Source organism: Mobula birostris, chromosome 13, assembly GCF_030028105.1.
Source record: "Mobula birostris isolate sMobBir1 chromosome 13, sMobBir1.hap1, whole genome shotgun sequence".
NCBI classification, from domain to species: domain Eukaryota; kingdom Metazoa; phylum Chordata; class Chondrichthyes; order Myliobatiformes; family Myliobatidae; genus Mobula; species Mobula birostris.
Window position 1 is genome coordinate 111,469,345 of NC_092382.1, and position 72,089 is coordinate 111,541,433.

Consider the following 72,089-nt stretch of genomic DNA (forward strand, 5'->3'; position numbering starts at 1 on the left):
AAACTCACCCCACACCACCAGTTATACCTCCCGCTGCCCAGCAGGCCCCCCTCAACCCTACCCCCCCAACCTAATCCTATATTCCAGAGGACCACACACCCCAACTAAACCCTAACCCTAACCCTAATTTCCAATGGACCACGCACCCCAACTAAACCGGACAGCACCCCAAATAACCCAAACCACACCACACTAAGGGGCTTATATAATAGTCCTTTGCCCTACCACTAAACCTAACACCTCCAACCCTGCTACACACATACTCGCCTTCTAACCCCAGCCCTGGCCCTAACCCTAACCCTAATTTCCAAGGGATCGGTCACCCCAACTAAACCAGACAGCACCCCAAATAACCCAAACCACACCACACTAAGGGGCTTATATAATAGTCCTTTGCCCTACCACTAAACCTAACACCTCCAACCCTGCTACACACCCCCATAAACCCAAACCCTCACCCCATCAAGGGGCCAAATTTACCCAGTATCACCAGCAGTTAGGCTCCGATTTCAGCCCTCCCCCCTACGGCAAGGGCAACCAAACACCCCCTCCCCCGCAATACCATTTGCCATCCCACCCCACCGCCGTGAACACTCAACCCCCATTACCTAACTGTACCCCGGGGCATGTCCCTCCCCACACACCCCTCAATTAGCTACTGCACAGCCCCCAGATCACAGCACCCAGTCCCTATAAGAAAGTCCCCAAACCCAAAACACTATCCATAGGCAAGAACTCCACCATTTCAACTTAAACTCCAGAATGGAGGTTAAAGAGAAGGAAGATCCCAATAAAGGTAAGTCGGGGACCGAGATGATGACAACGTGGGCCAAAAACAAAGTGGCAGGGTGAAGTGATACTGCATCTCCAGTAAGAGATCCACAAACACTAGAGGGATATTTTGCCCACTGCCCGCATACTCGCATCCTAACCCTAATGTGAGGGCCAGATTCACCTGGCTTCACCACACGAGCCTATGCGCCACAACACCTCATACCTCACCACTCTAAACTCTGCAGCCTTACCTATCCCAGTCACATATACATCCACCAGCCCAACACTCAAACCTAATCCTAAAGTCCAAGGGGGCACACACCCCAAGAAACCCTCGGCACATCTCAGAGATCATGCCACACCACCACAAACCCTAGGCACACCCCGACTAACCCTGGCCACACCCCCACAAACCCGATTACCTTTGTCAGGAGGGGCAAGATCCAAGAAAGGCAAGAGTTAGACCTGGTTAATGAAGGCGTGGGCCAGATCAAAGTGGCAGGGTCGCGTGAAATTGAATCTCAAGTGAGGAGATCAAAAAGCACAAGAGGGCTGATTTGCCCACTGCCCGCATACTCTCAACCTAACCCTTAGTGCTCCCTCCTCACCCCCTCCCACACCGTTCCCTCCTCATCCCCTCCCACAGCGTTCCCTCCTCACCCCTTCCCACAGTGTTCCCTCCTCACTCCCTCCCACAACGTTCCCTCCTCGCCCCCTCCCTTAGTTCCCTCCTCACCCCCAATACTGTTTCCTCCTCACCCCCTCCAACACCGTTCCCTCCTTTACCCCTCCTACACCGTTCCCTCCTCACTCCCTCCCACACCGTTCCCTCATCACCCCCCCATAGTGTTCCCTCCTCACCCCCTCCTACACCGTTCCCTCCTCACCCCCTCCCACACCGTTCCCTCATTTACCCCTCACACACCGTTCCCTCCTCACCCCCTCCCACAGTGTTCCCTCGTCACCCCCTCCCACACCGTTCCCTCCTCACCCCCTCCCACACCACTCCCTCCTCACCCCCTCCGACACCGTTCCCTCGTCTCCCCGTTGGTCCGCCATCTCTCCTTCACATTTTACCCCCCCAGACTGCTCGTTGGCTCGGCTCACCGTCATGACCACTTATCCCCACCCTGAGGACCCCGCTGACGCCTTCTCCCCTTCTCCCTCCCACCGCCACAAGGTCAAGATCACCCTGGAGGAAGCCGAGGGTTTCGATTTGGCATCCAACCGCGAGCACGAATTGTGCGTCCTGTCCAAGGACAGTGTTACCCTCAGCTGGAACCTGACCGCCTCGGGGCTGGGTGAGTACGACATCCACCTCTGAACATCGGGGGGGGAGGGATCGGCCCTGGGTTCCCCCATCACCTCCCCCCCCCATTGTTCCACAGTCCCCTGGGTCAGGGAGGGAGGGAGAGAATCGGCCCTGGGTTCCCCTTCGCCATCCCTGTCCCACCGACCCCTGGGTCAGGGAGGAGCGGTCCTTCTCTCTCTCTCTGGCTCTCTCTGTCTCTCCGTCTCTGTCTCTCTGTCCCACTGGTGTTGTAATGAGAGACACAGAGATGGCAGAGGAACTGAATGCATATTTTTCATCAGTCTTCAATGTAGAAGATGTCTGCAGTATACCAGACTTTCAAGAGCGTCAGGGAAGTGAGGTTTGTGCAGTGAAAATTACGACTGAGAAGGTGCTCAGGAAGTTTAATGGTCTGAGGGTGGATAAATCTCCTGGACCTGATGGAATGCACCCTCGGGTTCTGAAAGAAGTAGCTGGAGAGATTGCAGAGGCATTAACAACGATATTTCTAGAATCAATAGATTCTGGCATTTGGAGAATTGCAAATGTTACTCTGCTATTTAAGAAGGGTGGGAGGCAGCAGAAAGGAACCTCTAGACCTGTTAGCCTGATATCAGTGGTTGGGAAGTTGTTGGAATTGATTGTTAAGGATAAGATTACGGAGTACCTGGAGGCACATGACAAGATTTACCCAAGCCAGCATGGTTTCCTGAAAAGGAAATCCTGCCTGACTAACCTACTGTAGTTTTTCGAGGAGATGCAGTAGATGTGGTGTACTTGGATTTTCAGAGGGCTTTTGGCAAGGTGCCCCACACGAGGCTGCTTAGCAAGATAAGAGCCCATGGAATTACAGGGAAGTTACTAGCGTGGGTGGAACATTGGCTGGTCGGCAGAAAACAGAGAGTGGGAATAAAGGGATCCTATTCTGGCTGGCTGCTGGTTACCAGTGGAGTTCCACAGGGGTCAGTGTTGGGACTGCTGGTTTTTACAATGTATGTCAATGATTTGGACTATGGGATTCATGGATTTGTGGCTAAATCTGCTGATGTTACTAAGATAGGTGGAGGAGCGGGTAGTGTTGAGGAAGCAGAGAGCCTGCAGAGAGACTTAGATAGTTTAGGGGAATGGGCAAAGAAGTGGCAAATGAAATACAATGTTGGAAAGTGTATGGTCGTGCACTTCGGGGGAAGAAATAAACGGGCAGACTATTATTTAGATGGGGAGAGAATTCAAAATGCAGAGATGCAAAGGGACTTGCGAGTCCTTGTGCAGGATACACGAAAGGTTGACCTCCAGGTTGAGTCAGTGGTGAAGAAGGTGAATGCAATGTTGTTGTTCATTTCCAGAGGTATAGAATATAAGAGCAGGGATGTGATGTTGAGGCTCTATAAGACACTCGTGAGACCACACTTGGAGTATTGTGTGCAGTTTTGGGCTCCTTATTTCCCTGGAGTTCAGGAGAATGAGGGGGGATTTCATAGAAACGTTCTGAATGTTGAAAGTCCTGAACAGATTAGATATGGCACAGTTATTTCCCATGGTAGGGGAGTCTAGGACAAGAGGGCAGGACTTCAGGATTGAAGGACGTCCTTTTTGAACAGAGATGCAGAGAAATTACTTTAGTCAGATGGTGGTAAATCTGTGGAATTTGTTGCCACGAGTGGCTGTGGAGGCCAAGTCATTGGGTGTATTTAAGTCAGAGATCGATAGGTTCTTGATTAGCCAGGGCATCAAAGGGTATGGGGTGAAAACAGGGGAGTGGGGATGACTGAACGAATTGGATCAGCCCGTGATTGAATGGTGGAGCAGACTCGATGGGCTGAATGACCTACTTCAGCTCCTATATCTTATGGTCTCTCTCTCTCTCTCTCTCTCTCTGTCTGTCTCATCCTCTTCATTCCTCTTGACCCTCCCCTCCCCAACTCTATCCCGCTCACCCTCTCTGTTTTCCAGGCGAGGTGAACATCACGGTACGGGCAGAGTCCGTCAGCTCACCCATCCTGTGTGGGAATGAAGTCGTCGTCATCCCACCCCGGGGAGCCATCGACATCATCCGGAAGCCGCTGATTATTGAGGTCAGCGCGGTTCTCCGTGGCTGCTCGGAGCCGGAGTCCGTCCCCTCCTGGAGACGCCGCCTCCACGCACCGTGTCCCTGACTCGCCTTCTCCTCCGTCCCTCACTCCCGTAGCTCCTGACGTCCATTGCTCCTCACTTCCCTCCTCACTCCTCTCAATACCCTCCCTTTCCTCCTCACTCACAGCCCTCATTTCTCCCTCCCCCTTCCTCACTCCTCCCTCACTCTAAGCCCTCAATACCCTCACTCCTGTCTCCCAGTCCCCCCCCTTCACTCCCTCCCTCAACTTCTCTCACTCCGGACCACTTCCCTCCGTCCCTCTTTGCCCGTCGCTCTAACTCACCCCGTGTCTCCCTCTCTCCGCAGCCCGAAGGCTCAGAGGTTGAGTTGTCGCGCAGCTCCCTGCTCTGTCCCGCTGGTAGGTGGATTTCCACATGGTCTGAGGGGTTTTTTAAAAATGGATCCTGAGGTTCCAGTACGTGCCCGGGTGAGTCGCCAGGGCCTGCCTGAATTGTGGCCCTCTCCCTGTCAGCTTGAACCAGTCTGGCCATTCTCCTCCGACCTCTCTCATTAACAAGGCGTTGGGAAAAGGCAGGCAGAGCAGGGTTCCCCTGTGGCCATTCCCCTCAACAACAAGTCTACCGGTTTGGATACTGTTGGGTGGGGGATGACTTACCTGGGACTAGCTGCGGCAGCCAGATCTCTGGCACTGAGTCTGGTTCTGCAGTGCAGGAGGGAGGGTGGAAGAAGAGGAGAGCGGTAGTGATAGGGGACTCGATAATTAGTGGCACAGACAGGAGGTTCTGTGGTCGTGACAGAGACTCCCGGATGGTTTGTTGCCTCCCCAGTCCCAGGGTCAGGGACGTCTCTGATCGCGTGCCCAGCATTCTGAAGTGGGATGGTGATCAGCCAGATGTAGTGGTGCACATCGGTACCAATGACATAGCAAGGAAGAGTGAGGAGGTCCTGGACAGTGAGTATAGAGAGCTTGGTAGGAAGTTGAAAAGCAGGACCTCAAGGGTGGTAATCTCAGGATTGCTACCTGTGCCACGTGCCAGTGAGGGTAAGAATAGGATGCTCTGGTGGATGAACACGTGGCTGGGGAACTGGTGTAGGGGGCAGGATTTCAGATTTCAGGATCATTGGGACCTCTTCTGGGGCAGGCGGGACCCGTACAAGAGAGACAGGTTACATTTGAACTACAGGGGGACCAATATCCTTGCAGGGAGGTTTGTTAGCGCTATTGGGGAGGGTTTAAACTAGATTTGCAGGGGGATGGGAACCAGAGTGCCAGAGCAGGTAGTGGAGCGGGGGTGAAAATAAATGATATTAAAAGTTCATGCAAAGTCACAAATAGGAGGATTGTGAGTGGTGGTAATAATCTTCTGAGGTGTGTCTATTTCAATGAAAGGAGTATTGTGGGGAAGGCTGACGAGCTGAGGGTGTGGATTGACACATAGAATTACAACATTATAGCCGTTAGTGAAATTTGGCCGCAGGAGGGGCAGGACTGGCAGCTTAATGTTCCAGGGCTCCGATGTTTCAGACGTGATAGAGGCAACGGAACGAAGGGTGGGGTGGGGGTTGGCATTGCTTGTTAGGGAAAATATTACAGCAGTGCTCAGGCAGGACAGATTAGAGGGCTTGTCCACTGAGTCCTTATGGGTGGAGCTGAGAAACAGGAAAGGTATGGCCACATTAATGGGGTTGTATTGTAACCACCCAATAATCAGCGAGAATTGGAGGAGAAAATCTGCAGAGAGATTGCAGGCAACTGCAGGAAACATAAAGTTGTGATAGTAGGGGATTTTAATTTTCCACATATTGATTGGGACTCCCATACTGTTAAAGGTCTAGATGGGTTAGAGTTTGTAAAATGTGTTCAAGAAAGTTTTCAAAATCAATATATAGAGGTACCAACTAGAGAGGATGCAATATTAGATCTCCTATTAGAAAACGAGTTAGGGCAGGTGACAAAGTGTGTTTAGGGGAACACTTTGGTTCCAGTGATCAAAGCACCATTAGTTTCAATTTGATCACGGATAAAGATAGATCTGGTCCTTGGGTTGAGGTTCTAAACTGGAAAAAGGCCAAATTTGAAGAAATGAGAAAGGATCTAAAAAGCGTGGATTGGGACAGGTTGTTCTCTGGCAAGGATGTGATCGGTAAGTGGAAAGCCTTCAAAGGAGAAATTTTCAGAGTGCAGAGTTTGTATGTTCCTGTCAGGATTAAAGGCAAAGTGAATAGGAATAAGGAACCTTGGTTCTCAAGGGATATTGGAACTCTGATAAAGAAGAAGAGAGAGTTGTATGACATGTATAGGAAACAGGGAGCAAATAAGATGCTTGAGGAGTTAAAAAAAGTGAAAAAAAAAACATAAGAAAGAAATTAGGAGGGCTACAAGAAGACATGAGGTTGTTTTGGCAGTCAAGGTGAAGGTTAGTCCAAAGACCTTCTACAGGTATATTAAGAGCAAGAGGACTGTAAGGGATAGAATTTGTTCTCTTGAAGATCAGAGTGGTCGGCTATGTATGAAACCAAAAGAAATGGGGGAGACCTTAAATGGGTTTTTTTTGCATCTGTATTTACTAAGGAAACTGGCATGGAGTCAATGGAAATAAGGGAAACGAGTAGTGAGGTCATGGAACCTATACAGATTGAGGAGGAGGAGGTGCTTGCTATCTTGAGGTAAATCAGAGTAGATAAATCCCCAGGACCTGACAGGGTGTTCCCCCAGACCTTGAAGGAGATTAGTGTTGAAATTGCAGCGGCCCTGGCAGAAATATTTAAAATGTCGGTGTCTACGGGTGAGGTGCCGGAGGATTGGAGAGTGGCTCATGTTGTTCCGTTGTTTAAAAAAGGATCGAAAAGTAATCCGGGAAATTATAGGCCGGTAAGTTTGACGTCAGTAGCAGGGAAATTATTGGAAGGAGTACTAAGAGATAGGATCTACAAGTATTTGGATAGACAGGGACTTATTAGGGAGAGTCAACATGGCTTTGTGCATGGTAGGTCATGTTTAACAAATCTATTAAAGTTTTTCGAGGAGGTTACCAGGAAAGCGGATGAAGGGAAGGCAGTGGATATTGTGTACATGGACTTCAGTAAGGCCTTGACAAGGTCCCGCATGGGAGGTTAGTTTGGAAGATTCAGTCGTGAGGTATACATGGAGAGGTAGTAAATTGGATTAGACATTGGCTCAATGGAAGAAGCCAGAGAGTGGTAGTGGAGGATTGCTTCTTGGAGTGGAGGCCTGTGACTAGTAGTGTGCCACAGGGATCAGTGCTGGGTCCATTGTTATTTGTCATCTATATCAATGATCTGGATGATAAATTGGATCAGCAAATTTGCTGATGATACAAAGATTGAAGGTGTAGTAGACAGTGAGGAAGGTTTTCAGAGCCTGCAGATGGATTTGGACCAGCTCGAAAAATGGGCTGAAAAATGGCAGATGGAGTTTAATACTGACAAGTGTGAGGTATTGCACTTTGGAAGGACAAACCAAGGTAGAACATACAGGGTAAATGGTAAGGCACTGAGGAGTGCAGTAGAACAGAAGGATCTGGGAATACAGACACAAAATTCCCTGAAAGTGGCGTCATAGGTGGATAGGGTCATAAAAAGAGCTTTTGGTACATTGGACTTTATAAATCAAAGTATTGAGTATAAGAGTTGGAATGTTATGGTGAGGTTGTATAAGGCATTGGTGAGGCCGAATTAGGAGTATCCTCCAAATTACAGGAAGGATATTAACAAGGTTGGAAGAGTGCAGAGAAGGTTTACAAGGATGTTGCTGGGGATTGAGAAACTCAGTTACAGAGAAAGGTTGAATAGGTTAGGACTTTATTCCCTGGAGCATAGAAGAATGAGGGGAGATTTGATAGAGGTATATAAAATTATGACGGGTGTAGATAGAGTAAATGCAAGCAGGCTTTTTCCACTGAGGCTAGGGGAGAAAAAAAACAGAGGACATGGGTTAAGGGTGAGGGGGGAAAAGTTTAAAGGGAACATTAGAGGGGGTTTCTTCACACAGAGTGGTGGGAGTATGGAATGAGCTGCCAGACGAGGTGGTAAATGCGGACTCACTTTTAACATTTAAGAAAAACTTGGACAGGTACATGGATGAGAGGTGTATGGAGGGATATGGTCCGTGTGCAGGTCAGTGGGACTAGGCAGAGAAATGGTTCGGCACAGCCAAGAAGGGCCAAAAGGCCTGTTTCTGTGCTGTAATGTTCTATGGCACCTACTTCCAAGCACCTTAAAACTGTGCCCCCTCGTGCTAGCCATTTCAGCTCTGGGAAAAAGCCTCTGGCTATCCACACGATCAATGCCTCTCATCATCGTATACACCTCTATCAGGTCACCTCTCATCTTCCGTCGCTCCAAGGAGAAAAGGCCGAGTTCACTCAACCTACTCTCATAAGGCATGCTCCCCAATCCAGGCAACATCCTTGTAAATCTCCTCTGCACCCTTTCTGTGGTTTCCACATCCTTCCTGTAGTGAGGCGACCTGAACTGGGCACAGTACTCCAGGTGGGGTCTGACCAGGATCATATATAGCTGCAACATTACCTCTCGGCTCTTAAACTCAATCCCACGGTTGATGAAACCAACACAACACACGCCTTCTTATATAGGCATCCGTTAGTCTCATGAGACCATGGATTTGTGCCTTGGAAAGTTTCCAGGGCGCAGGCCTGGGCAGGGTTGTATGGAAGACCAGCAGCTGCCCATGCTGCAAGTCTCCCCTCTCTCCACGCCACCGATGTTGTCCAAGGGAAGGGCATTAGCACCCATACAGCTTGGCACCGGTGTCATCGCAGGGCAATGTGTGGTTAACTGCCTTGATCGAGGACACATCATGCTGCCTCAGCCGAGGCTCGAACTAGCGACCTTCAGATCACTAGACGAACGCCTTAACCACTTGGCCACGCGCCAACACACCATACGCCTTCTTAACAACACTGCCAACCTGATACTCCTTCTTAACAGCACTGTCAAAGCCACTTAGAGCACATTTCTTCCCCCATTCTGATGTTTGATCTGAGCAACAACCGAACCTCTTGACCATGTCTGTGTGCTTTCGTTCATTGAGTTGGTGCCCGTGATTGGCTGATCAGATATTTGCATTAATGAGCAGCTGCACAGGGGTACCTAATGAAGAGGCCACTGGGCGTGAATCTGGGTCTGAACCCAATTCTGTAGTCACAGCAGGGCTGGAGACAGGAGAAGACACCCTCCTCTTGCCAAAGGCCTTTGAGTATGACCTGTTCCTCTGTCCCACCCCCAGGGAAGGAGATCACGGAGAAGATCCACCTGCAGGTCCCGGAAGACGTGGTGGAAGGGTCGGCCAGAGCCTACGTCACCGTGCTGGGTAAGGAGGTGCTGCATCGGGCAGTGCCATATGGCAGACACCCGGTCCACCTGCCCATTCTGCGGGCGGGAGGAGTCAATGTACCACGCGTTAACGGCACGTGAGAGGGTGCAGCCACTCTTTCAGTTTCTCATAGAGCTGCCGCTGAGGTTCTGGCTGCACCTTAGACCCGCACCTACGGGCCCCCAGTTCAGAGGGAGCGGGTCGTGACGAGGATTCTTCTTGGCTTGCTCCTGGGCCTGGCCAAGATGGCCATTCACAGGTCTAGGCGGCAGAAGGTGGAGGCCACTGCCAGGACTGACGGCCTGCCCCTTTTCTGAGGATACGTCCGTGCCCGGCTGTCCTTGGTGAGGGAGCATGCGGTCCCTTGGGCACACTGGGGGGCTTCCTGGAGCAGAGGGCCCTCGTGGTATTGACTGTTTAATAGACGGTAGTAACCATATTTTAATTTGAACATACTGTATTGTAAATATTGATTATTTGTAAATGAACTTTGACAGTTTTGTAAAAGAAAAGGGGAGTGTAGCAACCTCACTCTTGCTATGGGGTCGGAGCGTCTGGGAACTCGAAAGCCTCGTTTATAGTGAGACGCGATCTGTGACCCCGTGACCCCCCTCTCTCACCTGCAGGTGATCTCATGGGGAGTGCAATGGAAAATCTGGACCACTTGCTCAAACTGCCCACGGGCTGCGGAGAGCAGAACATGGTTAAGTTCGCCCCCAACATCTACGTGCTCAGTTACCTGCAGAAGACGCACCAGCTCACACCCCAAATCAAGGATAAAGCTCTCGGCTTCCTGCGGATAGGTAATACACTGGCACGGCCCATTTCCCCCTCACACCAGCTGTGAGGCATGAGAGAGGGACTGTGTGTGTGAGAGAGAGAGAGAGAGGGAGAGACTGGTGTGTGCAAGGGAGACAGAGAGAGAAAGAGAAATAAAATCTTGCCCGCTATCACAATTAATTAGCACTTCAAAGATCAAATCTCCATTTTTCTGTAAAAATCTGGTGAATTTTTTCTTTCTTTTCAAATCTTTTTATTGTTATACAGGAAAAATAACATGAGTACATAGAAGTAACAACATTTACAATGCCTCAAAAAAAATTATCTTAAAGATTGAAAAAAAATTTTGTGATAACAAAAAAAACCTACTAAGCAGAAAAGTGAGAGAAAAAGAAAGAACCCATCAGGTGTGCAACCCCGGAGGCATGCGTCATACAAAAAGCTTCTAAAAATAAACATCAAACCGCCAGCAAGAAAAGAAAATATACTAAAAAATTTACAATTAGATCGTGGAAAAATTATATCAATTAACTGAAATGATAATAACGAGCAAATGAGCCCCATCTTTTCTCAAAATCAAATAAAGGTTCAAAGGTTTGACTTCTAATTTTCTCCGAACTAAGATATAGCATCACTTGAGAGAACCATTGTGACAAAGTGGGAGCTGATGTATCCTTCCACTTCAACAAAATGCCCCTCCTAGTTATCAATGTAACAAATTCAATAACATGTTGGTCAGACACAGAAATATCATGAATATTTCGAGGAATTATTCCAAAAAGCACAGTTAATTTATTAGGCTGTAAATTAATTTTAAGTGCTTTAGAAATTTTTGAAAAAAACCGACTTCCAGAACTGTTTCATTATAGAACAAGACCAAAACATATGTGTCAGTTTAGCTATCTCAGTTTTATGTCTATCACAATGACTATCAACATTAGAAAAGATTTTAGAAAGTCTCTCCTTTGTCAAATGATAACGATGTACAATTTTAAATTGAATCAATGAATGGCTAGCACAAATTGAAGAAGAGTTAACCAACTTCAATATCCGCATCCAATCCTCCATCATAAAAGTGAAATTAAGTTCCTTTTCCCAATCCTGTTTAACCTTAGATAAAGGATGCTTAGCCCATTGTAATAATAAATTATAAATTCTTCCAATAGAACCCTTAATCAAAGGATTCATACTCATAATAGTATCTAACAGGTCAGCCTCCAATATGTAAGGAAAATTACTTAAATATTTTTGTAAAAAATGTCTAACTTGAAGGTATTGCAGAAAGTGTGAGTATGAAGGAGAATATTTATCAATTAATTGTTCGAAAGACATCAATCTATCTTCTTTAAATAAATCCAAAAAAGAATTAATACCTTTGTTTTTCCAAAGTAAAAAAATTGGATTACTCAAAGAAGGCTTAAAAAAATAATTTTAGTAAATTAAACAACAAAGTTTAAATTTTTTAAGATGAAAGAAATTGCAGAATTGGAGACAAATTTGTGAAGGATACTTAATCACAGGATATAGGTTTAAATTAACAACTTTAACTAATTGCATAGGTAAAGGAGCTCCCAATAACAAGGTTAAATAAAACTGTTTTACAACTTTCAGTTCCAGGTCTACCCAAATTGGCCGATCGCTCTTATCAACCCAGTATAACCAAAAAAGACATGTATCGCACATTAACAGCCCAATAATACATTCTTAGATTAGGCAAAGCGAGACCTCCATCCTTTTTCAATTTTTGTAAGTGACATTTACTAATTCTTGGTCTTTTATTATTCCAAATAAATGATAAAATAATAGAATCAATCTGATCAATAAACTTCCTAGTCAAAAAGATAGGAATATTCTGAAATAAATATAAAAATTTCGGTAAAATCATCATTTTAACTGTATGAATACGACCAACAAATGAAAATGCAAGTGGACTCCATCTACTAAATAAATACTTTATAGAGTCTACTAAGGGAACAAAATTGGCTTTATAAAGATCCTTATATTTTTTAGTAATTATAATACCTAAATATCTAAAAGAGTCTGTAATTTTAAAAGGAGTATTATCATATATAGAGACAGAATAATTTAAAGGAAACAATTCACTTTTATTAAAATTTATTTTATATCCTGAAAAACCTCCAAATTCATTAAATAATTTTAGCAAGTCAGGAATGGATTTGTCAGGGTTAGATATATAAACTAATAAATCATCAGAGACCTTATGCATGGTCTCATTCACAAGAGATCCCATGGATATTTTTAGCCTCACGAAGAGCAATAGCAAGGGGTTCTAATATTAAATTAAACAACAAAAGACTTAATGGACAGCCTTGCCTTGTCCCCCATGAAAGCTGAGAAAAGGAGACCTACAATTGTTAGTAACAACAGTAGCAATAGGGGTTTATATATCATTTTAATCCAATTATTAAAATTACCACCAAAGCCAAATTTCTCTAAAACATTGAATAAATATTTCAATTCGACTCGGTGGAACGCTTTTTCAGCATCCAAAGATACAACACATTTTGGAGTTTTAAAAGAGGACAAATATATATATATAATTCATAAAGCTATTTTTTTCAATGCAATCTGGTAAGTCCCCAGGACTTGATGGCTATCCTGTAGAATTTTATAAAAAATTTGGAAAGTTGCTTTCTCTGTATATGTTGGAAATGTTTAAGGATTCTTTTGTGAAAGGCAACTTACCCTCTACTTTTTATGAGGCTTCTGTTTCTTTAATTCTTAACAAAGATAAAGATCCTACTGAAATATACACCTATTTCATTACGGAATATCAACGCTAAGATTTTGTCAAAGATAATGGCCAATCGATTGGAGAATATTTTGGGTAAAATTATTTTTAGAGATCAAACAGGCTTTATAAAGGGTCGCTATTCTTTTTCAAACTTTCGGAGACTATTTAACATTATGTATTCGTCCTCTTTTAAAATCTGGTGAATTTTTTTTTGATCCCCGGGCTCTTTTAGGAGTCCAAGAATGAGTTGCCTTGCAGTCGTTTATTTTAAAGTTTAAGCAAAGGAACAGGTGCAGATGATGTGAAACCTCAGACAAAGACAAGATAGTGATTTGTGCAGACTGACACTCTGACTCTGAGGTAAGGCCACATCCCTGGGACAGGCAAAAGGAGAATTAAAACGGCGTGCGTGTCATATAACCGTAGTGTCTGCTATACCACTTTGCTACCAGCAGGGGGAGACACACACCACATGTTGTGAAAATATAAGCCTTAAAAATGTTGGTAACTTCAATTTTCGTCCTGATGCAAACTTTAGTAGTTGAACTCAAAAACAACTGACTCCAACACAGCAAAGCACCTAATGGAAGCAGTATTTGACATTGCATAGAGATGTGGGAGAGCAAGGAGGGATGATGTGTATGTTTCTGAGAGAGAGAGAGACTGGTTGTGTGTGTGTGTGTGTCTGTGTGTGTGTGTTTGTGTGTCTGTGTGTGTATGTGTGTGTGTGTGTGTGTGTGTGTTTGTGTGTCTGTGTGTGTGTGTGTCTGTGTGTGTGAGTGTGTCTGTCTGTGTGTGTGTGTCTGTGTGAGTGTGTGTGTGTGTGTGTGTGTGTGTGTGTCTGTGTCTGTGTGTGTTTGTGTGTCTGTGTGTGTGTGTGTGTGTGTGTGTGTGTGTGTTTGTGTGTCTGTGTGTGTGTGTGTCTGTGTGTGTGAGTGTGTGTGAATGTGTGTGTGTGTGTGTGTGTGTGTGTGTGTGTGTGTGTGTGTGTGTGCACACCATGGTCTCATGAGACTAACAGATGCATATATATTAAATAAGTAAATTACAAGAAAAGCACGAGTCAGGGAGTGTTCAAAGTTCAGAGTTCAAAGTAAAGTTTATTATCAGAGTACGTAGATGCCACCACATAACCCTGACATTCGTTTTCCTGCGGGCATTCTCAGCAAGTCTATAGAAGCAACTATAACAGGATCAGTGGACAACATACTGAGCAAGTGGAGATATAAATAAGAGCAATAAAGAACGAGCATGAAATAACAAGATTACAGAGTCCTTAAGTGAGTGTAGCTATCCCCTTTTGTTCAGGAGCCTGATGTAACTGCTCTTGAACCTGGTGGTCCGAGTCCTGAGGCCCCTGTGCCTTCTACCTGATGGCAGCAGCAACAAAATGGCATAAGAGCGTCAGATCATAAGATGCAGGAGCAGATTAGGAAACTCAGCCCATCGAGTCCACTCCGATGGCTGATCCCGGATCCCATTCAAACCCACACACCTGCCCTCTCACCATATCACTTCATGCCTTGACCAATCAAGAACCTATCAACCTCTGTCTCAAACACATAAAGGCTTGGCCTCCTCAGCTGCCTGTGGCAAAGAAATGATTTTGCTACCTCAACAAGTTAGGAACTACTAAGAATTTGAAGATATTGACGATCATCCTGAACATTACCATGAAAATGAAGATCTGGAGGATATAATCATCGAAAGCATTGCATGAAGACGATCCACTTACCCATGGACTTGGCCTCCACTGCAGTCTGTGGCAGAGCGTTCCACAGATTCACCACTCTGGCCAAAAGAAATCCTCCTTACTTATGTTCAATTTTGAGGCTGTGGTTGGGATTGGAATCGAGTCTCTCTGGGTTGATTTAAGAAATGACAAGGGTAAAAGGACCCTAATGGCAGTTGTATACAGTCCTCCAAACAGCAGCCGGGATGTGGATTACAAATTACAGTAGGAGATAGAATAGGCGTATCAGAAGGGCAATGTCATGATAATCGTTGGGGATTTTAACATGAAAGTGGATTGGGAGAACCAGGCCAGTACTGGATCGCAAGAGAGAATTTGTAGAATGTCTAGGGGATGGCTTTTTAGAACAGCTTTATGCTAAGCCCACCAGGGGATCGGTGGTGTTGGATTGGGTGTTGTGCAATGATCCGGGGTGATAAGAGAGCTTAAGGTTAAGGAACCCTTAGGGAACAGTGATCACAATATGATTGAGTTCTTGAGAGGGAAAAATTAAAATCGAATGTGTCGGTACTTCAGTGGAATAAAGGAAATTACAATGGCATGAGATGGGAACGGGCTGAAGTTGACTGCAAAGGGACATTTGCAGGAAGGACAGCAGAGCAGCAATGGCTGGAGTTTCTGCAAAAAATGAGGGAAGTACAAGACAGATATATTCCAAATAAGAAGAAATTTTCAAATGGAAGAAGGACACTGCCAGGGCTGACAAGTGAAGTCAGAGCCAAAGTAAAAGCAAAAGAGAGGGCATACAAGGAAGCCAGAGCTAGTGGGAAGATAGAGGATTGGGAAGCTTTTAAAAACTGGCAGAAGGAAACTAAGAAGGTCATTTGGAAGGAAGAGATGAATTATGAGAGGAAGCTGGTGATTAATATCAAAGAAGATGATCAAAGCTTTTTTTAAGTATATAAAGGGTAAAAGAGAGTCAAGGGTAGATATAGGACCAATACAAAATGACGCTGGAGATACTGTAATGAGAGTTGCAGAGATGGCAGAGGAACTGAATGCGTATTTTTCATCGGTCTTCACATTGGAAGACATCACTGTGAACCTCCTCTGGATTCTCTCCAATGACAACATATCCTTTCTGAGATACGGGGCCCAAAACTGTTGACAATACTCCAAGTGCAGCCTATTATCTTATAAAGACTCAGCATTATCTCCTGGCTTTCATATTCTAATTCCCCTTGCAATAAATGCCAACATTACATTTGCCTTCATTACCACAGACTCAACCTGTAAATTAACCTTCTGGGAGTCTTGCACGAGGGCTCCCAATTCCCTCTGCACCTCTGAGGTTTGAACCTTCTCCCCATTTAGGTAATAGTCCGCACTATTGTTCCTTTTACCAAAATGCATTATCATACATTTCCCAACACTGTATTCCACCTGCCACTTTTTTGCCCATTCTTCCAATTTGTCTAAGTCCTGCTGAAATTGCATTGCTTCCTCAGCACTACCTGCCCCTCCACCTATCTGTATCGTCTGCAAACTTTGCCACAGAGCCATCAATTCCATTATCTAAATCATTGACAAACAATGTGAAAAGTAGTTGGTCCCAGTACTGACCCCTGAAGAACACAAGTCACCGGCAGATGACCGGAAAAGGTCCCTTTTATTCCCACTCGCTGCCTCCCTGCCAGGGCTTTTGATGACGCTTACTGCTTTTCATGAGTTTAAGGACCGTTCAGGAATCTGACGGCGGAGGGGAGGAAGCTGTTCCTGAATCATTGAGCGTGTGGTAGTAACGGGAAAAGGGCATGTCCCGGGATGGTGATGGATTCTGCCTTCCTGAGGCACTGTCTGTTGAAGGTGTCCTCGAGGGTGGGGAGTGTTGTGCCCCTGAGAGAGCCCGCTGGGTCTGCTGCCACTTCCAATCTTCTCCGTACCAGGCCGAGCTGGAATGCTCTCATCGAGCGTCTGTAGGGATTTGTTAGTTAGGAGTCTTTGGTGACAGATCAAACCTCCTCAAATTCCTAACTAAATACAGCCGCTGGCTGGCCTTCCTGATGGTGCTGAGCTGGGTACAGGCCACATTTCGTGACACATGCCGGTAATAACAAACCTGTTCCGGGTTCTGAGAGCTGTAACGATCCCTTTCTCCTGCTCACAGGATATCAACGCCAGCTGAACTATAAGCACGTCGACGGTTCTTTCAGTGCCTTCGGGAGCCGGGACCGAGAGGGGAACACCTGGTAAGCGGTGTTGGGGTGGGCGGTAATTCCTGCCTCTGGTATCACACACCCTGCATGCCCCTCAGCGCAGAAAGAGGAGGGGAAGCAGAGACAGAGGGAGCCACACGAGGTGAAGGAATGAGGCAGGCTAGAGGGAAATATAGGGGGAATGTGACGGGGAGAGGATAAAGAATGGGAAACAGATGAGGGAGGGAGGGAGGGAAGGGGACTGACAGGAGGTGGAGGGGATTTGGGGGCAGGTAACAGAGAGGTAGGGAGAGCGAGAAAGGAGCTAGACAGAGAGAGAGAGAGAGTGAACCATTACCTCTCTTGTCCATGTTACTAACATCCCCTTGATTAGGTCCATCCGTTCTTTCATGCAAGCATCGAACCAGCCAATCACACGGCAGCAATCCATGCAGATAAAGCACACCGATGAGGCCAGGAGGTTCGGTTGTTGTTCAGACCAAACATCAGAATGGGGGAATAATTGTGATCTAACTGACTTTGACCATGGGAATGATTGTTGGTGCCAGAATGGGTGGTTTGAGTATCGCAGAAACTGCTAATCTCCTGGGATTTTCACGCACAGCAGTCTCTAGAATTTACGGAGAACAATGCTAAAAACATCCAGCGAGCGGCAGTTCTGTGGGCGAAAATGCCTTGTTAGAGAGACAGGTCAGAGGTGAATGACCAGACTGGTTCAATCTGACAGGAAGGTAACTGTAACTTCAATTACCACGCGTTACAAAAATGATGCTCAGAAGAACAGAGAACATAGAATAGTACAGCACACCTCAGCACATAGTACAGAGCATCTCCGAACACACAACACCTTGAACCATGAAGTGGATAGGCTACAGCAGTAGAAGACCACAATCGTACACTCGTGACCTCTTTATCTGCATCTGAATCGTGAGGGCCTCCGTCAGTCAGGGCCGACCATGGATTTCGTGTCCCAGCTGTCCGGATACGCAAGCCAGGAGAACACGACACGGCTGAACGAGCTGTTGCCCAGGCAGCAGGCTTCCCCTCTCCACGCATCTGAGGAGCCCTAAGGAACGGCAGAGACCCATACAGTTCGGCACCAGGAGTTGCCAGTCAGCATTGAACTCAATGTAAGACTGCCTTAGGGACTCCAGCTCCAGATTTTTCCCTTGGGATTTATTCCTGAAGCCTTCCCCATGAGTGGGTATGGCCACAAGGCAGCGGAGGTTTGCGATCAGATTTTACCTTCCAGGGATAAAGTTTAAGAGTCGCAATGTAATGGTGCAGCTCTATAAAACTCTGGTTCGGCCACACTTGGAGTACTGTGTCCAGCTCTGGTCGCCTCACTACAGGAAGGATGTGGAAGCATTAGAAAGGGTGCAGAGGAGATTTACAAGGATGCTGCCTGGTTTAGAAAGTATGCATTACGATCAGAGATTAAGGGAGCGAGGGCTTTACTCTTTGGAGAGGAGGATGAGAGCAGACATGATAGAGGTGTACAAGATAATGAGAGGAATAGATAGAGTGGATAGCCAGCGCCTCTTCTCCTGGGCACCACTGCTCAATACAAGAGGACATGGCTTTAAGGTAAGGGGTGGCAAGTTGAAGGGGGATATTAGAGGAAGGTTTTTTACTCAGAGAGTGGTTGGTGCGTGGAAAGCACTGCCTGAGTCAGTGGTGGAGGCAGATACACTAGTGAAGTTTAAGAGACTACTAGACAGGTATATGGAGGAATTTAAGTTGGGGGGTTATATAGGAGGCAGGGTTTGAGGGTTGGCACAACATTGTGGGCGAAGGGCCTGTACTGCGCTGTACTATTCTATGTTCTATCTATGAGCTGCTGGTCATGGCTGACGAGTCATATCTGCCCGGAGCAACTGGTTTGAAGGCGCCAGTGACCTGCCTTCGTTCCTTCCCCGTCAGTAGAAATGGTTCTGCTGGGTTCAGTAGCTAAGCCACATGTGAAGGCCAGGAGCTGGACTTGGTTGTCAACAGCGCATACCATTGGGCGCATTTAATAGGCAGTGGGAGCTTGTCACCATTACCACCCCCGGCTTAAGGAACCCAATTCTGGATCACGCTCTTCTTTAAGGCCTAGATAGTGTGGATGTGGAGAGTATGTTTCCCAACAGAGGGGGAGTTGGGGGGGGCACCCTCAGAATAGAGGGACATTCTTTTAGAACAAAGATAAGTAGGAATCCCTTTAGCCAGAGGGTGGTGAATCCGTGGAATTCGATACCACAGGTGGCTGTGGAGGCTGGGTCGTCGGGTGTATTTAAAGCGTAGGTTGTTCTTGATTAGTCAGGGCATCAAAGGTTATGGGGAGAAGGCAGGAGAATGGTGGTGAGAGGGATAATAAATCAGCCATGATGGAATGGGAGAGCAGAGTCAATAGGCCAAAAGAGGTGTCAGTGCAGGAGTCAGTCGGGAGGTCGGAGGAACCATTCGGGAGAATGGAGGAGCCAGTCACCTGCTGGTGGGATAGACAGCATGGGAGCTGTGTACCCTAATTCGGAGCAAGGACTAGGTCTCAAGCCGTGGGCTTGCCTGCTGGTGGGACAGATGGCATGGGAAGTGTGTACCCTAATTCGGAGCAAGGACTAGGTCTCAAGCCGCGGGCTTGCCTGCTGGCAGGACAGACGGCATGGGAGCTGTGTGCCCTCGGTCATAACAAGGATTAGGTCTCAGGCCACGGGCTTGCCTGCTAGCGGGACAGACGGCATGGGAGCTGTGTGCCCTCGGTCATAGCAAGGACTAGGTGTCAGGCCGCGGGCTTGCCTGCTGGCAGGACAGACGGCATGGGAGCTGTGTGCCCTCGGTCATAGCAAGGATTAGGTCTCAGGCCGCGGGCTTGCCTGCTAGCGGGACAGACGGCATGGGAGCTGTGTGCCCTCGGTCACAGCAAGGACTAGGTTCCAAGCCGCAGGCTTGCCTGCTGCTACAGACCAGGTTAGGAGGAGACACTGAAGGCAGTGCAACGTGGAGTCCATGCTCAGCTGGGGGCGGCCTCCCCGGTCAGTGCTTCCCTCCTGTGTTAGAGGGGCAGAATGACAGGGTAGATTACGTGCATCTGCACAGTGCTGGGAGACTCGACCTTCAAAATTGCTGGACATATCGCTGTGGGTCTTGGATAGAAATGTTTTATTTTCACTTGAATATGCTTCTTTCCTCACTATTTTGAATGTGCTATTTTTGTTAAGGTTTGCACCTTGGCCACAGAGAAACTCAGTTTCATTCTCTGCATCTATTAGCAGATATTTAGCAATGATAATAAATTTGATTGGATTTTGGATTTGAAGGCGTAATCCTGCTGCTATACGTTATGGGCTTTATTTGCCAATTTTACGTCGAAACGTGTGGTTAGATGCCCTGTCTGTCCAGCGTGGGTTGGTGAGGGAGGTCAGTAAGTTCCAATTCTTGTCCAGGTGATGTAGGCAAGGAGGGAGAGAGGGAGACAGAGAGAGAGAGACAGACGGGGGGGGGCGGGGAGAGAGAGACAGACAGAGTGACGGGGAGAGAGAGACAGACAGACAGACAGAGTGACGGGGAGAGAGAGACAGACAGACAGAGGGGGGGAGAGAGAGAAAGACAGACGGAGGGGGAGGGGAGAGAGAGACAGACAGAGTGAGGGAGAGAGAGAGAGAGACAGACAGACAGAGTGACGGGGAGAGAGAGAGACAGACAGTGGGGGGGAGAGAGAGAAAGAGAAAGAAAGATTTGGAGGGTGAGCCAGATGTGGCGAGGGCAGCCCAGGATCCTAGTCAGTGAGTGCAACCCTATTACCATGCCAGAGGTTCGATTCCCGCTGCCATCTGTCAGGAACTTGTACTTTCTCCCCATCGCCATGTGGGTTTCCTCCGGGTACCATGGGGCCCCCTGGCTGACTTCCTGCACGTGATAATGTTTGACTTTAAGTCCGAATCTGGACCCCCAAACTCAGAGAGAAATGCAAACATGAGGAATTCTGCAGATGCTGGAAATCCAAGCAACACACATCAAAGTTGGGAAACCCTGACCCTAACCTGATGGCATAAACATTGGCTTCTCAAACTTCCACTAATGCCCCACCTCCCCCTCATACCCCATCCCTTATTCATTTATATACACACATCCTTTTTCTCCCTCTGACCCCCTGAATATACCCCTTGCCCATCCTCTGGGCTTTCCCCCCTCCCCCTTTTCTTTCTCCCTGGGCCTCCTGTCCCATGATCCTCTCATATCCCTTTTGCCAATCACCTGTCCAGCTCTTGGCTCCATCCCTCCCCCTCCTGTCTTCTCCTATCATTTTGGATCTCGCCCCACCCCTCCAACTTTCAAATCTCTTACTCACTCTTCCTTCAGTTAGTCCTGACGAAGGGTCTCGGCCTGAAACGTCGACTGTACCTCTTCCCAGAGATGCTGCCTGGCCTACTGCGTTCCACCAGCAACTTTGATGTGTGTTGCCAGAGAGAGACGCACCGTTTTGCATGTAACACCCAAAAGAACCGAAGGATGCACTGGGGGTGTCGGGGGCGGGGGGTGTGGGCTGCCGGCAAGAGTCATCACATGCTTTCTGGTGACAACATAGCGTACGTCAAGACCATAACACGTAGGAGCAGGATTAAGCACCGAGTCCATTATGGCGTATTGGGGTGGGGGAGGGATGTGTGCGACACTGTAGCGCATTGTGTAGCACGATGCTTTGTAGAAGAAGCAACCTGGGCTCAGTTCCTGCTGATGCCTGTAAGGAGTTTGTACGTTCAACCCACGACCGCACGGGTTTCCGCCGGGTGCTTTGGTTTCTTCCCACAGTCCGAAGATGGACTGGTTGATAGGTTAACTGGTCATGGTAAATAGTCCCGTGAGGCACACACACATGCACACATACACACAGACACTCACAAACACACAGACACCCACAAACACACACACACACACACACACACACACACACGCGCACATGCACATGCACATGCACATGCACACACACTCACAGACATGCACACGCACTCACAGACACACACACACACTCACAGACACACAGACACACAGACACACACACACACACACACAGACATGCACACGCACTCACAGACACACACACACACTCACAGACACACAGACACACAGACACACACACACACACACACAGAAACACACACACACACAGGCACACACACACACTCACAGACACACACAGACACACACACACACTCACAGACACAGACACACAGACACACACACACAGACGCTCACAGACACACTCACACACACACGCACACACACACACCCATACACTATGTCACATCATAGACACACACACACTCACAGTCACAGACACACACTCACAGACACACATGCACACACACTCACAGACACACAGACACACTCACAGACACACACACACACACTCACACACACACACACTCACAGACACAAGACACCCCCCCCCCCAATACACTATGTCACATCACAGACACGGGTGGGAAGGTTGGTACAGGAGGTGGGAATACGGGGGGGTGACAGCGGAACGGGAGGGGAGAGGCAGCGAATGGAAGGAAGGAGAACAGGAAAGGGGTTGGGGGAACTGAGGAAAGAGGGAGGTGAGGAGACTAAGTGAGGAACAGGCATCCACAGCCTTTACCGCATCTCACCCCTCCCTCCCACAGGCTCACTGCCTTCGTGCTGAAGTCTTTCTTGCACGCTCAGCCCTACATCTTCATCGACGACTCAGTCTTGCAGCAGGCCGCCTCCTTCTTCCTCAAGTACCGGCTGGAGTCGGGCTGTTTTGGCAACATGGGCAAACTGCTCCATAGCTCTATGAAGGTAGGGCTGGAGGGGTGTGGGGACACCCAGAGCAGGTTGTGACTGTGTAGCAGGGACCACTGGGACGAGCAGATCCCAACTCTGAACTGGGTGTGGGTCCTCCTAACCTCCGCTCTGAATTGGCATCCTTCTACTCAGAGGCTGTGTCTGCTGGTCTTAGACTCCCCCAGCACAGGAAACGTCCTCTCCACATCCACTTCAGAAATAGGAGCAGGAGTCGGCCATCTGTCCCGTCGAGCCTGCCCCGCCATTCAATAAGAGCACGGCTGAACTGACCACGGACTCACCTCCACCTACCTGTCTTTTCCCCATAAGCCTTAATTCTTCTAATATGCAAAAGTCTATTCGACCTTGTCTTAAATATATTTACTGAGGTAGCCTTCACTGTTTAATTGGGACACCACTCTCTGGAAAAGCATTTCCTCCTCATCTCTGTCCGAAATCTACTCCCCCAAATCTTGAGGTAGTGTCCCTTAGTTCTAATGTCACCCACCACTGGAAACAACTTTCCTGCCTTTGTCTTATCTATCTCTTTCAAAATTTTATATGATTCTATAAGATGTCCTCTCACCCTTCTGAATCCCAGCGAGTACAGTCCCAGGTGACTCAATCTCTCCTCATAGTCTAACCCCCTCATCTCTGGAATCAACCAGGTGAACACCCTCTGCACCACCTCCAAAGCCAGTATATCCTTCCTCAAGTTTTCCAATATAACCAAGAACACGCGTAACGTATATTAACCACCCAATAATACATTCTTAAATTAGGCAAAGTAAGACCTCCATCCTTTTTTAATTTTTGTAAATGACATTGTCCAGTTCTTGGTCTTTTATTATTCCAAACAAAATAATAGTCATCCTGATCAAAAAACTTCTTAGTTAGAAAAATAGGAATGTTTTGAAATACATATAAAATTTTTGGTAAAATCAGCATTTTAACGCATGAATTCGACCTACTAACGAAAGTGTAAGTGGATTCCATCTAGAAAAAAAATTGCTTCATAAAATCCACTAAGGGAACTGAATTAGCTCTATAAAGGTCTCCATAATTTTTAGTGATAATGATACCTAAATATTTAAAAGAATCCGTAACTTTTAGAGCAATGTTATCATATATAGAAGCGGAATCATTTAAAGGAAATAATTCACTTTTTTGCAGGTTTAATTTATATCCTGAAAACAATCCAAATTCATTTAATACTTTCAATAAGCTAGGAACAGATTCTTTGAGATTCGAAACATAAACCAAAAGATCATCCGCATAAAGGGAGATCTTATGAATAGTCCCATTTATAGAAATTCCTTGTATATTTTTAGCTTCACGAAGTGCAATAACCAATGGTTCCAACATCAAGTTAAATTACAGAGGACTTATACCCTGTTACAGTGCTGCTTTTTAGGGTAGTAATGAAGGTCCTCCATCTTTGTGTCTGCAGAACATTTCTCCATGACTGTTTCCATAACAGTTGCTTTTTGGCCAGTCAAGTTTGTTAGCCCAAACCTGCAGGTCCAGTGGACCACTCTTTGACCTGATAGGCATGTGTGACCCTACCAAGAGCCAAAGCACAAAGCCCTGGCTCCAGCCAACAAAGCTCTCTGGGGCCATTGACGCATGAAAGCCCCCGAACCCCATGACAAGGTTGAGGTTGCAGCGTGCTGTTGTGCAGAGGGACTTGGAGCACTTGTTCATGAATCGCAAAAAGTTGGCTTTGCAGGTGCAACAGGTTATTAAGAAGGCAAACGGAATGTTGGCCTTCATTGCCAGAGGGATTGAATTCAAGAGCAAGGAGGTTATGCTGCAACTATACAGGGTACTGGTGAGGCCGCACCTGGAGGACTGTGTGCAGTTCTGGTCTCCATACTTGAGGAAGGATATACTGGCTTTGGAGGCAGTGCAGACGAGGTTTACCAGGTTGATTTCAGGGATGAAGGGGTTAAACTATGAGGAGAGATTGAGCCGCCTGGGACTATACTCACTGGAGTTCAGAAGAATGAGGGGGGATCTTATAGAAACATACAAAATTTTGAAAGGGATAGATAAGATAGGAGTAGGAAAGTTGTTTCCATTGGTAGGTGAGACGAGAACTAGGGGACATTGCCTCAAGATTCAGGGAAGCAGATTTAGGACGGAGATGAGGAGAAACTGTTTTTCCCAGGGAGTGGTGAATCGGTGGAATTCTCTGCCCAGGGAAACAATTGAAGCTTCTTCACTAAATATAGTTAAGAAACTGTGTATATATTTGGATATACAGGGACTGATTCGTGATTGTGTGTATATTTGGATAGACAGGGGCTGATTTGTGATTGTGTATATATTTGTATAGACTATGACTGATTAGTGATTGTGTATATATTTAGATAGAGAGGGACTGATTAGGGATTGTGTATATATTTGGATAGACAGGGACTGATCTGGGATTGTCTATATAATTATTTGCATAGACAGGGACTGATTCAGGATTGTGTATATATTTGGATAGACAGGGACTGATTTGGGATCGTGCATATAAGTATGATGCCTGGGCATGTCCTGTCCGGTGGTATTTATACCCCATCATCCTATCCCGCCTGATTGGTTAGACCTCATCCAATCAGGTTTCCGCTCTCCCACCTTCTTTACAAACAAATTCGAATTCCAGTTTATATTCAAAGTGAGACCATCATCTTTTTAGAACTTTCCCTCTCGTTTTACCAGATTGTGTATTTTGCTCATAGCATATCTGTCGAATTCCTTAAGATTCTCCTTCACCTTGTCTGCTTTAGCAACTTCATGCCTTCTTTTAGACTACCAATTTCTTTGCTATGTGTTCTCTTGCATTTCCTGTGCCTCATTTGTTCCTACCAGATTATATCTGCTACGAACCACTTTTTCCTCAACCTGGGCCTCAATATCTCTTGAAAACAAAGCTTCCCTAAACCTGTCTTCTTTGCCTTTCATTCCGACAGGCACATGAAAGCTTTGTACCCTCAAAATTTCAATTTTGATGGCTTCCTACTTACCTTTGCGATAAAACAGTCTGTTCCAATCCACACTTGCCAGATCCTTTCTGATATCATTAAAACAGACCTTTCTCCAATTTAGAATCTCAACCCGTGGCCCAGACCTATCTAGTTGCATATTGACTGTGAAACTAATAGCATTGTGGCCACTGGCTGCAACGTGGTCCCCTACACAAACGTGTGTCACCCGCCCTGTCTCCTTCGCTAATCGCAGATCCAGTATCGCACTCTCTCTCATTGGGAGATCTACATACTGTTTGTTCTGTATCTTCTGTCAAAATCGGAGTACTGAAAATCATAGGATTCATAGAAGTTCACCCGCCCATTCTTGCCCTGCCTCAATGGACAAACCTAATCTGAACCCCATGAAACTCTGCTGGTTTCCTTGGCTACATAAATCCTGGGAATACACACTCCGGTCCCACCAAACCCCTGACATTGAGACGCCAAACCCTGGTTTGTGGGGACGCTGTGTAATTTGCTTCCCTGTTACAACTCAGTGCCAAGAAATGACAGACAGCACACTGCATACAATTAACGGAATTATATTTATGAATCTTAACTAAAGGGTTAGTAAAGAAAAGAAAGTGTGATAATAACAGAGTTGTCATGATGGGAGATTTTAATTTCCCAAATATCGATTGGCATCTCCTTAGAGCAAAGAGTTTAGATGGGGTAGAGTTTGTTAGGTATGTTCAGGAAGGTTTCTTGACACAATTTGTAGATAAGCCTACAAGAGGAGAGACTGTACTTGATCTGGTATTGGGAAATGAACCTGGTCAGGTGTTAGATCTCTCAGTGGGAGAGCATTTTGGAGATAGTGATCATAATTCTATCTCCTTTACAATAGCATTGGAGAGAGATAGGAACAGAAAGCCCAAGAAATAGTGGATGCATTAGCGATAATTTTTCAAAACTCTTTAGATTCTGGACTAGTTCCTGAGGATTGGAGGGTGGCTAGTGTAACCCCACTTTTTAAATAAGGAGGGAGAGAGAAACCGGGGAATTATAGACCGGTTAGCCTAACGTTGGTTGTGGGGAAACTGCTGGAGTCAGTTATCAAAGATGTGATAACAGCACATTTGGAAAGCGGTGAAATCATCGGACAAAGTCAGCATGTATTTGTGAAAGGAAAATCTTGTCTGACGAATCTCACAGAATTTTTTGAGGATGTAACTAGTAGAGTGGATAGGGGAGAACCAGTGGTGTGGTATATTTGGATTTTCAAAAGGCTTTTGACAAGGTCCCACACAGGAGATTAGTGTGCAAACTTAAAGCAGACAGTATTGGGGGTAAGGTATTGATGTGGATAGAGAATTGGTTAGCAGACAGGAAGCAAAGAGTGGGAATAAATGGGACCTTTTCAGAATGGCAGGCAGTGACTAGTGGGGTACCGCAAGGCTCAGTGCTGGGACCCCAGTTGTTTACAATATATATTAATGACTTAGGTGAGGGAATTAAATGCAACATCTCCAAGTTTGCGGATGACACGAAGCTGGGTGGCAGTGTTAGCTGTGAGGAGGATGCTAAGAGGACGCAGGGTGACTTGGATAGGTCAGGTGAGTGGGCAAATTCATGGCAGATGCAATTTAATGTGGATAAATGTGAGGTTATCCACTTTGGTGCCAAAAACAGGAAAACAGATTATTATCTGAATGGTGGCCGATTAGGAAAAGGGGAGGTGCAACGAGACCTGGGTGTCATTGTACACCAGTCATTGAAAGTGGGCATGCAGGTACAGCAGGCAGTGAAAAAGGCGAATGGTATGCTGGCATTTATAGCGAGAGGATTCGAGTACAGGAGCAGGGAGGTACTACTGCAGTTGTACAAGGCCTTGGTGAGACCACACCTGGAGTATTGTGTGCAGTTTTGGTCCCCTAATCCGAGGAAAGACATTCTTGCCATAGAGGGAGTACAAAGAAGGTTCACAAGATTGATTCCTGGGATGGCAGAACTTTCATATGAGGAAAGACTAGATCAACTAGGCTTATACTCGTTGGAATTTAGAAGATTGAGGGGGGATCTTATTGAAACATATAAAATCGTAAAGGGATTGGACAGGCTAGATGCAGGAAGATTGTTACCGATGTTGGGGAAGTCCAGAATGAGGGGTCACAGTTTGAGGATAAAGGGGATGAGGTAAAACTTCTTCACACAGAGAGTGGTGAATCTGTGGAATTCTCTGCCACAGGAAACAGTTGAGGCCAGTTCATTGGCTGTATTTAAGAGGGAGTTAGATATGGCCCTTGTGGCTAAAGGGATCAGGGTGTATGGAGGGAAGGCTGGTACAGGGTTCTGAGTTGGATGATCAGCCATGATCATACTGAATGGCGGTGCGGGCTTGAAGGGCTGAATGGCCTACTCCACCTATTTTCTATGTTTCTAGACAAGTTAGAAAAGTGTTTAATTGGAGTAAGGGGAATTATGAGGCTATCAAGCAGAAAATTGGAAACATATTCTCAGGGAAAAGTATGGAAGAAATGTGGCAAATGTTCACGGGATATTTGAGTGGAGTTCTGCACAGGTACGTTCCAATGAGACAGGGAAGTTATGGTAAGGTACAGGAACCATGGTGTACAAAGGCTGTAATAAATCTAGTCAAGAAGAAAAGAAAAGCTTACAAAAGGTTCAGAGGGCTAGGTTATGTTAGAAATCTAGAAGATTATAAGGCAAATAGGAAGGAGTTTAAGAAGGAAATGAGAGAGCCAGAAGGGGCCATGAGAAGGCCTTGGCGGACGTGATTAAGGAAAACCCCAAGGCATTCTACAAGTATGTGAAGAGCAAGAGGATAAGACATGAGAGAATAGGACCAATCAAGTGTGACAGTGGGAAAGTGTGTATGGAACCGAAGGAAACAGCAGAGGTACTTAATGAATACTTTACTTCACCATGGAAAAGGATTTTGGTGATTGTAGGGATGACTTGCAGTGGACTGAAAAGCTTGAGCATGTAGATATTAAGAAAGAGGATGTACTGGAGCTTTTGGAAAGCATCAAGTTGGATAAGTCACTGGGACCAGATGAGATGTACCCCAGGCTACTGTGGGAGGCGAGGGAGAAGATTGCTGAGACTCTGGCGATGATCTTTGCATCATCAATGAGGACGGGAGAGTTTCCAGAGGATTGGAGGGATGTGACTGTTGCTCCCTTGTTCAAGAAAGGGAGTAGAGATAGCCCAGGAAATTATAGACCGGTGAGTCTCACTTCAGTGGTTGGTAAGTTGATGGAGAAGATCCTGAAAGGCAGGATTTATGAACATTTGGAGAGGTATAATATAATTAGGAATAGTCAGCATGGCTTTGTCAAAGGCAGATCGTGCCTTACGAGCCTGACTGAATTTTTTGAGGATGTGACGAAACACATTGATGAAGGAAGAACAGAAGATGTAGTGTATATGGATTTCAGTAAGGCATTTGATAAGGTACCCCATGCAAGGCTTATTGAGAGAGTAAGGAGGCATGGGATCCAAGGGGACATTGCTTTGTGTATCCAGAACTGGCTTGCCCACAGAAGGCAAAGCGTGGTCGTAGAGGGATCATATTCTGCATGGAGGTCGGTCACCAGTGGTGTGCCTCAGGGTTGTGTTCTGGGACCCTTACTCTGCGTGATTTTTATAAATGACCTGGATGAGGAAGTGGAGAGATGGGTTAGTAAGTTTGCTGATGACACAAATGTTGGGGGTGTTGTGGATAGTGTGGAGGGCCGTTAGAGGTTACAGCAGGACATTGATAGGATGCAAAACTGGGCTGAGAAGTGGTAGATGGAGTTCAACTCAACTAAATGTGAAGTGGTTCATTTTGGTAGGTCAAATATGATGGCGGATTACAGTATTAATGGTAAGACTCTTGGCAGTGTGGAGGATCAGCGGGATCTTGGGGTTGGAGTCCATAGGACACTCAAAGCTGCTCTGCAGGTTGACTCTGTGGTTAAGAAGGCAGACGGTGTTTTGGCCTTCATCAATCGTGGAATTGAATTTAGGAGCCGAGGGGTAATGTTGCAGCTATATAGGACCCTGGTCAGACCCCACTTGGAGTACTGTGCTCAGTTCTGGTCGCCTCACTACAGGAAGGATGTGGAAGCCATAGAAAGGGCGCAGAGGAGATTTACAAGGATGTTGCCTGGATTGGGGAGCATGTCTTATGAGAGTAGGTTGAGTGAACTCAGCCTTTTCTCCTTGGAGCGACGGAGGATGAGAGGTGACCTGATAGAGGTGTACAAGATGATGAGAGGCATTGGTCGTGTGGATAGTCAGAGGCTTTTTCCCAGGGCTGAAATGATTAGCACGAGAGGACACAGTTTTAAGGTGCTTCTATGTAGGTACAAAGGAGATGTCAGGGGTAAGTTTTTTGCTCAGAGAGTGGTGAGTGTGTGGAATGGGCTGACAGCAACGGTGGTGAGGCGGATACGATAGGGTCTTTTAAGAGACTTTTGGATAGGTACGTGGAGCTCAGAAAAATAGAGGGCTATGGGTAATCCTAGTAATTCCTAAGCTAGGGACATGTTCAACATAACTTTGTGGGCCGAAGGGCCTGTATTGTGCTCTATGTTTCCAAAAAAAAAACAAAAAGGGCCCACGTAGGATAGTTAAAGGGGATGCAGTGGATGTTATACATTTGGACTTTCAGAAGGCCTTTGACAAGGTGCCACAGATTAGGCTGCTTACCAAGTTAAGAACCCATGGTATTACAGGAAAGTTACTATCATGGTTAGAGCATTGGCTGATTGGTAGGAGGCAGCGAGTGGGAATAAAAGGATCCTTTTCTGGTTGACTGCCAGTGACTAGTGGTGTTCCACAGGGGTCGGTGTTGGGACCACTTCTTTTTATGCTGCATATCAATGATTTAGATGATGGAATAGATGGCTATGTTGCCGAGTTTGCAGATGATATGAAGATTGGTGGAGGGGCAGGTAATGTTGAGGAAACAGGTAGGATGCACAAGGACTTAGACAGATTAGGAGAATGGCAAAAGAGTGGGAAATTAAATACAATGTTGGAAATGCATGGTCATGCACTTCAATAGTAGAAATAACCGTGCTGATTTTTTTCCAAACGGGGAGAAAATCCAGAAATCTGAGATGCAAAGGGACTTGGGAGTCCTTGTGCAGAACACCCTGAAGTTTAATTTGAAGGTTTAGTTGGTGGTGAGGAAGGCAAATGCCACGTTAGCATTCATTTCAAGAGGTCTAGAATACAAGAGCAGGGATGCGATGCTGAGGCTTTATATAGCATTGGTGAGGCCTCACCTTGAGTATTGTGAACAGTTTTGAGCACCTCATCTGAGAAAAGATGTTCTGGCATTGGAGAGGGTCCAGAGGAGGCTCACAAGGATGATTCCAGGAATGAAAGGATTATCATAGGAAGAACGTTTGATTCCTCTGGGCCTGTAATCGCTGGAATTCAGAAGGATGAGGGGGGGATCTCATTGAAACCTTTAGAATGTTGAAAGGCCGACACAGAGTAGATGAGAAAGCAATGTTTCCCATGGTGGGAGAGTCCAGGACAAGAGGACACAGCCTCAGGATAAAGGGACGCCCTTTCAAAACAGAGGAGCAGAGAAATTTCTTTAATGAAAGGGTGGTGAATTTGTGGAATTTGTTGCCACAGGCAACTGTGGAGGCCAGGTTGTTGGGTGTATTTAAGGCAGACATTGATAGGTTCTTGATTGGACATGGCATCAAAGGTTACAGGGCGGAGGCCGAGAACTGGGTTTGAGGAGAAGATGAAAAAAAAAGGATCAGCCATGATTGGATGGTGGAGCAGACTCGATGGGCCGGATGGCCTAATTCTGCTCCCATGTCTTATGGTTTTATTATAATTAAACAGTCAAATGTGCACAAGTTGGAGCCCAAACCTTTCATAAGCCATATTCACCGATCCTCAGTCGACCTCTGCACCTTGCTCCATCGAATCACCGTCCTCCACCTGCACCCCCTCTAATCCAGGCAGCATCCTGGTGGATCTCCTCTGCACCCTCTGTAATCCAGGCAGCATCCTGGTGGATCTCCTCTGCACCCTCTCTAATCCAGGCATCATCCTGGTGAATCTCCTCGGCACCCTCTCTAATCCAGGCAGCATCCTGGTGGATCTCCTCTGCACCCTCTCTAATCCAGGCAGCATCCTGGTGAATCTCCTCTGCACCCTCTCTAATCCAGGCAGGATCCTGGTGGATCTCCTCTACACCCTCTCTAAAGCTTCCACACTGTGGGAGGTGATGAGGAGGGAACGTTGTGGGAGGAGTTGAGGGGAGAGCACTGTAGGAGGTGGTGAGGAAGGAGTACTGTGGGAAGGGGCAAGGCTGGAGCCCTGTGGAAGGGGGGGAATGAGGGAATGCTGTAGGAGGGGTAGGGGGGTTTGCTGTGGGAGGGGCAGAGAAGGGAATGACAGAAGCAGCAGATATAACAAATCTGAATGTCCCCACTATCCCCAGGGCAGCGTCGATGATTCCATCTTCCTTTCGGCCTACGTCACCACTGCTCTCCTCGAGTTACAAAGGCTGAGTCCCAGTATGGTCAGTAAGGCCGGGGCAGGACAGAGGCGGTAAAAACACCAGGGAGGGGCTGGGTCAGGCGGAGGGGAAAGGAGATGGACTGGGAGGAGAAATGGGAATGCAGTTGTGCGGGTGAGACAAGGAGGGTTGGGGAAATGGAGGAAACTGAATAAAGGGGTTGGCAAGGAGTGGGGTGAGAGCGGGAGAGGCAAGGAGGAGGAGGTGTGGGAGAGGTGGAGGGAGAGGGGAGGGGGAGATGGAGTTAGAAGAGGGAGGGGACGGTGAAGTGGAGGGAGAGGAAGAGAGAGATGGAGACGGAGATGGGGAGAGGAGAGGGAGCTGGCAAGCAAGAGAGATGGAGAAGGGAGTGCAGGAGAGAGTGTGAGAGAAGGATGAGGGGGTGAGGGAGAGGGGAGGGGGTGTGGGACAGATAGAGAGGGAGAGGGAAGTGAGGGGGAGGGGAGAGGGGAGGGAGAGAGGAAATGGAGAGAGAGTGACAGGGAGAATGAGACGGTAGAGGAACGAGCGAGAGGGTGAGAGGGATGGAGAAGGGTGAGGGGAGGGTAGAAACAAGAGAGGGAGAGGGGGAGGTGGAGAAAGTAGAGATGTAAGAGAGAGAGGGAGGTGGATAGAGACAGGAGAGGAAGGGGAGAGGGTAGAGATGGGAGAGGGAGAGGGAAATGGAGAGAGGGAGATGGAGAAGGTAGAGATGTAAGAGAGAGAGGGAGGTGGATAGAGACAGGAGAGGAAGGGGAGAGGGTAGAGATGGGAGAGGGAGAGGGAAATGGAGAGAGGGAGATGGAGAAGGTAGAGATGTAAGAGAGAGAGGGAGGTGGATAGAGACAGGAGAGGAAGGGGAGAGGGAGAGGGGAGAGGGAAATGGAGAGAGGGAGATGGAGAAGGTAGAGATATAAGAGAGAGAGGGAGGTGGATAGAGACAGGAGAGGAAGGGCAGAGGGTAGAGATGGGAGAGGGAGAGGGAAATGGAGAGAGGGAGATGGAGAAGGTAGAGTTGCGAGAGGGAATCGGAGAAGGTAAAGGTCGGAGAGATGGAGGGGAGAGGAGAGAAGTGTAGGAGAGTAGAAATGGGAGAGGTGGAGGGGTAGACGGAAAAGAGGTGGGGAAACTGGAGGGTGTAAAAGGGAGAGGAAACGTCTGAACAAGGATGTGGGCAGGAGGTGTGTAGAGCCATACGGGAAGTTGACCCCTCAATCACTATCTCGTCGGTCTCCTTCTAGGCTGATACAGTTTACAAGAAGACTCAGGAACTATTGAGCTTTGACTCTCCAAGCAATGGGGCAGGTTAGGGATGAATCCCCTCGCCCGGCTTGACCTTCTTCCTCATGTTGTCAGCTCGGCCCTGTTTTACCCTCCCCGAGGGAAATACTCGCACTTATTCTGACTCTGGGCCACGTGAGAGAATGGCGCACACAGTTTTTATCCTAGCCTGGGCCCTGTCTCACTTTCCGCACACCACACCCTGGACATGCCTGACGTACCTGTGCCTCGACCTGGAAATATCCCACCCACGCTGACCCAGGCCTGGGATGCCCTGACATCCCTCCCACTGTCCGTGGCCTTGGGCCTGTCCAATCCAGCCTGCCCTGCCTCACACCCCATTGCTCATAGCCTGCACCTGCCCCATCCTCTGTAGCCTCCGAACTCGGCTTGTCCCATTCTACCTACCATAGGCTCTGTGGATGGCCTACCCTCCGTGCCCACCACCAGGGCCTGCCTAACCCTTTGTAAACCCTGGCCCTGCAACTGACCCAGTCCAGGGCCTGCCCCACCATCCTGACGGGACCTGGGCCTGGGTTGAAACCGACCCCACCCGTGCTGACAAGTCTTACTTCTCCGCTGTGCTCTTGTGCTTCCAGAGGAAACTACGGCGGAGATCCAGCCTACAGGGTTCTCGGTGAGTTGCAACAGTGGGGTCGCAGGGTGGTGGGAAGGACAATAAGATGGATGCAGTGAGGTTGAAAAGGCATTGGGAGGAGCAACAGGCAAATTGGCAGTTTTGGATGTCAGGAGAGAATGAGAGCCCTGGGGAGTGAATGATGGATCATTTTTCATTTGGTGATAGACCATTGCTGGTGCAGGATAGACAACTGGTGGTGAGTGATAGAATTGCTGGTGAAAGACCATTGGTGGTGGGTGACAGACCATTGGTGGTGGGTGACAGACCATTGGTGATGGGTGATAGACCATTGGTGATGAGTGATAGACCATTGATTGGTGATCGACCACTGATAGTGGGTGCAAGACTATTGGTGATGAGTGATAGACCATTGGTGCTGGGTGATAGACCATTCCTGTAAGGTGATAGACCCTTATTGGGAGATGATAGACCATTGGTGGTAGGTGAGGGTCCATTGGTGGGCAGTGATAGACCATTGGTGATGTGTAATAGACCATAGTGAGTGCTAGACCATTGGTGGGAGGTGATAGACCACCAGTGGTGGGTGATAGTCCATTGGTGGGGGTGGGTGATAGACCATTGGTGGTGGGTGATAGACCATTGGTGATGAGTTATAGACAATTGGTTGGTGATAGACCATTGACTGTAGGTGAAAGAACATTGGTGATGAGTGATAAACCATTGGTGGTGGGTGATAGACTACTGTCAGTGATTGATAGACCATTGGTGGTGAGTGATAGACCGTTAGTGGGGTTGATGGAACATTGGTGGTGGGTGATAGACCATTAGTGGTGGGTGATAGAACATTGGTGGGTGATAGACCATTGGTGGTGGGTGATAGACCACTGGTGGTGGGTGATAGAACATTGGTGGTGGGTGATAGAACATTGATGAGTGATGGACTATTGGTGGTGATGGACCATTGGTGGTGATTGGTGGGGGAGGGTGATAGACCATTGGTGAGATATCATTGATGGGGGGGTGATAGACCATTAGTGGTGAATGATAGACCATTGGTGGGGGCTGATAGAGCATTGGTTGTGGATGATAGACAATTGCTGGCGGGTGATACACCATTGGTAGGGGGCGGGTGATGGACCATTGGTGTTGGGTGATAGACCATTGGTGAGAGACCATTGATTAGGGGTGATAGACCATTGGTGGTGAATGATAGACAATTGGTGGTGGGTGATAGACCATTGCTGGTGGGTGATAGACCATTGGTGAGTGATAGACCATTGTTGGGGGGTGATAGACCATTGGTGGCGAATGATAGACCATTGGTGGTGGGTAATAGACAATTGGTTGGGGGTGATAGATCATTGGCAGTGGGTGATAGACCACTGGTGAGTGAAAAACCGTTGGTGTTGGGTAAACTAGTGGTGGGTGATAGACAATTAGTGGTGGGTTATAGACCATTGATGGGGTGATACACCATTGGTAGTGAGCGATAGACCATAGGTGAGAGATAGACCATTGGTGATGAGTGATAGACCATAGGTGAGAGATAGACCATTGGTGGTGGGTAATAGACGATTGGTTGGTGACAGACCATTGGTTTTGGGTAAATTGGTGGTGGGTGATAGACAGTTGGTGGTGAGCACTAGACCATTGGTGGGTGATAGACCATTTCTGTTGGGTGATAGACCATTGGTGATGACTTAGTGACCATTTGTTCCTGATGTTGGGGAAGTCCAGAATTTGTTCCCGATGTTGGGGAAGTCTCACAGTTTGAGGATAAAGGGGAAGCCTTTTAGGACCGAGAAGAGGAAAAACTTCTCCACACAGAGAGTGGTGAATCTGTGGAATTCTCTGCCACAGGAAACCGTTGAGGCCAGTACATTGGCTGTATTTAAGAGGGATTTAGATATGGCCCTTGTGGCTAAAGGGATCAGGAGGTATGGAGAGAAGGCAGGTACAGGGTTCTGAGTTGGACGATCAGCCATGATTATACTGAATGGCGGTGCAGGCTTGAAGGGCCGAATGGCCTAGTCCTGCACCTATTTTCTATGTTTCTATGTTTCTATGAGCGATGGACCATTGGTGAGTGATAGACCATTGGTGGTGGATGATAGACCATTGGCAGATGATATAGCATTGGTGGTGAGTGATAGACCATTAGTGGTGAGTTCTAGACCGATGGTAGTGAGTGATAGACCATTAGCGATGGGTGATAGACCACTGGTGTTGGGTGACCATTGATGGTGGGTAATAGACCAGTGGTGGTGAGTGATAGTCCATTGGTGATGAGTTATAGACCTGTGGTGGTGAGTGATAGACCATCAATGGTGAGTTATAGACCAGAGGTGGTGAGTGATAGACTATTGGTGATCAGTTATAGACCAATGGTGGTAAGTGATAGACCATTGGTGGTGGGTGATAGATAATTGGTGATGAGTGATCGACCATTGGTGGTGGGTGTAGGACCACTGAGATGAAATGAGTGGTAAATGCAGTTGATTTACAGGAATCTCGGGTAACTGAGGCACATTGGGAGGGACTGGCGGACGTTAGAATTTTGTGGGAGGGGCTATTGAGGAGCCTGTTCCAGGACATTAGTATTTGGGGAGTTTTCAGGGCGTGTGCAACATTGAGATTGGGGGTTATTTGCAATGGCTGATGAATATTGGACAGCTCTGGAGGACGCTGGAGGTGTTCACAGTGTGTATGATGGGTGCTGGCTGATTACGGGAGGATGGGATCATGTGTAAGACACATTTGGAGCTGAGGTTTAGAGCTGTGTTTGGAGTGTGTGAGGGAAATTTTGAGGGCTTGGGCAACTTTGTTAGTGTTAGGGATATCTGTGCAGAGGGTGGGTGGTTTTTGAAAGGCTTGCAGGACATTTGTGTTTAAGGGGCATTTTTGGAGGATTTGATGGATATTAGGAGAGGGCAAGGGTTATGTGGCGAGTGAGTGAGGCTCTGGGGGATTTGTGGAGGGTGTTGTGAACATGATGTGGTTTATTTGGGGTGGGTGAGACAGATTTGGGAAGTGGATGAAAGTATTTGCGGAGTGTGTGGGGTACCTGTGGGATTTAAGATAAACGTGGAGAAGGAAGAGGTGTTTGTGTGAAGGGTCTTTGGAGGGGCTGAAGGGTATTTGGACAGGACGACAAACAGAGTGTATCCGGAAGAGAGAGTTACCTGTCTGAGTGGAAGGAGGGTGTCTTGGTGGGGTGCAAGGACTGGGAGGCATTTTCTGGGAATGTCTGACTGTCTCTCTGTCCAGACGACTGTGCTGGAGCCTTCTCTCGCTTGCCTGAGGAAGCAGATGGAGACAGTGAACAACACCTACACTCTAGTGCTTCTCGCCTACACCTTCACCCTGGCAGGGGACGACACCTCGAGGGATTGGCTCCTCAAGAAGCTGGAGGGTCTGGCCATCAAGAAAGGTGAGGGACGTTCAGTGGCACCCCTCCCCCTCAGCTCACCTCCACTTCACTCTCCCCAACTGTCGACTCTCTGCCATCCTCTAACGACTCCTCAATCCTCCTCCATTGCTACAGCCTTAGCCATCCTCCCTCCTCAACCCTACATTGCCTCAACCCTCCTCTTCCTGCCCTACTTCACCCTCAACCCTCAACACTCTTCCCTCTTCTTTACCCTCACCAGTCCAACTCCACCACCTCGGTCTTCCTCTTCTCTCCTCCCCTCCACCCACCCTCAACCCTCCACCCTCCTATTAATCCTCCCCAATCTCCCATTGCTTCAACCCTCTTCTTCCCTCCCTACACCCTCAACCCTCAACACTCCTCCCTCCTCTTGCACCTCCCCAATCCTCCTCCCTAACTTCAGCCCTCCTCCTAAATACTGCGCCTCAACCCTCAACCCTCTTCCCTGCTCCTCCACTGAACCATTCTCTAAACCCTCCTCTCCTTACCTCTCACTCTTCCTACCTCATTCTCAACTTGGACCGCGTTAAGCCTTACACTCTGTGACCTTGGACTTTTGTGATCCTCCACCCTCCTTTCAACCCTCGGACATCATGGCATTGGACCTCCCCCCCTCCCCACCGCCCACCATGACCAATCCCCCTCACCGCACAGATGGAATGAGGCACTGGACGAGGAAACCGGAGGCAGGGGAAAAGGATCAGGAGTTCAACTGGTACTGGTGGAGGGCTCCCTCAGCTGAGGTGGAGATGATGGCCTACGTCCTCCTCGCCCTCCTGTCCCAGCCCCACGTGAGCCCCGCAGACCTGCAGCAGGGCACATCCATCGTCGGCTGGCTGGTCCGGCAAAGAAACGCATACGGGGGCTTCGCCTCTACCCAGGTGGGTGTGGCAACGGGGTGGACGAGGGGGGGTTGGGGGAGGGGGAGCGAGATGGAGGGGCGGGGTGAGGATTGGAGGGGTAGAGGGAGGGAGGGGTTGAGTTAGGAGATGGAAAGGGAGGGGAGGGGAGGCTGGGCAATGGAGGTGGTGACCAGGGAAGGGGAACTGGAGGGAACGTGAAGAGTTTGGAGTGTTCCCTGGGAAGGGGAGTTGGGTTTCCCCGGCCCACGTTCCCGCGACGTTTTCCTGGTCTCCGTTCCTGTGCCGTTTTCTTGTTCGGCGCTCAAGGGCCGCTGGATTCCCTGACTTTGGGTTCCTGGTCCGTATTCCCGGGTCGATGTCGGGTGGGGTAGGGTGAGCACAGTGGCCTGTTCTTCATTTGTCACGGCGTCTGCTTTCTCCACCCCAGGACACCGTGGTGGCGCTTCATGCTCTCTCACTCTACGGGAGCCTGACCCACGTCTCGGACTCCCGGGGCGGGTCACCCTGACCGGCAAGAAGGGCTCCAGCCGGGAAATCCAGCTGGACGCCTCCAACCAGCTGGTACTTCAGACCGAGACGCTGCAGGACGTCCCCGGAGACGACACTGCCCTCGTCAGCGGGAGCAGCTGTCTGTTACTGCAGGCGAGTTTCCTCATTCTCCTTCTCTCCACACATCCCCTCCCTCCCTCCGAACCCCCTTCTCTCCATCCTGTCCATCTTCCTTCTCCACCCTCAACCATCCCCCTCCCCTCCACTCCAACTCTTCCCTGGTCCCTCCCTCCCTCTCTCTCTAAGCCCTCTCCTTTCCTTTCTTTAACCACCCCAGCTCAGCTCCCTGCTCTCTCCGTTCCTCCCACACTCTGTCTCCCTCTCACTTTCCCTCCTCACTTCTCCAACTCCTCCCTTCCTCCCTTCCCTCTCCCTCTCCTACTGCCCAACTGACCCCTCCCTCCTTTCGCCATCCTATCAAGTCTCCCCCTCCTTCTTTCCTCCCTTGCCCTATCTTCTTCAGTCCAACTCCCCCTCTCCTCCTTCCTTCCTGGTCCTCTTTCCTCTTTCCTCCATGGACGTATAATGCCAGAGCACAAAAACAGACCCTTCAGCCCATTTAGTCCATGCTGAACCATTTAATCTGCCTACTCCCATCGACCTGCACTGGGACCATAGCCTTCCACACGCCTCCCATCCATGTGCCTAAACAAACTTCTCTTAAATATTGAAATCGAGCTTGCATCCACCACCTGCCTTGGCAGCTCATTCCCCACTCTCGCCCACCCCCTAAACTTCTCACCCTTCACCCTTAACCCATGCCCTCGCGTTCTAGTCCCACCCAACCCCAGTGGCAAAAAGCCTGCTTTTATTTACCCAATCTATACCCCTTGTGAATCAAAGTTCAAAGTAAATTTATTACCAGATACAGCCCTGAGATTCATTTTCTTGCAGGCATACTCTGTAAAACCATAATACAATAAAAAACCATAACAGAATCAACGAGAGAGCGCAGGAACTTGGGCGTTCAACCACAGGGCAAAAGACAACAAACTCTGCAAAGACACAAAGAAAGAAATAATGACGAGAAATAAATAAACAATAAATATTGAGAATGAGTTGAAGAGTCCTTAACAGTGAGTACATAGGTTGTGGGAACATTTCAATGATAGGGCAAGTGAAGTTATCCCCTCTGGTTCAGAAGCCTGATGGTTGAGGGATAATAACTGTCCCCGAACCTGGTGGTGTGGGTCCTGAGGCTCCTGTACCTCCTTCCTGATGGTTGAGGGGGTAAAAACTATTCCTGAACCTGGTGGTGTGGGTCCTGAGGCTCCTGTACCTCCTTCCTCATGGTTGAGGGGTGATAACTGTCCCTGAACCTGGTGGTGTGGGTCCTGAGGCTCATGTACCTCCTTCCTGATGGTTGAGGGGTAATAACTGTTCCTGAACCTGGTGGTGTGGGTCCTGAGGCTCCTGTACCTCCTTCCTGATGGTTGAGGGGTAATAACTGTTCCTCAACCTGGTGGTGTGAGTTCTGAGGCTCCTGTACCTCCTTCCTGATGGCAGTCACAAGGAAAGAGCACAACTTGGATGGTATACCTCTTGTCAAATCTCCCCCACTCTCCTACACTCCAGGGAATAAAGTCCTAACCTATTCAATCTTTCCCTATAACTCAGTTCCCCCAGACCTGGTGACATCCTTGTAAATTTTCTCTGCACATTCAACCTTATTTATATCTTTCCTGTAGGTAGGTGACCAAAACTGCACACAACACTCCAAATTAGGCCTCACCAAAGTCTTATACAACTTTAACATAACGTCCCATCTCCTGTACTCAATACTTTGATTTATGAAGGCCAATGTGCCAAAAGCTTTCTTTACGACCCTATCAACTAGTGACGTCACTTTCAATGAATTATGGACCAGTAGTCCCAGATCCCACTACACTCCTCAGTGACCTCCCGTTCACCTACCCTGGTTTGTCCTACCAAAGTACAGCACATCATTCTTGTCTGCATTAAATTCCATCACCATTCTTCAGCCCATTTTTCCAGCTGGTTCAGATCCCACTTCAAGCTCTGATAGTCTTCCTTGCTGACCACTGCACCCCCAATCTTGGTGTCCATCCACAAATGTTCTGATCCAGTCAACCACATTATCACCCAGATCACTGATATCAATGACAAACAACAACGGACCCAGCACTGATCCCTGCGGCACTCCACTAGTCACAGGCCCCCAGTCAGAGAGACAACCGTCTACTTCCACTCGTTGGCTTCTCCTGCAAAGCCAATGTCTAATCCAATTCACTACCTCATCTCGAATGCCATCTTGCTGGACCTTCTTGACCAACCCCCATGTAGGACCTTGTCAGATTCCTTGCTCAAGTCCATGTGGACAATATTCACTGCCTTGCCTTCATCCACTTTCCTGGTAACTTTCTCAACTGGTAACTTTTTTTTAGTTGGACATGCACGAAACCTTGCTGACTATCCTTAATCAGCTGCTAACTATCCAAACACTTAAATATCCAGTCCCTTAGAATACCCTTCCAATAACTTGCCCACCGGCCTGTCATTTCCTGGTTTATTTTTAGATCTTTTTTTTACACAGTGGAACAACACTAGCTATCCTCCAATCCTCCGGTACCTCACCTGTCGCCAAGGATGGTTTGATTATTTGCGCTAGGGCCCTGGCAATTTCTGCACTTGCCTCCCGTAGGGTCTGAGGGAAGGCCTTGTCAAGCCCTGGGGATTTATCCACCCTGATATGCCTCAACACCACAAACCTCTCCTCCTCTACCATGCACAAACAGGCTCAACAATGTCCTTCACAACTTCAACAAAACATCCCATCTCCTCTACTCAGTACTTCGATTGATGAAGATTTAAGCTTTCCATCATCCCAACTCCCTCCTCTCCTTTTCCCTCCAACTCTGCTTCTTCCCTACACCCGTCCTCCCTCTGTAACGGATCTGAGGATTCAGGTGTCAGGGGGAATAGCTGTTGAAATCGTGGGGAGGAAGGCCTGGCCTTATTGAGCGGAGGGCACCTTCTAACCTCTGGCTTCACTGCGAGGCAGCTGGTGATGACTGATGGGGCATGGAGAAGAAGGAGGGGTGAGTGGAATGAGTGAGTGAGGAGGGAGTGGCGGGTTGGAGGCAGGGTTAAATGGAGGACGGAGGGATTAAGTGAATGGTAGGGAGTGTAGAACGGAGGGAACAAGAGTACAAGATGTTGGATCAATGGGCTGAGGGGAGGGTAGACAAGGGGGAGAGGGAAAGAGGGAAGGGAAGGGACAGAGCAAGCTTGCAGGAGGAATAGTGAGGATGCAGTGAGGATGAAGAGGGATGGAGGAAGGGGATAGAGGGACGGGGTGAGGGAAGGGATACAGAGAGAGGGGGAAAGGTAGGGGACAGGGAGGAAGGGAGGAAGGGGACAGAGAGACGAGGGTGAGGGGGAGGACAGAGACGGAGGAGACACCAAGATGGAGGGGAGAGGGAGGGAGGGAGGAAGGAGATAAAGAGATGAGGGTGGGAGAGGCGACAAAGAGGGAAGGAGGTGAGGACGGAGGACAGACAGGGAAGGAAGCAACAGAGAGGGGGACCGGGGGAGGGAAGGAGATGGAGAGATGAGTGTGGGGGAGGGAGGGGACCGCAGGATGGAGGAAAGAGAGGAAAGGAGGGAGGAAGGAGGTGGAGAGATGAGGAAGGGGTCAGCAGTTGGAGGGGAAGGCTGGAGAGGACAGAAGGAGGGAACGAGGAAGGGAATAAAGAGATGGTGAGGGAGGGGATAGTGAGAGAAGGAACAGCAGAACAGAGGAGAGAGGGAAGGAGGGGATAGAGAGAGATATGGTTAGGAAGGTGGGGGGGGTAGAGGGACGTGTGAAGTTGAAAGAGCAGGGCGGAGGGGAGGGAGGAAAGAGATGGAGGGAGAGATGGAGAATGGAGTGGTGGAGGAGAGAGTGGAGGGGAAGAAGGAAGAGGAGCGAGGAATGAGGGAGGATAGATGATTATAGGAGAGATCAGGGTGAGAGGGGAAGGAGAGGGTGGGATACAGTGAGCTGGGGGAGGGAGAAGGAATGAGGGAGGGGCAGGACACAGGGAGGAGAGATGGTGGCACAGGGGAGCCATCTGTAGCCTGTGGTAACCGTCCCTCCACGCACTCTGTCCCCTCAGACCATACTGCGATACAACATCCTTCCCAAACGTCACGACGCCGCCTTCCTGCTCTCGGCCAAGATGAAGAGATCTGATGACGGCCCCATCGCAGGCACCATCAACATTAACGTAACGTGAGTGCAGGACGGGTCCAGAGCGGGAGCGGGGAGGAAGGTGGGGGCGCTGGGGCTCCCATTCCCATCGCGATGAGAGGGATCCGTGTGGGAGAGGATCGGTGTTGTGATTGGAGAGTGATTTCACTCGATCCCAACTGTGTGTCCCTGGGTGTGATTCCCGATATCCAGTCTGTCCCCCTGGGAGTGATTTCACTCGATCCCAACCGTGCGTCCTGGGCGTGATTCCCGATATCCTGTCTGTTCCCCTGGGACTGATTTCACTCGATCCCAACCGTGTGTCCCTGGCCGTGATTCCCGATATCCTGTCTGTCCCCCTGGGAGTGATTTCACTCGATCCCAACCGTGTGTCCCTGGGCGTGATTCCCGATATCCTGTCTGTCCCCCTGGGACTGATTTCACTCGATCCCAACCGTGCGTCCCTGGGCGTGATTCCCGATATCCTGTCTGTCCCCCTGGGAGTGATTTCACTCGATCCCAACCATGTGTCCCTGGGCGTGATTCCCAATATCCTGTCTGTCCCCCTGGGAGTGATTTCACTCGATCCCAACCGTGCGTCCCTGGCCGTGTTTCCCCTGATCCCAGTGGCATTTGCTGTGTGTGAGTCTCGGGAAAATAAACCCTCTGTGTTTTCCTCTCTGATTGTGGCTGCTTTCTGTCCGTCTCTCCCTTAGGTGCGTGGGGCCTCGTGCCGTCTCCAACATGGTTATTGTGGATGTGAAGATGCTGTCCGGGTACTCTGCTCAGGTGAAGAGAGGGTTTGTCCCAGCTGCTCCTGGCCCGAGCTGTGGATTAGGGAGTGCGGGTGGAAAACCGGCCCTTGCTGACCTCTCCCCACTCTGTCCCACCAATCTCCTATGAACCAGGTTTTGTCCATCAGGGGGTTTCTTTGTAAGATGCCCCCCCCCATCACAAACAAGAATTGTCGGGGGGGTGGTGGGAACTGAACTGAAGAGACTGGGGAAGAGGAGGTTGGGTCACAAATAGAGAAAGCTTGGAGACACTGTGAGAGGGAGGATAGGCAGGTGATAGAGAAGGGACGCGCTCAGACCGAAAGTTTGAGATGTGTCTATTTTAATGCAAGGAGTGTTGCGAACAAAGTGGATGAGCTTACAGCGTGGATCAGTACTTGGAGATATGATGTAGTGGGTTTGGATGGTTCAGGGACAGGCTTGGTTACTTCAAATGCCAGGTTTTAGATGTTTCAGAAAGAACAGGGAGGGAGGCAAAAGAGGTGGGGGCTTGGCACTGCTGATCAGAGATCGTGTCACGGCTGCAGAAGAGGTGGACGTCATGGAGGGATTGTCTACGGAGTCTCTGTGGGTAGAGGTTAGGAATAGGAAGGGGCAATAACTTTACTGGGTGTTTTTTATAGGCAGCCCAATAGTAACAGGGATATCGAGGAGCAGATAGGGAAACAGGTCCTGGAAAGGTGTAATAATGAGGGAGTTGTCACGATGGGAGATTTCAATTTCCCAAATATCGATTGGCATCTCCCTAGAGTGAGGGGTTTAGATGGGGTGCAGTTTGTTAGGTGTGTCCAGGAAGGTTTCTTGACACAATATGTAGATAAGCCTACAAGAGGAGAAGCTGTACTGTGCTACACATGCCCCTACACTTCCTCCCTCACCACCATTCAGGGCCCCAGACAGTCCTTCCAGGTGAGGCGACACTTCACCTGTGAGTCGGCTGGAGTGATATACTGCGTCCGGTGCTCCCGATGTGGCCTTCTATATATTGGTGAGACCCGACGCAGACTGGGAGACCATATTGCTGAACACCAGAGAAAGCAGGATCTCCCAGTGGCCATACATTTTAATTCCACGTCCCATTCCCATTCTGACATGTCCATCCACGGCCTCCTCTACTGTAAAGATGAAGCCACACTCAGGTTGGAGGAACAACACCTTATATTCCGTCTGGGTAGCCTCCAACCTGATGGCATGAACATTGACTTCTCTAACTTCCGCTAATGCCCACCTCCCCGTCGTACCCCATCCGTTATTTATTTATTACTTCTTTCTCCCTAGGCCTCCTGTCCCATGATCCTCTCATATCCCTTTTGCCAATCAACTGCCCAGCTCTTAGCTCCATCCCTTCTCCCTCCTGTCTTCTCCTATCATTTCGGATCTCCCCCTCCCCCTCCCACTTTCAAATCTCTTACTATCTCTTCTTTCAGTTAGGCCTGACGAAGGGTCTCGGCCCGAAACGTCGACTGTACCTCTTCCTATAGATGCTGCCTGGCCTGCTGAACAAGCTGTACTTGATCTGGTATTGGGAAATGAACCTGGTCAGGTGTCAGGTCTCTCAGTGAGAGAGCATTTTGGAGATGGTGATCATAATTCTGTCTCCTTTACGCTGCCTGGCCTGCTGCGTTCACCAGCAACTTTGATGTGCGTTGCTTGAATTTCCAGCATCTGCAGAATTCCTTGTGTTTGCATCCTTTACAATAACATTGGAGAGAGATAGGAACAGACAAGTTAGAAAAGCATTTAGTTGGGGTAAGGGGAATTATGAGGCTATCAAGCAGGACATTGGAGGCTTACACTGGAAATAGATGTTCTCAGGGAAAGGTAGGGAAGAAATGTGGTAAATATTCAGGGGATATTTGTGTGGAGTTCTGTACAGGTACGTTCCAATGAGACAGGGAAAGGATGGTAGGGTATAGGAACCGTGGTGTACAAAGGCTGTAATAAATCTAGTCAAGAAGAAAAAGAAAGCTTACAAAAGGTTCAGAGAGCTAGGAAATGTTAGAGATCTAGAAGATTATAAGGCTAATAGGAAGGAGCTTAAGAAGGAAATTAGGAGAGCCAGAAGGGGCCATGAGAAGACATGAAAGAATAGAACTTATCAAGTGTGACAGTGGGAAAGTGTGTATGGAACCGGAGGAAATAGCAGAGGTACTTAATGAATACTTTATTTCAGTATTCACAATGGAAAAGGATCTTGGTGATTGTAATGATGACTTTCAGCAGACTGAAAAGCTTGAGCATGTAGATATTAAGAAATTAGATTAGATAGATTAGATTCAACTTTGTTGTCATTGTGCTGAGTACAGATACAAAGCCAATGAAATGCAGTTAGTATCTAACCAGAGATGCAAAGAATAGTGTTATTTACAAAATAACTGTGAATAAAAAGTAAGTGCTACGGCACACAAATATAAAAGTACTGAGACAGTACAATATAGGTGCAATACTGCTTAGCGCTGTGATGGGAGTTTCAGCATGGTCACAGCCTCAGGGAAGAAGCTCTTCCTGTGCCTCCTGGTGTGGGAGCAGAGGCTCCTGTGGTGCCTACTGTATGAGAGGAGAGTAAAAAGTCCATGGTTAGGGTGAGATGCATCCTTGATAATGCTATTCGCCCTGCCCAGGCAGCATTTATGGTAGATGTTCTCAATAATGGGCAGTTGAGTGCCAATAATGCGCTGGGCAATTTTCACCACACGCTGGAATGCTTTGCGGTCCGATACGGGACAATTGCCATACCACACTGAGATGCAGTTGGTGAGTATGCTCTCAATGGTATAGCGGTAAAAGTCCATCAGTATCCTGGGACAGAGATGAGCTTTCTTGATGCTCCGCAGGAAATAAAGGCGCTGTTGTGCCTTTTTGATCAGGATGGAGGAGTTCAGGGACCAGGTGAGATCCTCGGAAATGTGGACACCAAGGAACTTGAAGCTTGATACACGTTCCAGTACAGCTCCGTTGATGTAGATGGGGACGTGAGTGTGGCTCCTTGCAAACCCGAAGTCCACAATGATCTCCTTGGTCTGCTGGGTGTTAAAGGCCAGGTTGTTGGCACACCACGCTGCCAGCTGCTGGACCTTGTCCCTGTAGGCTTTCTCGTCGTCCCCTCTGATCAGGCCAACCACCATGGTGTCGTCTGAGAACTTGATTATGGAGTTAGAACCGTGCACAGGAACAGAGAAAGAGGATGTGCTGGAGCTTTTTGGAAAGCGTCAAGTTGGATAAATTGCCAGGACCAGATGAGATGTACCCCAGGCTACTGTGGGAGGCGAGGGAGGAGATTGCTGAGCCTCTGGCAATGATCTTTGCATCATCAATGGGGATGGGAGAGGTTCCAGAGGATTGGAGGGTTGCAGATGTTGTTCCTTTATTCAAGAAAGGGAGTAGAGATAGGACAGGAAATTATAGACTAATGAGTCTTACCTCAGTTGTTGGTAATTTGATGGAGAAGATCCTGAGAGGCAGGATTTATGAACATTGGAGGGGTATAATATGATTAGGAATAGTCAGCATGGCTTTGTCAAGGGCAGGTCGTGCCTTACAAGCCTGATTGAATTTTTTGAGGATGTGACTAAACACACTGATGAAGGAAGAGCAGTAGATGTAGTGTATATGGATTTCAGCAAGGCATTTGATAAGGTACTCCATGCAAGGCTTATTGAGAAAGTAAGGAGGCATGGGATCCAAGGGGCCATTGCTTTGTGGATCCAGAACTGGCTTGCCCACAGGAGGCAAAGAGTGGTTGTAAAGGGGTCATTTTCTGCATGGAGGTCGGTCACCAGTGGTGTGCCTCAGGGATCTGTTCTGGGACCCTTACTCTTCTGGATTTTTATAAATGACCTGGATGAGAAAGTGGAGGGATGGGTTAGTAAATTTGCTGATGACACAAAGGTTGGAGGTTTTGTGGATACTGTGGAGGGCTGTCAGAGGTTACAGCGGGACATCGATAGGATGCAAAACTGGGCTGAGAAGTGGCAGACGGAGTTCAATCCAGATAAGTGTGAGGTGGTTCATTTTGGAAGGTCAAATATGATGGCAGAATGTAATATTAATGGTAAGACTCTTGGCAGTGTGGAGGATCAGAGGGATCTTGGGGTCCGAGTCCATAGGGCGCTTAAAGCAGCTGCGCAGGTTGACTCTGTGATTAACAAGGCGTACGGTGTATTGGCCTTCATTAACCGTGGAATTGAATTTAGGAGCCGAGGGGTAATGTTGCAGCTATATAGGACCCTGATCAGACCCCACTTGGAGTACTGTGCTCAGTTCTGGTCGCCTCACTACAGGAAGGATGTGGAAACCATAGAAAGGGTGCAGAGGAGATTGACAAGAATGTTGCGTGGAATGGGGAGCATGCCTTATGAGAATGGGTTGAGTGAACTCAGCCTTTTCTTCTCGGAGTTACGGAGGATGAGAGGTGACCTGATAGAGGTGTATAAGGTGACGAGAGGCATTGGTTGTGTGGATAGTCAGAGGCTTTTTCCCAGGGCTGAAATGGTTGCCACAAGAAGACACAGGTTTAAGGTGCTGGGGAGTAGGTACAGAGGAGATGTCAGGGGTAAGTTTTTTAACTCAGAGAGTGGTGAGTGAGTGGAATAGGCTGCCGGCAACGGTGGTGGAGGCAGATACGATAGGGTCTTTTAAGAGACACTTAGATAGGTACATGGAGCTTAGTAAAATAGAGGTCTTCTATGGGTAAGCCTAGTAATTTCTAAGGTAGGGACATGTTCGGCACAACTTTGTGAGCCGAAGGGCCTTTATTGTGCTGTAGGTTTTCTATGTTGTATGTTCTAAACCCCAAGCTGCTCCTCACTTTGAAACACCAGCGTTTCTGACCTGCAGGATCCCAGCAGCATCTGGCATGTTTCTTCCGATTTCCCGCATCTGACATCACACCATGGCATCTCCAGTCCTGGTTCGCCGAGGTTGTCACAGCGACATGGCGGGCTGACATAATGCTACAGTGACAGCTACGAGGGTTCAACTTCAACCTCTGTCTGGTTTCTCATAAGACCATAAGACAAAGGAACAGAAGTCGGCCATTCGGCCCATCGAATCTGCTCTGCCATTTTATCATGAGCTGACCCATTCTCCCATTTAGTCCCACTCCCCGGCCTTCTCACCACAACCTTTGATGCCCTGGCTACTCAGATACCTATCAATCTCTGCCTTAAATACACCCAATGACTTGGCCTCCACTGCTGCCCGTGGCAACGAATTCCATACATTCACCACTCTCTGGCTAAAAAAATTTCTTCGCATCTCCGTTCTGAATGGGCGCCCTTCAATCCTTAAGTCATGCCTTCTCGTACTAGACTCCCCCATCATGGGAAACAACTTTGCCACATCCACTCTGTCCATGCCTTTTACATACAAAATGTTTCTATGAGGTCTCCCCTCATTCTTCTTAACTCCAAGGAATACAGTCCAAGAGCGGACAAACATTCCTCATATGTTAACCCTCTCATTCCCAGAATCATTCCAGTGAATCTTCTCTGTACCCTCTCCAACGTCAGCACATCCTTTCTTAAATAGGGAGACCAAAACTGCCCACAGCACTCCAAGTGAGGTCTCACCAGCGCCTTATAGAGCCTCAATTGCTCCTAAACTCTATTCCTCTAGAAATGAGTGCCAACATTGCATTCACCTTCTTCACTACTGACTCAACCTGGAGGTTAACTTTAAGGGTATCCTGTACCTTAAGTGTATCTCCCAGGACTTTCCCACACTTCAAAGACACGTCGTGACACTGCAGGCTTCGTGTTGACGAAAATTGATGCAGTCCATGGTATGTTTTGACTTTCATGCGACCAAGTCAAAACCCATCTTTCGATACTTAGCTCAGCCCCTCGCTCAGGCAGTGGACAGTAGCTCGCGAGAGTTCGCTGCCCTGAGCCACTCTTTCAGCCTGTCCCCAGGATAGATCCCTTCCTCGAACAGGGGTGTGATTTTCAGAGGTCCCGTTGGTGTTTCCATAGCTCTGGGATCGTATGGGATGGGGTTACCAACCCTGTTCCTTTACGGTATATATTAACGATCTGGAGGAGGCGGCCAACTGTAGTGTGTCTAAGTTTGCTGATGACACTAAGCTGAGTGGCAAAGCAAATTGTGCAGGGGATGCGGTGAGCCTGCAGGGAGATACAGATAAGTTCAGTGAGAGGGCGACAGTTTGGCAGACGGAGTACAATGTTTGTAAATGCAAGATCACTCACTTTGGAAGGAAAAATGGAAGATCAGATGATTATTTAAATGGTCAAAGATTGCAGCGTGCTGTTGTGCAGACGGACTTGGGAGTGCTTGTGCATGAATCGCAAAAGGTTGGATTGCAGGCACAGCAGGCTGTCAAGAAGGCGAGTGGGACGTTGGCCTTCATTGCTTGTCAGAAGGCATGGGATCCAGGTAAGTTTGGCCAGGTGGATTCAGAATTGGCTTGCCTGCAGAAGGCAGAGGGTGGTGGTGGAGGGAGTACATTCAGATTGGAGGATTGTGACTAGTGGTGTTCCACAAGGATCTGTTCTGGCACCTTGGTGGTGGTGCTGTAGGTAGTGTAGTGGATTGTCGAAGATTGCAGAGCGACATTCATAGGATGCAGAAGTGGGCTGAGAAGTGGCAGTTGGAGTTCAACCCGGAGAAGTGTGAGGTGGTACACTTTGGAAGGACGAACTCCAAGGCAGGGTACAAAGTAAGTGGCAGGATACATGGTAATGTGGAGGAGCAGAGGGATCTCGGGGTACATGTCCACATATCCCTGAAAGTTGCCTCACAGGTGGGTAGAGTAGTTAAGAAAGCTTATGGGGTGTTAGCTTTCCTAAGTCGAGGGATAGAGTTTAAGAGTCGCGATGTAATGATGCAGCTCTATAAAATGCTGGTTTGGCCACACTTGGAGTACTGTGTCCAGTTCTGGTCACCTCACTATAGGAAGTATGTGGAAGCATTGGAAAGGATACAGAGGAGATTTATCAGGATGCTGCCTGGTTTAGAGAGTATGCATTATGATCAGAGATTAAGGGAGCTAGGGCTTTGCTCTTTGCAGAGAAGGAGGATGAGAGGAAATATGATAGAGGTGTACAAGATAATAAGAGGAATAGATAGCGTGGACAGCCAGCGCCTCTTCTCCAGGGCACCACTGCTCAATACAAGAGGTCATGGCTTTAAGGTAAGGGGTGGGAAGTTCAAGGGGGATATTAGAGGAAGGTTTTTTACTCAGAGAGTGGTTGGTGCGTGGAATGCACTGCCTGAGTCAGTGGTGGAGGCAGACACACCAGTGAAGTTTAAGAAATACTAGACAGGTATATGGAGGAATTTAAGGTGGGGGCTTATATGGGAGGTAGGCTTTGAGGGTTGGCGCAACATTAAGGGCCGAAGGGCCTGTACTCTGCTGTACTATTCCATGTTCTATGTTCTATGAATATTGAGAATCCATTCCTGCCCTGGTGCCAGCCAAGTCTCTGTAATGGCCACTACATCATAAGACCATAAGACCATAAGACAATGGAGCAGAAGGTTGCCATTCGGCCCATCGAGTATGCTCCGTCATTTTATGATGAGCTGATCAATTCTCCCATTTAGTCCCTCTCCCCCGCCTTCTCACCATAACCTCAGGAAGTTCCCGAGGAATATTCCGACCTCCTTGAGGTTTTCAGGAAAGAGATGGAAAACACACGTACCAACCCCATCGGCTCTACAGTTGTGCCATAGTTATTTTAGGAAACTGTCCACACGAGGGAGACTTCTTTCCCTCTCGGGACCTGAAATGCCGGTCAAGGACAAATGTATTCACGAGGATCTTGCCTCACAGTCTATTAGATCCTGCACTTCCCCAGCAGGAGAGGGTTCTGTTTGTGATTCACATGGGCCACTGCCACAGGAAAGCAGCATCTATCATCAAGGACGCCCAGCATTCAGGATACGCTCTCTCCTCACCACTACATCTGGGAGAGGGACGCTGGACCCCTTTGTTCAGGAACAGTTGTTACCCTACAACCATCAGGCTCCTGAACCGGTGTGGATAACCTCATTCATCAACAAATCTCAACTGATTCCACAATCTACAGACTCACTTTCACAGAGTCTACAACTCAATATCATAGTCATATTTTTCTTATTTTCACCCTTTATTATCCTTGCCCATCGATAGCTTCTCTGTCTTTGTCTTTTCCTGTGTAGTTTTTAATAAATTCATGTTTTTTTTTCTTCTAAGCAGGTGCAAGAAATTGAATCTCCATGAATTATGTGGTAATGTACACGTGCTCTGATAATAAATTTACCTGGAACTGTCAAGAAAGGGTTGTAAGTTTGATTTATTGGTGTAATGTGGAGAATGGTGATGAAGATTTCACAAGAACTGATAAGATCAGCCAAACTTGCTGGATCCAGTCCAAGGGTTGAAGAACATTCCGAGGAACATCGAACACTGAACAATACAGTCCAGAAAGATGCCATTCTCATTAAAGCCCCACTAACCTAATGCCATCTGTCAATATAATATCCCCACTTGTCCATTCCCTGCACATTCATGTACCTATTTAAGAGTCTCTTGATCTCCTCTGTTGTATTTGCTTCAAGTATCACCCCTGGAGGGGCACTTCATGCGTCCACCACAAAGTGTCAAGAAAACCTTGCCACACATATCTCCTTTCAACTTAACCTCTCTCAGCATCAAGTCATGCCACCCAGTCTGTGATATTTCAATCCTGGGACAACAAAACCAATTGTCTATTCTATCTGTGACTCTGTAATCTTACAAATATTTGTTAAATCTTCCTTCAGCCTCCACAGCTGCAGAGAAAACAACGCAAGTTTATCCATTCTCTGCTTATAATCCACGTAGGGTCTCAACAAGTGCCAGACCTGCCCATCCAGATGAGGTGACACTTTGCCTGTGAGTTTGTCGCGGTCACCGACTGTATCCATTCTCTTATGTAGTGCCCAGACATGTCACTGATTGTCGAACTACTTTTGCTCTATCCACCACGCCAAGTGATTCTGGGAATGATGGGAATAGGGTGCATTTTATTCACCCTATCTATACCCGTCAAAACCTATACACATCTTGAGACCAGATGAGGGGAAAGATGAGTGATTGGGGAAGGGAAATGAAGTAAGAAGCTGGGAGAGATAAACAGGCTTTGAGAAAAGAGAAGCAGAATGAAGGGTTTAAATGTAAGTTAGAAGGGCTAAAGTGCGTGTACTTCAATGCAAGAAGCATCAGGAACAAAGGTGATGAGCTGAGAGCTTGGATACATACATGGAATTATGATAAGGAGATGGCGGAGGAACTGAAAGAGTATTTTGCATTAGTCTTTACTGAGGAAGACAACAGCAGTATACCGGACAGTAAAGGGAGGCAGGGAAGGGAGATCTGCACAGTCACAATTACGACAGAGAAGGTACTCAGGAAGCTGAATAGTCTGACGGTAGATAAATCTACCAGACCAGATGGAATGCACCCGCGTGTTCTGAAGGAAGTAGCTGTGGAGATGGCGGAGGCATTAGCGATGATCTTTCAGAAGTCGATAGATTCTGGCATGGTTCCGGAGGACTGGAAGGTTGCAAATGTCACTCCATTATTTAAGAAGGGAGCATAGAAGCAAAAAGGAAATTATAGACCTGTTAGCTTGACATCAGTGCTAGGGAAGTTGTTGGAGTCGATTGCAAAGGATCAAGTTACAGAGTACCTGGAGGCATATGACAAGACAGGCAGAACTCAACATGGATCCCTTAAAAGAAAATCCTGCTTGACAAACCAATTACAATTTTTTGAGGAAATTACCAGTAGACTCGACAAGGGAGATGCATTGGATGTTGTATATTTGGATTTTCAGAAGGCCTTTGGCAAGGTGCTACACATGAGGCTACTTAACAAGATAAGAGCCCATGGAATTATGGGAATTTACATACGTGGATAGAGCGTTGGCTGATTGGCAGGAAACAGAGAGTGGGAATAAAGGGATCCTATTCTGGTTGGCTGCAGGTTACCAGTGGTGTTCCGCAGCGATCAGTATTGGGGCCGCTTCTTTTTACATTGTACATCAACGATTTGGATTATGGAATAGATGGATTTGTGGCTAAGTTTGCTGATGATACGAAGATAGGTGGAGGGGCCGGTAGTTCTCAGGAAACGGGGAGTCTGCAGAGAGACTTAGTTAGATTGGAAGAATGGGCAAAGAAGTGGCAAAAGAAATACAATGTTGGAAAGTGTATGGTTATGCATTCTGGCAGAAGAAATAACCCGGAGACTATTATTTAAATGGGGAGAGAATTCAAAGTTCTGAGGCATTCATTTCTGCAGGAATAGAGTATAGGAGCAGGGATGTGATTTTCAGGCTCTATAAGGTGCTGGTGAAATCTCACTTGTAATACTTTGGCAGTTTTGGTCTCCTTATTTAAGAAAGGATATGTTGACGTTGGAGAGGGGACAGAGAATGATTACAGAGCATACATTCTATACAGATAGGGTACTAGAATGATTCCGGAAATGAGAGGGTTAACTTATGAGGAACGTTTGTCCGCTCTTGGACTGTATCCTTTGCAGTTTAGAAGAATGAGGGGAGACCCCATAGAAAACTTTCCAATGTTGAGAGTAACGGACAGAGTGGATGTGGCAAAGTTGTTCCCATAATGGGGGAGTCTGGTACGAGAGGGCATGATTTAAGGATTGAAGGGTGCCCATTCAGAACGGAGATGCGAAGAAATTTTTTTAGCCAGAGAGTGGTGAATGTATGGAATTCGTTGCCACGGGCAGCAGTAGAGGCCAAGTCATTGGGTGCATTTAAGGCAGAGATTGATACGTATCTGAGCAGCCAGGGCATCAAAGGTTATGGTGAGAAGGCGGGGGAGAGGGACTAAATGGGAGAATGGATCAGCTCAAGATAAAATGGCGCAGTAGACTCGATGGGTCGAATGACCGACTTCTGCTCCTTGGTCTTATGGTCTTATGGTCTTATGATGTAGTGGGCATTACAGAGACTTGGCTGGCACCAGGGCAGGAATGGATTCTCAATATTCCTGGTCTTCAGCGCTTTAAAAAGGACAGAGATGGGGGTAAAAGGGGAGGAGGGATGGCATTACTGGTCAGGGACACTATTACAGCTACAGAAAGGGTTGGTAATGTAGCAGGATCCTCTTTTGAGTCAGTATGGGTGGAAGTCAGGAACAGGAAGGGAGCAGTTCATCGATTGGGAGTATTCTACAGGCCCCCTGGTAACAGCAGAGATACCGAAGAGCAGATTGGGAGGCAGATTTTGGACCTTATCTGAGCGTGTCCATGGTTTTGACAGCATGGCCCTGTTATGGTCTAATGGCAGTATCCTGGGCTGGGCTTCCTGCTGTCATCCGGTCTGCCTCCCAGAAGCTTACAGGATTCCCAAGACTGAAATCTATGTTTCCGAGCTGCCTCTGATATTCCCAAGTCTTTGACCTATGATGTTCTCAGGAAGTTCCCGAGGAATATTCCGACCTCCTTGAGGTTTTCAGGAAAGAGATGGAAAACACACGCACCACCCCATCGGCTCTACAGTTGTGCCATAGTTATTTTAGGAACCTGTCCACACGAGGGAGACTTCTTTCCCTCTCAGGACCTGAAATGCCGGTCAAGGACAAATGTATTCACGAGGATCTTGCCTCACAGTCTATTAGATCCTGCACTTCCCCAGCAGGAGAGGGTTCTGTTTGTGATTCACATGGGCCACTGCCACAGGAAAGCAGCATCTATCATCAAGGATGCCCAGCATTCAGGATACGCTCTCTCCTCACCACTACATCTGGGAGAGGGACGCTGGACCCCTTTGTTCAGGAACAGTTGTTACGCTACAACCATCAGGCTCCTGAACCGGTGTGGATAACCTCATTCATCAACAAATCTCAACTGATTCCACTACCTACAGACTCACTTTCACAGAGTCTACAACTCAATATGATAGTCATATTTTTCTTATTTTCACCATTATTATCCTTGCCCATCGATAGCTTCTCTGTCTTTGTCTTTTCCTGTGTAGTTTTTAATAAATTCATGTTTTTTTTTCTTCTAAGCAGGTGCAAGAAATTGAATCTCCATGAATTATGTGGTAATGTACACGTGCTCTGATAATAAATTTACCTGGAACTGTCAAGAAAGGGTTGTAAGTTTGATTTATTGGTGTAATGTGGAGAATGGTGATGAAGATTTCACAAGAACTGATAAGATCAGCCAAACTTGCTGGATCCAGTCCAAGGGTTGAAGAACATTCCGAGGAACATCGAACACTGAACAATACAGTCCAGAAAGATGCCATTCTCATTAAAGCCCCACTAACCTAATGCCATCTGTCAATATAATATCCCCACTTGTCCATTCCCTGCACATTCATGTACCTATTTAAGAGTCTCTTGATCTCCTCTGTTGTATTTGCTTCAAGTATCACCCCTGGAGGGGCACTTCATGCGTCCACCACAAGGTGTCAAGAAAACCTTGCCACACATATCTCCTTTCAACTTAACCTCTCTCAGCATCAAGTCATGCCACCCAGTCTGTGATATTTCAATCCTGGGACAACAAAACCAATTGTCTATTCTATCTGTGACTCTGTAATCTTACAAATATTTGTTAAATCTTCCTTCAGCCTCCACAGCTGCAGAGAAAACAACACAAGTTTATCCATTCTCTGCTTATAATACACGTAGGGTCTCAACAAGTGCTAGACCTGCCCATCCAGATGAGGTGACACTTTGCCTGTGAGTTTGTCGCGGTCACCGACTGTATCCATTCTCTTATGTAGTGCCCAGACGTGTCACTGATTGTCGAACTACTTTTGCTCTATCCACCACGCCAAGTGATTCTGGGAATGATGGGAATAGGGTGCATTTTATTCACCCTATCTATACCCGTCAAAACCTATACACATCTTGAGACCAGATGAGGGGAAAGATGAGTGATTGGGGAAGGGAAATGAAGTAAGAAGCTGGGAGAGATAAACAGGCTTTGAGGAAAGAGAAGCAGAATGAAGGGTTTAAATGTAAGTTAGAAGGGCTAAAGTGCGTGTACTTCAATGCAAGAAGCATCAGGAACAAAGGTGATGAGCTGAGAGCTTGGATACATACATGGAATTATGATAAGGAGCTGGCGGAGGAACTGAAAGAGTATTTTGCATTAGTCTTTACTGAGGAAGACAACAGCAGTATACCGGACAGTAAAGGGAGGCAGGGAAGGGAGATCTGCACAGTCACAATTACGACAGAGAAGGTACTCAGGAAGCTGAATAGTCTGACGGTAGATAAATCTACCGGACCAGATGGAATGCACCCGCGTGTTCTGAAGGAAGTAGCTGTGGAGATGGCGGAGGCATTAGCGATGATCTTTCAGAAGTCGATAGATTCTGGCATGGTTCCGGAGGACTGGAAGGTTGCAAATGTCACTCCATTATTTAAGAAGGGAGCATAGAAGCAAAAAGGAAATTATAGACCTGTTAGCTTGACATCAGTGCTAGGGAAGTTGTTGGAGTCGATTGCAAAGGATCAAGTTACAGAGTACCTGGAGGCATATGACAAGACAGGCAGAACTCAACATGGATTCCTTAAAAGAAAATCCTGCCTGACAAACCAATTACAATTTTTTGAGGAAATTACCAGTAGACTCGACAAGGGAGATGCATTGGATGTTGTATATTTGGATTTTCAGAAGGCCTTTGGCAAGGTGCTACACATGAGGCTACTTAACAAGATAAGAGCCCATGGAATTACGGGAATTTACATACGTGGATAGAGCGTTGGCTGATTGGCAGGAAACAGAGAGTGGGAATAAAGGGATCCTATTCTGGTTGGCTGCAGGTTACCAGTGGTGTTCCGCAGCGATCAGCATTGGGGCCGCTTCTTTTTACATTGTACATCAACGATTTGGATTATGGAATAGATGGATTTGTGGCTAAGTTTGCTGATGATACGAAGATAGGTGGAGGGGCCGGTAGTTCTCAGGAAACGGGGAGTCTGCAGAGAGACTTAGTTAGATTGGAAGAATGGGCAAAGAAGTGGCAAAAGAAATACAATGTTGGAAAGTGTATGGTTATGCATTCTGGCAGAAGAAATAACCCGGAGACTATTATTTAAATGGGGAGAGAATTCAAAGTTCTGAGGTGCAACGGGACTTGGGAGTCCTCGGACAGGATACCCTTAAGGTTATCCTCCAGGTTGAGCTGGTGGTGAAGAAGGTGAATGCACTGTTGGCATTCATTTTTGCAGGAATAGAGTATAGGAGCAGGGATGTGATTTTCAGGCTCTATAAGGTGCTGGTGAAATCTCACTTGTAATACTTTGGCAGTTTTGGTCTCCTTATTTAAGAAAGGATATGTTGACGTTGGAGAGGGGACAGAGAATGATTACAGAGCATACATTCTATACAGATAGGGTACTAGAATGATTCCGGAAATGAGAGGGTTAACTTATGAGGAACGTTTGTCCGCTCTTGGACTGTATCCTTTGCAGTTTAGAAGAATGAGGGGAGACCCCATAGAAAACTTTCCAATGTTGAGAGTAACGGACAGAGTGGATGTGGCAAAGTTGTTCCCATAATGGGGGAGTCTGGTACGAGAGGGCATGATTTAAGGATTGAAGGGTGCCCATTCAGAACGGAGATGCGAAGAAATTTTTTTAGCCAGAGAGTGGTGAATGTATGGAATTCGTTGCCACGGGCAGCAGTAGAGGCCAAGTCATTGGGTGCATTTAAGGCAGAGATTGATACGTATCTGAGCAGCCAGGGCATCAAAGGTTATGGTGAGAAGGCGGGGGAGAGGGACTAAATGGGAGAATGGATCAGCTCAAGATAAAATGGCGCAGTAGACTCGATGGGTCGAATGACCGACTTCTGCTCCTTGGTCTTATGGTCTTATGGTCTTATGATGTAGTGGGCATTACAGAGACTTGGCTGGCACCAGGGCAGGAATGGATTCTCAATATTCCTGGTCTTCAGTGCTTTAAAAAGGACAGAGATGGGGGTAAAAGGAGAGGAGGGATGGCATTACTGGTCAGGGACACTATTACAGCTACAGAAAGGGTGGGTAATGTAGCAGGATCCTCTTTTGAGTCAGTATGGGTGGAAGTCAGGAACAGGAAGGGAGCAGTTCATCGATTGGGAGTATTCTACAGGCCCCCTGGTAACAGCAGAGATACCGAAGAGCAGATTGGGAGGCAGATTTTGGACCTTATCTGAGCGTGTCCATGGTTTTGACAGCATGGCCCTGTTATGGTCTAATGGCAGTATCCTGGGCTGGGCTTCCTGCTGTCATCCGGTCTGCCTCCCAGAAGCTTACAGGATTCCCAAGACTGAAATCTATGTTTCCGAGCTGCCTCTGATATTCCCAAGTCTTTGACCTATGATGTTTTCAGGAAGTTCCCGAGGAATATTCCGACCTCCTTGAGGTTTTCAGGAAAGAGATGGAAAACACACGTACCACCCCATCGGCTCTACAGTTGTGCCATAGTTATTTTAGGAACCTGTCCACACGAGGGAGACTTCTTTCCCTCTCAGGACCTGAAATGCCGGTCAAGGACAAATGTATTCACGAGGATCTTGCCTCACAGTCTATTAGATCCTGCACTTCCCCAGCAGGAGAGGGTTCTGTTTGTGATTCACATGGGCCACTGCCACAGGAAAGCAGCATCTATCATCAAGGATGCCCAGCATTCAGGATACGCTCTCTCCTCACCACTACATCTGGGAGAGGGACGCTGGACCCCTTTGTTCAGGAACAGTTGTTACGCTACAACCATCAGGCTCCTGAACCGGTGTGGATAACCTCATTCATCAACAAATCTCAACTGATTCCACTACCTACAGACTCACTTTCACAGAGTCTACAACTCAATATGATAGTCATATTTTTCTTATTTTCACCATTATTATCCTTGCCCATCGATAGCTTCTCTGTCTTTGTCTTTTCCTGTGTAGTTTTTAATAAATTCTCTTGTGTGTTTTTTTTTCTTCTAAACAGGTGCAAGAAATTGAATCTCCATGAATTATGTGGTAAAGTAAAAGTGCTCTGATAATAAATTTACTTGGAACTGTCAAGAAAGGGTTGTAAGTTTGATTTATTGGTGTAATGTGGAGAATGGTGATGAAGATTTCACAAGAACTGATAAGATCAGCCAAACTTGCTGGATCCAGTCCAAGGGTTGAAGAACATTCCGAGGAACATCGAACACTGAACAATACAGTCCAGAAAGATGCCATTCTCATTAAAGCCCCACTAACCTAATGCCATCTGTCAATATAATATCCCCACTTGTCCATTCCCTGCACATTCATGTACCTATTTAAGAGTCTCTTGATCTCCTCTGTTGTATTTGCTTCAAGTATCACCCCTGGAGGGGCACTTCATGCGTCCACCACAAGGTGTCAAGAAAACCTTGCCACACATATCTCCTTTCAACTTAACCTCTCTCAGCATCAAGTCATGCCACCCAGTCTGTGATATTTCAATCCTGGGACAACAAAACCAATTGTCTATTCTATCTGTGACTCTGTAATCTTACAAATATTTGTTAAATCTTCCTTCAGCCTCCACAGCTGCAGAGAAAACAACGCAAGTTTATCCATTCTCTGCTTATAATCCACGTAGGGTCTCAACAAGTGCCAGACCTGCCCATCCAGATGAGGTGACACTTTGCCTGTGAGTTTGTCGCGGTCACCGACTGTATCCATTCTCCTATGTTGTGCACAGACGTGTCACTGATTGTCGAACTACTTTTGCTCTATCCACCACGCCAAGTGATTCTGGGAATGGTGGGAATAGGGTGCATTTTATTCACCCTATCTATACCTGTTAAAACCTATACACATCTTGAGACCAGATGAGGGGAAAGGTGAGTGATCGGCGAAGGGAAATGAAGTAAGAAGCTGGGAGAGATAGACAGGCTTTGAGGAAAGAGAAGCAGAATGAAGGGTTTAAAGGTAGGAAGTTAGAAGGGCTAAAGTGCATGTACTTCAATGCAAGAAGCATCAGGAACAAAGGTGATGAGCTGAGAGCTTGGATACAGACATGGAATTATGATAAGGAGATGACAGAGGAACTGAAGGAGTATTTTGCATTAGTCTTTACTGAGGAAGACATCAACCGTATACCGGACACTGAAGAGAGGTAGGGAAGGGAGATCTGCGCACTCACAATTGCGACAGAGAAGGTACTCAGGAAGCTGAATAGTCTGAAGGGAGATAAATCTACCGGACCAGATGGAATGCACCTGTGTGTTCTGAAGGAAGTAGCTGTGGAGATTGCGGAGGCATTAGCGATGATCTTTCAGTAGTCGATAGATTCTGGCATGGTTCCGGACGACTGGAAGATTGCAAATGTCACTCCGTTATTTAAGAAGGTAGCAAGGAAGCAAAAAGGAAATGACAAGTGTGAGGTATTGCACGTTGGAAGGACAAACCAACGTAGAACATACAGGGTTAATGGTAAGGCACTGAGGAGTGCAGTGGAACAGAGGGATCTGGGAATACAGATACAAAATTCCCTAAAAGTGGTGTCACAGGTAGATAGGGTTGTAAAGAGAGCCTTTGGTACATTGGCCTTTATTAATCAAAGTATTGAGTATAAGAGCTGGAATGCTATGATGAGGTTGTATAAGGCATTGGTGAGGCTGAATCTGGAGTATTGTGTTCAGTTTTGGTCACCAAATTACAGGAGGATATAAATAAGTTTGAAAGAGTGCAGAGAAGGTTTACAACGATGTTTACCGGGACTTGAGAAACTCAGTTACAGAGAAAGGTTGAATAGGTTGGGACTTTGTTCCCTGGAGCATAGAAGAATGAGGGGATATGGTCCATGCGCAGGTCCCACTGACCTGCACACGGACCATATCCCTCCATACACCTCCCATCCATGTATCTGTCCAATTTATTCTTAAATGTTAAAAAAGAACCCGCATTTACCACCTCTTCTGGCAGCTCATTCCATACTCCCACCACTCTCTGTGTGAAGAAGCCCCCCCTAATGTTCCCTTTAAACTTTTCCCCCCTCACCCTTAACCCATGTCCTCTGTTTTTTTCTCCCCTTGCCTCAGTGGAAAAAGCCTGCTTACATTCACTCTATCTATACCCATCATAATTTTGTATACCTCTATGAGATCTCCCCTCATTCTTCTACGCTCCAGGGAATAAAGTCCCAACCTATTCAACCTTTCTCTGTAACTGAGTTTCTCAAGTCCTGGCAACATCCTTGTAAACCTTCTCTGCACTCTTTCAACCTTATTTATATCCTTCCTGTAATTTGGTGACCAAAACTGAACACAATACTCCAGATTCAGCCTCACCAATGCCTTATACAACCTCATCATAACATTCCAGCTCTTATACTCAATACTTTGATTAATTAAGGCCAATGTACCAAAAGCTCTCTTTACGACCATATCTACCTGTGATGACACTTTTAGGGAATTTTGTATCTGTATTCCCAGATCCCTCTGTTCCACTGCACTCCTCAGTGCCTTACCATTAACCCTGTATGTTCTACGTTGGTTTGTCCATCCAACGTGCAATACCTCACACTTGTCAGTATTAAATTCCATCTGCCATTTTTCAGCCCATTTTTCCAGCTGGTTCAACTCCCTCTGCAGGCTCTGAAAACCTTCCTCACTGTCTACTACACCTCCAATCTTTGTATCATCAGCAAACTTGCTGATCCAATTTACCACATTATCATCCAGATCATTGATATAGATGACAGATAACAATGGACCCAGCACTGATCCCTGTGGCACACCAGTAGTCACAGGTCTCCACTCAGAGAAGCAATTCTCTACCACCACTCTCTGGCTTCTTCCATTGAGCCAATGTCTAATCCAATTTACCACCTCTCCATGCATACCTAGCGACTGAATTTTCCTAACTAACCTCCCATGCGGGACCTTGTCAAAGGCCTTACTGAAGTCCATGTAGACAATATCCACTGCCTTCCCTTCATCCACTTTCCTGGTAACCTCCTCGAGAAACTCCAATAGATTGGTCAAACATGACCTACCACGCACAAAGCCATGTTGACTCTCCCTAATAAGTCCCTGTCTATCCAAATGCTTGTAGATTCTGTCTCTTAGTACTCCCTCAAATAACTTACCTACTACTGACGTTAAACTCACCGGCCTATAATTTCCCGGATTACTTTTTGATCTTTTTTTAAACAATGGAACAACATGAGCCACTCTCCAATCCTCCGGCACTTTACCCATAGACAGCAACATTTTAAATATTTCTGCCAGGGCCCCCGCAATTTCAACACTAGTCTCCTTTAAGGTCCGAGGGAACACTCTGTCAGGACCCGGGGATTTATCCACTTTAATTTTCCTCAAGACAGCAAGCACCTCCTCCTTTTCAATCTGTACAGTTTCCATGATCTCACTGCTTGATTCCCTCAATTCCATAGATTTCATGCCAGCTTCCTTATTAAATACAGATGCAAAAAACCTATTTAAGATCTCCCCCATTTCCTTCGGTTCCACACATAGCCGACCACTCTGATCTTCAAGAGGACCAATTTTATCCCTTACAATCCTTTTGCTCTTAATATACTTGTAAAAGCTCTTTGGATTATCCTTCGCTTTGACTGCCAAGGCAACCTCATGTCTTCTTTTAGCCCTCCTGATTTCTTTCTTAAGTATTTTCTTGCACTTCTTATACTCCTCAAGCACCTGATTTACTCCCTGTTTCCTATACATTTCATACAACTCCCTCTTCTTCTTTATCAGAGTTGCAATATCCCTTGAGAACCAAGGTTCCTTATTCCTATTCAATTTGACTTTAATCCTGACAGGAACATACAAACTCTGCACTCTCAAAATTTCCCCTTTGAAGGCTTCCCACCTACCAAACACATCTTTGCCAGAGAACAACCTGTCCCAATCCACGCATTTTAGATCCTTTCTCATTTCTTCAAATTTGGCCTTCTTCCAGTTCAGAACCTCAACCCTAGGGCCAACAGAATAGCTCTCCTAGCCAATAAAGGTGAGGGCACATTTCTTTTCCCTGACACCCTTGAGTGTCCAGTATACTACTGACGTCTTCCTCAGTGAAGACTGATGCACAATACTCGTTCAGTTGATTCCTGGGATGGCAGGACTTTCATATGAAGAAAAACTGGATGAACTGGGCTTGTACTCATTGGAATTTAGAAGATTGAGGGGGGATCTGATTGAAACGTATAAAATCCTAAAGGGATTAGACAGGCTAGATGCAGGAAGATTGTTCCCGATGTTGGGGAAGTCCAGAACAAGGGGTCACAGTTTGAGGACAAAGGGGAAGCCTTTTAGGACCGAAATTAGGAAAAACTTCTTCACTCAGAGAGTGGTGAATCTGTGGAATTCTCTGCCACAGGAAGCAGTTGAGGCCAGTACATTGGCTATATTTAAGAGGGAGTTAGATATGGCCCTTGTGGCTACGGGGATCAGGGGGTATGGAGGGAAGACTGGGGCGGGGTTCTGAGTTGGATGATCAGCCATGATCATAATAAATGCGGTGCAGGCTCGAAGGGCCGAATGGCCTACTCCTGCACCTATTTTCTATGTTTTCTATGTTTCTATGTTACCTCCCATTACAATTACACCAGCATCATTTTCTATCGGTCCTATATTTACTATCAGCTGTCTTTTACTCTCTATAAAGTCTTGTATACCTCTATCATGTCTCCTCTGATTCGATAATAAGTTTACCTGTAACTTTCTGTGATATTTCAATCCTGGCACAACAAAATCTATTGTCTATTCTATCTGTGACTCTGTAATCTTCCAAACGTTTGTTAAATCTCCCTTCAGCCTCTACAGCTGCAGAGAAAACAACACAAATTTATCCATTCTCTGCTTATAATCCACGTTGGGTCCCAACAAGTGCTAGACTTGCCCATTAACCTACTCACATACCAATATTCAATTTCCCAAACAGTCCATCCAGATGAGGTGACACTTTGCCTGTGAGTCTGTCGGGGTCACTGACTGTATCCATTCTCTTGTGCAGTGCACCGACCAGACACTTACTGTGGAACTACTTTTGCTCTATCCACCATGCCAAGTGATTCTGGCAATGAAAGGGTTAACATATGAGGAGCGTTTGTCAGTATTGGGACTGTACTCACTGGAATTTAGAAAAGCGTAGTGGGTTATCATTTGAAACTTACTGAATGTTGAAAGGTTACATAAGGATTTGGGCGATGGTTCCGATGGTGCAGGTATCCAGAATTAGAGGGCACAGCCTCAAAATGGAGGGTATTCCTTTTAGAAAAGAGATAAGTGGGATTTTCTTTTCTCCAGAGTAGCGAATCTGTGCAATACTCTGTGGAATGTTATGGGGGCCAGATCCGTGGTCTTATGGATAGGAACTCCTGGATTGTGGGAGGACACCGGAGCACTTGGTGAAAACCTGCACAGTCACGGGGAACCGGTGGATGCTGAGTACTTGCATTTTCAGAAGGTCTTTGACAAGATGCAGCACATGAGGCTGCTTGGCAACGTGAGATCCCATGGTATTACAGGAAAGGTACGAGCATGGATAGAGCATTGGCTGATGGCAGGAGGCAAAGCCTTTGCTGATTGGCTGTCGGTGACTAGTGGTGCTCCTCAGGGATCAGTGTTGGAACCCATCCTTGTTACCTTATACATCAATGATTTGAATGATGGAACTGACGGCTTTGTGGCCAGGTTTGCAGAGGGTAGGAAGATAGATGACATGCCAGGCAATACTGAGAAGCAGGTGTTTGAAGATTCACCCCTTGTAAAAATGATCAGGGATGCACAGAGAGAATCTGTAATTACCAACAAGTACCTTTAATGTCTCAGCGGAAAGACCTATGAACTGACGCAACTGAATTGCTTTGTGTGCACAAACTAAGTTTTCCTGACCTTCCATGAACAGCCAAAGAACAGAAAATATAAATCCAGTGATTAGGGAGTTTCTGCTGCTGGCCACATGTTGCTCGTCATCCAGTTTCCAATCTCCACGTGTCCATCGGACATCTCACATACGCAATAATTGTTCCCTTTCGGAGTGACCTCCACTTGCATACTTGAAGCGTCTGATTTTATATTCATTTCTTACCATTTCAAATGTAGCATTCCAGTGTCATTGGCGGCTGTGCTGTGTGGGACTGGCTTCCACGATCTACGACCAATGACAGTGGAATGCAATTTTTGAATTGGTCACTCTGAAGGAGAACAACTATCTCCGATGTGAGGTGCCTGATAGACACGTGGATATTTGAAACTTGATGACGAGGAACATTCGGCCAGCAGCAGAACTCGATTTTAACTGGTACCCTATTTTCTGTTCTTTGACTGTTCATGGAATGTCAGGAAAACTTCGTTGATGTGTAATTCCCTGATCATTATTACAACGGGAGAAACTTGTTACACCTGCTTCCTCAGTACTGCCTGCTCATCCATCTGTCCTCATATCATCTGGAAAGCTGGTCACAATGCCATCAGTTCCATGATCCAAATCATTTAACATAGAAACATAGAAAATCTACAGCACAATACAGGCCCTTCGGTGCACAAAGCTGTGCCGAACATGTCCCTACCTTAGAAATTACTAGGCTTACCTATAGCCCTCTATTTTTCTAAGCTCCATGTACCCATCGAAAAGTCTCTTAAAGGACCCTATCGTATTTGTCTCCACCACTGTTGCCGGCAGCCCCTTCCACACACTCACCACTCTCTGAGCAAAAAACTTACCTCTGACATATCCTTTGTAGCTACATCGAAGCACCTTAAACCTGTGCCCTCTCGTGCTAGCCACTTCAGCCCTGGGAAAAGCCTCTGACTATCCACACGATCAATGCCTCTCATCATCTTATACACCTCTATCAGGTCACCTCTCATCCTCCGTCGCTCCAGGGAGAAAAGGCCGAGTTCACTCAACCTGTCTTCATAAGGCATGTCCCCCCAATCCAGCCAACATCCTTGTAAATCTCCTCTGCACCCTTTCTATGGTTTCCACATCCTTCCTGTAGTGAGTCGACCAGAACTGGGCTCATATAATATAAATTAATCGGTCCCAGCGCAGACTCCTGGGGAACACCTTCAGTTACTAGCAGTCAATCAGCAAAGGCTACTTTTATTTCCACTCTTTGCCTCTGACCTTCAGCCATTGATCTATCTATGCTTGTATTGTTCCTGTAATACTATGGGAGCTTATCTTGCTAAGCAGCCTCATGTGCGGCAACCTTGTCAAAGAAATTCTGAAAATGTAAGCACACGGCATCCACCAGTTCCCCGTAACAGTGCAAGTTTTCACCGTGTGCTCTGGTTTCTTCCCACATGACAACAATGTACCTATTGGTTGGGTAATTGTCCAAATGAGTGGCTCAGCTCAAGGAGCCTGAAGGGCCGATGCAACCATATGTGTTCATAAATAAAATTTAAAACCCCATTTTGGAGACCTCTTGTCTTGTCCTCATATCTCCATCACATTCCTCTGGTACCCCTCCTCCTTCCCGCTCTCCCATGGTCCACTATCCTTTCCTATCGTTCTTCACACGTTTACCTTAAACACACCCAATGATGAGGCTGCCACAGCCCACTGTGGGAATGGATTCCATGGATTCACCGCACTCTTGGTAAAGAAATTTCTACACATTTACGTTCCAAAGGAATGTTCCTCTATTCTGAGGAATAGGCTGCCACAAATACAAACATCCACTCTACATCCATTGTTGGCCTTTTAATATCCAGTACAATTCAATTATCATCCCCCTCATTCTTCTAAATTCCAGTGAATAATGGCCCAGTGCCTTAAAACATTCTTCATAGCAACCTTTCATTTTCAAATCAGTTTTGTGAACCTGTTTTGAACCCTCCCCAATGTCAGCACATCTTTTCCTATATAATGAGCCCAAAACGTCTTACAGTATCCAAGTGAGGCACACCAGTTCCTCATAAACACTCAACATTACATACTTGCTTTTGTATTCTAGTACTCTCGAAACAAATGCTCACAACGTATTGACCTTCCTTACCAGGACTCAGACTGTAAGTTAATCTTTAGGGAATCCTGCACGAGAGCACACAGGACCTTTCACATCATGGAGTTTTAAATTTTGTCATTGACTAGAAAAATAGTCTACACTAGTATTCCTTCTACTAAAATGCATGGTGATACACTTTTCGAAACTCTATTCCATCTGCAAATGCTTTGCACATACCCTTGATCTATAATATTCCTCCTGTAGCTACCTTGCTTCCTGAACACTACCTGCCCCTCCACCTACCTTCATTTTCTCCGCAAACTTGGCTACAAAGACATTAAATCCATTGTTGAAATCAGTGACATATAATGTAAAAAGAAATGGTGCTAATACTGGCAGCCAGCCATGAAATACAGTAGTCCCTTTGTTCCCACTCTTTGCTGCCATCAGCCATTACTTATCTATGCTAGTATAATACTGGAACACCTGCACTCTTATCTTTTTCAGCAGCTGCACCTTGTCAAACACCTTCTGAAAAGCAAAGTTCACAACATCCACCGATACTACTTTGTCCACCTTGCTTGTTATTTTCTCAAAGAATTCCAACAGATTTCTGAGGCAACATTTTCCCTTGGGAAACTGTGCCGTCTTTGGCCCGTTTTCTGATGTGTCTCAAGTACCCAGAAGCCTGATCCTTGCTAATCGACTCCAACATCTTCCCAACCACTGAGCTCAAGCTGCTGACTTCTTCCCCTCCTGAGGAGTGGAGTGAGACTTGCAATTTTAGACTTTCAGTCTTTTAAACAAACCCCAACTCCCTTTGCACATCTGATTCCTCAATTTGCTCCACGTTATGATATTCCTGGATGACTTCCTGTCACGTTTACTTTAATGACCTAGTGAAGAGAAAGTGTGGAAAATGTCGTAGACATAGCCCAGTCCATTAAAGGGAAAGCTCTCCACACCACGGACCACTGCCACAAGAAAGCAGCATCTTTCATCAAGGATGGCCAGCGTTCAGGATATGCTCTCTCCTCACCACTCCATCTGGGAGAGGGACAGTGGACCCCTTTGTTCAGGAACAGATATTACCGTCAGGCTCCTGGACCAGTGTGGATAACCTCAACAAATCTCAACTGATTCTACAACACACAGACTTACTTTTAAGGAGTCTACTACTCAATATCATAGTCATTTTTTCTATTTTCTCCATTTTTACACTTGCCCATCGGTTACCTCTCTGTGTTTGTCTTTCCCTGTGTTGTTTTTAATAAATTCCGTTGTGTTTTTTTTCCTTCTAAACAGCTACAAGAAATTGAATCTCCATGAATCATCCGGTAATCAAAACGTGCTTTGATAATGAATTTACCTGGAACTGTCAAGAAAGAGTTGTAGGTATGATTTGTTGCTTTTAGGGTGAGAATGGTGATGAATATTTCACAAGAACTGATAAGATCAGTTGGATTTGCAGTATCCAGTCGAACGGTGGAACAACATTCCGAATGAAATTCGAACACTGAACAATACAGTCCAGAAACATGCCATTAATTTCTCATTTAATGCCCCACTGAAATAATGCCATCTGGTACTATAATGTCCCCACTTGTCCATTCCCTGCACATTCATGTACCTATTTAAGAGTCTCTTGATTGCCTCTGTTGTATTTTCCTTGAGTATCGCCCTAGAAGGACATTTCATGCACCCATTACAGGGTGTCAACAAACACTTGCCCTGCAGTTCTCCTTTCAACTTAACCCCTCTCAGCATAAATGCATGCCACCTAGTCTGTGATATTTCAATCCTGGGACAACAAAATCAAATGTCTATTCTATCTGTGACTCTGTAATCTTACAAACATTAGTTAAATCTTCCTTCAGCCTCTGCAGCTGCAGAGGAAACAACACAAATTTAACCGTTCTCTGCTTATAATCCACGTTGGGTCTCAACAAGTGCTAGACTTGCCCATTAACCTACTCACATACCAATATTCAAGGTCCCAAACAGTCCATCCAGATGAGGTGACACTTTGCCTGTGAGTTTGTCGGGGTCACCGACTGTATCCATTCTCTTGTGCAGTGCACCGACCAGACACTTACTGCAGAAGTACGTTTGCTCTATCCATCATCCCAAGTGATTTTGGGAATAAATGGGTTAACATATGAAGAGCGTTTGCCAGTATTGGGACTGTACTCACTGGAATTTAGAAAACCGTAGGGGGGTCACATTGAAACCTACCGAATGTTGAAAGGTTAAATAAGGTGGATGTGGGACGATGATTCCGATGGTGCAGGTATCCAGAATTAGAGGGCACAGCCTCAAAATAAAGGGGATTCCTTTAAAAAAAGAGATTCCTTTCACCAGAGAGTAGCGAATCTGTGTAATGCTCTGTGGAATGTGATGGAGTCCAGGTCCATGGTCTTATGGATAGGAAATCCTGCTGGCTACCCATTGTACTTCCACTCCCCAATCCCATTCCAACATGTCTGTCTATGGACTCCCTTATTGCCACGATGACACTACTCTCCTGGAGGAGTTACACCTCTTCTTCCGGCTGCCTGGCCGCTAACCTTACGGCAGAAGCATAGTTTTCCCAGCTTCCGGGATTTCTGGCCCCTCCCTCTTCTCCCATTCTCCATTCCGGCTCCCCTCTCACCTGTCTTATCCCCACATCTCCATCGCCTTCCTGAGGTAACCCTCCTCAATCCCATTCTTCCACGGTCCACGCTTCTCTCCTTCCTCAGATATTTATCTCTTCTACCTCTCACCTCGCAGCTTCTTACTTCCCCCATCCACCCACCTTTCCCCTGACCTATCAGCTGCCTAATGATTGAATAAAATGGTGATGCGGAAGACTAACACCAAAACCAGTTCTCAATGACAACAACCGGTGCACACTATAATATCACTCGGGATGTTTTTGAAGCTTGGCTGTCGTCATTGCTGCAATACACGTCTTTACTTCTAGACTTTGCCTGCAGTTTTCCTTCACATTAGCATCTTCTATTTGAGCACTACAGTACAAAACAGGCCATTTGGCCCATCTAGACCTTGCCAAGCTATTTGTCTGCCCAGTCCCACTGACCTGTACTGGACATTACCCCTTCCACACATGTGGTTATCCAAATCTCTTATCAATCTTGAAATTGAACTTCTGCTGGCAACTCATTCCACTCACACCCACCATACTCTCAGTGAAGATGTTCCCTTAAGTATTTCACCTTTCACCCTTAACCTATCATCTCTACCTGTACCCTCAACTAAGCTCAGCGGAAAATTTGATTCACCCTATCTATACCTCTCAAAACCTATGCACATCTTAGACCAGACGAGGGGAACGGTGAGTTGGTGGGTGAAGGGAAATGAAGTAAGAAACTGGGAGGTGACAGGGAGAACAGGTAAACTCAGTGAACGAGTCTGATAGGAGAGACGATTACCATGGGAGAACAGGAAAGAGGAGGAGTATCGGAGGAAGGTGATAGAGATGTGAAGACCAGACAGAATGTCTCCAAAATGCGAATTTTAAAATATTATTCATGAACATACAGGGGGGTGCAGGCCCTTCAGGCTCTTTGAGCTGAGCCACCCGGCTAACCCGCAATTTCATCCCAGCATAAGCACAGGAAAATTTACAGTGGCCAATTAACCAACCAACGGGTACGTTTTTGGATTGTGGGAGGACACCAGAGCACTTGGTGAAAACCTGCACAGTCACGGGGAACCGGTGGATGCTGAGTACTTGCATTTTCAGAAGGTCTTTGACAAGATGCAGCACATGAGGCTGCTTGGCAACGTGAGATCCCATGGTATTACAGGAAAGGTACGAGCATGGATAGAGCATTGGCTGATGGCAGGAGGCAAAGCCTTTGCTGATTGGCTGTCGGTGACTAGTGGTGCTCCTCAGGGATCAGTGTTGGAACCCATCCTTGTTACCTTATACATCAATGATTTGAATGATGGAACTGACGGCTTTGTGGCCAGGTTTGCAGAGGGTAGGAAGATAGATGACATGCCAGGCAATACTGAGAAGCAGGTGTTTGAAGATTCACCCCTTGTAAAAATGATCAGGGATGCACAGAGAGAATCTGTAATTACCAACAAGTACCTTTATTGTCTCAGCGGAAAGACCTATGAACTGACGCAACTGAATTGCTTTGTGTGCACAAACTAAGTTTTCCTGACCTTCCACGAGCAGACAAAGAACAGAAAATATAAAACCAGTGATTAG

General features: G+C 47.0%; 1 protein-coding gene across 1 annotated transcript; it reads left to right on the plus strand.

Annotated features, from left to right (window-relative positions):
• Positions 1-1,885: 1,885 nt before the first annotated feature.
• Positions 1,886-43,211, plus strand: LOC140208163 (alpha-2-macroglobulin-like). Its single transcript, XM_072276643.1, has 14 exons — positions 1,886-2,075; positions 4,019-4,140; positions 4,506-4,557; positions 9,430-9,513; positions 10,143-10,319; positions 16,912-16,993; positions 22,609-22,765; positions 32,192-32,272; positions 33,490-33,553; positions 34,129-34,166; positions 37,398-37,560; positions 38,215-38,441; positions 38,851-39,065; positions 43,091-43,211. The coding sequence occupies exons 1-13, from the start codon at positions 1,886-1,888 to the stop codon at positions 38,929-38,931; spliced, it is 1,518 nt and encodes a 505-aa protein (XP_072132744.1). The 3' UTR covers positions 38,932-39,065; positions 43,091-43,211.
• The last annotated feature ends 28,878 nt before the right edge of the window (positions 43,212-72,089 follow it).

Excerpts from the sequence above, each read along its gene's own strand:
- LOC140208163 (XM_072276643.1), top strand. The coding sequence starts at position 1,886 with ATGACCACTTATCCCCACCCTGAGGACCCCGCTGACGCCTTCTCCCCT. Across the intron at positions 9,514-10,142 it reads AGCCTACGTCACCGTGCTGG|GTGATCTCATGGGGAGTGCA; the intron begins GTAAGGAGGTGC and ends TCTCACCTGCAG. Across the intron at positions 10,320-16,911 it reads TCTCGGCTTCCTGCGGATAG|GATATCAACGCCAGCTGAAC; the intron begins GTAATACACTGG and ends TCCTGCTCACAG.